The sequence below is a fragment of the Amblyomma mixtum genome, chromosome 2 (assembly GCF_055824585.1).
Source record: "Amblyomma mixtum isolate Tamu chromosome 2, ASM5582458v1, whole genome shotgun sequence".
NCBI classification, from domain to species: domain Eukaryota; kingdom Metazoa; phylum Arthropoda; class Arachnida; order Ixodida; family Ixodidae; genus Amblyomma; species Amblyomma mixtum.
The window spans coordinates 228,740,204-228,812,292 of NC_143013.1; the positions used below are offsets into that span (position 1 = coordinate 228,740,204).

General features: G+C 49.3%; 1 protein-coding gene across 6 annotated transcripts; it reads left to right on the top strand.

Annotated features, from left to right (window-relative positions):
* Nucleotides 1–3,630: 3,630 nt before the first annotated feature.
* Nucleotides 3,631–33,792, top strand: LOC149362846 (uncharacterized). Of its 6 annotated transcripts, XR_016289055.1 has the most exons (14): nt 3,631–3,787; nt 5,295–5,339; nt 5,955–6,065; nt 6,790–6,813; nt 7,803–7,918; nt 14,836–14,954; nt 15,861–15,887; nt 17,308–17,475; nt 22,117–22,255; nt 23,829–23,925; nt 24,006–24,029; nt 24,750–24,974; nt 29,082–29,478; nt 31,209–33,792. XR_016289055.1 is itself a non-coding variant. In XM_089573267.1 (13 exons), the coding sequence occupies exons 1-13, from the start codon at nt 3,764–3,766 to the stop codon at nt 31,239–31,241; spliced, it is 1,629 nt and encodes a 542-aa protein (XP_089429393.1). In that variant the 5' UTR covers nt 3,631–3,763; the 3' UTR covers nt 31,242–33,792. The 6 variants fall into 6 exon arrangements, 4 of the variants coding, with proteins under 4 accessions (XP_089429393.1, XP_089429396.1, XP_089429395.1 ...); XR_016289056.1 differs by lacking the exon at nt 24,006–24,029; XM_089573267.1 differs by having other exon boundaries at nt 23,829–24,029.
* Nucleotides 33,793–72,089: the final 38,297 nt, after the last annotated feature.

The window sequence follows — 72,089 nt, forward strand, 5'->3', positions numbered from 1 at the left end:
GCCCCTTTGCAACAGCCGTATTTGTTGCCACAGCAGCAGCAGCAGCAGCAGCAGCCACCGCAGCTTCAGTTCCCGCAACAGCCACTTCAGCAGCAACAACTGCAACAGCTGCAGCTGCAACAGCAGCAGCAGCCACCGCAGCTGCAGTTCCAGCAACAGCAACAACTGCAACAGCTGCAGCTACAACAGCAGCAGCCATCGCAGCTGCAGCTCCAGCAACAACTACAGCAGCAACAACTGCAACAGCTGCAGCTACAACAGCAACAGCAACAGCCCGCCACGTTCCAGGTTCCACCGGGCGCTCCGTATCCTGGAGCACCGCAGCCAGTCGCATACCCAGGAGCACCAGGAGGTAAAAGAGCGACCAAGTGACACTGGAAAAAATGCGGCGGGTTGTACGGGGCTTGCGAAGCGGGGGACGTGTCCACAATACCTTAATGTTGAGAATAGCATGATATGTCTTCATTCTGTCACAAGAGGCGGGTAGTGATCATTGTAGTCTTTGTTTCTGCCTTGTAGACGTGGCTCAGGATTCTTGTTACACTGCCTCCTGACTGCGTCGTGGTCCACGCATCAGGTTACACATGACGCCTCACTTCCTGTTCGTGACGCTTGCGCCTTGCCCGCGATGGTCAGCGAGCATAGCGTGGTTGAATACCATGCGAATGCGTAATCACGCTAACGCTACTTGTAAATGTGGAGCTCGGAAGATAAGCGCATTAAACATGCGTGTGCATTTTCTCCCTGCGTAAGTCAGGCGCGGACCTCGCAGACTGGAAGTGGTACGTCATGTGACACCTACTCCGCGGGCCGATGATCTTATCGCGGGAACCGACCTTATCCGACGCGACATGCCGGAGCGAGTCTTCTGTGGTGACTTCTTTTAATGCGTTGGCGTTAGAAGGGTCTGTGCAAGCGAAAACGGCGTCCTGCGCCGCGCGTGGAGACGTGGCATAACGAACCTTACTATACCACCTCGAATATAAAAAACTTTACTGCGTTAAACTTGGATATAACCAACATTCGTACGTTAACCTCGTATATAACGAACCTAACTTCACCATCTTAGATAAAAATTAGTGTGTCAACCTCGGATATTAGAACGCACTGAAACGATCCGCTGAGAATCGCCTTTTATTGACACGGCGACACCTGTTTTGTACTTGTTTTAAGTGGCTTGGCTAAATAGATGTGCGCGTAAAAGGCAATGATTTTTAGAGTTGTAATTATACGCTTGGCGACGTCTAGATTCATTTGTAGAAGATTCGCTTTGTTTGCAGAAGGGTTGAAATGCGGGCCAGTTGGTACATTGTAAACGGAGAAAAAACCAGTCACACAAGACGACGGACAAGAAGAGTGTACACACCACAACGACTGGCCGAAGAACGCCACCAGCTCTGGTGGAGCAATGTCGACCTTGAGGCAATGGGAAAGGGTGCGCGCTCGACAAGTGATGGAAGCAATTGCACTAACACCAAGCGTAGCCTGACTGCGCGGAGTATGAACATTTAGAAAGACGCCCACGGAAGAAGAAATAGTATGCAGAAGGGTTGTGGTGTGTACACTCTTCTTGTCCGTCGTCGTGTGTGACTGGTTTTTTCTCCGTTTACAATGTACCAACTGGCCCGCATTTCAACCCTTCTGCATACTATTTCTTCTTCCGTGGGCGTCTTTCTAAATGTTCATACTCCGCGCAGTCAGGCTACGCTTTGTGTTAGTGCAATTGCTTCCATCACTTGTCGAGCGCGCACCCTTTCCCATTGCCTCAAGGTCAACATTGCTCCACCAGAGCTGGTGGCGTTCTTCGGCCAGTCGTTGTGGTGTGTACACTCTTCTTGTCCGTCGTCTTGTGTGACTGGTTTTTTCTTCGCTTTGTTTGTTTGCATGTGGCCGTGTGACCTCCGTAATGTGCTTGCGAAGACAATGTGAATGATTAGAGACTTCTGGAGTCAGATTAGAGTTGCAACAGATAAATAAACATCGGCGGAGAATTATACTAAGATCAATACAATGACACCTCTCACGACATCTTTCATTTATACTGGCAAAGTGAGGAGAACGTCGCTTTGGAGTACATGATTGAACAGCAGCGGCGAGTTCAGATTCAGGCTTCTAGGTGGGAGATTAGTAGGCCAGAAAAAGTGTTTCAACTTTCGAACGCGATAACCTGGCCCAGAGCGAAGGAGGTGCATTTGGTCAGTTATATTCGGGTGCATTCTAATGCCCTCTTCTTATTTAATAGTCTCTTTGCATCTCGATGCAAACTCAGTTACTTACGCTGCATCCCAATGAATGAAACACCGTAATGGGCATTATGGAAGACAGCACAGCCCTTGTTTGCTTATTTTTCGTTCCTCGTGTCCAACATTCTTGGACAAAAATTTTGAATTTTGGAAAATGTCAGGCACTGTGTGCAAATATTGAAGGTTACGGTCCATTCTTCCTGCGTGTAGCGATATCTTTCTTTTAGTTTTTCCATCGCTCGCATCGGGCAGTTTAGACTGCCATAGAAAATCCACGGGAAGCGCTTTTGGCGATATGAAAAACGTTAACTGCACAAAAATGCAAGCCTGCCGACAGGAGATCGGCGGATGTATTGATTGTCCTCGTGAAATCTAACTATATGAAGAAATAGCGTTCGTAAACTCTTTCCTGCTCACAAATGCTTTCGTCCAGAATTGCTGGTTATGGCCAACACATTAGCACAGAGAATGCACAGGGTTCAACAGTTACCAAAAAAAAAACGAAATGTGCAAAAGCACGAGGAAGAAAAAAATTCGCTGTGGCTTAGCTTTGTTAAGCCCGGTAATTGCGAAAGCAATATCCGTACCTACGCCATGGTTCATCTGGTAGTGTAGCTGGTGGTGACGCTTGTGGTTAGACTTGTGGCGATGCATCTGTTATACAATCCAATCCAATGTAATCTAATGTAATCTGATCTAATCTAATCTATTCTAATCCAATCCAATACAGTCCAGTACAATCCAGTCCAGTCAGGCCGCCGTTCTTGTGCCCCGCCGTCGCACACGGACGGCGCGAGATCGCGAAGCAATGTTAAGCCGCTGGTGGTTGGCACAGCTACTGGTTTCTAGCGACGTGAGTCGAGCCTGATCTCTTCAGCGTAATGCCACAATCGCGCTCCTAGCGGAGAACGCAGGAGTTAGGCGCCGGTGGTGGCACCGCCGCGGCTTCGGACGGCGCGAGTCGGTCGCCCCTCTCTTCGGCGTGACGTCTCAAAGCACCTGTTGCGCTCCTAGCGGAGAGCGCAGGAATTAGGCGCCGGTGGTGGCACCGCCGCGGCTTGCGACGGCGCGAGGCGGTCGTCCTTCTCTTCGGCGTGCTGTCACACATGACGTCACACAGAGGTCAACTAAAGGTCAATGGTGGCACCACCGCGACACGGCAAAGGCTGAAAGTGCAAGTAGTAAAGGTTTCGCTTTAAAAAGCGGACAGTGACTCAAACCAAGGCAGGCGTTGTTGCTGACTCTCACACCCTGTACATTGGTCGTTGCAGTGCAGCAGGCATTGCCTGGTGCGGCACCGCTGGCGCCTCAGGCACCCTTCGCGCCCCAACAGCAAGCGCCCTACGCGGGCGTCCCGCCACAGGCCCCTCCGCCCGGCGTCGCGCCAGGCGTGCCCCCGCAGGGCTTCGGGGTGCCCGGGGCGCCGTACCAGACAGCGGCCGTGGCCCCGGGTTACATCGGCCAGCAGGCCCTGGGGACCATTCCTCAAGCGGGTGTGGCACAGCCGGCCTTGCCAGTGAATGCCCTGGCCGGGCTGGACCCCGGTACGGAGCGCGCACCACTGCGTGGCATTTTGGTCGTGCAGTTCAATACTCTACAATGGGGCACGGATGCCATGGATGATTCCAGAATACCTTGCGCAGCACTATGTGCATAGGAGACAGCACTCGGACTCAGAACCACGACGACACGTGACACGTGAACCTCACGACACGTGAGGCTAAAATTTGGGTAATTGATAAGTGATGGTGTTGTCCTCGGTAGAAATAAAACGTGCCCCCAACGTGAGTTCGACCATAGTTTGCGCTACAAAAAGAAAAGGAATTCCTCTCGCCACTTAGGGCATCTGATCATAGGAACCTGCACACGAGCCATTTGTTCCTGTTGTTAGCCTTTCAAAAGCCTTAAAGTAGGGTGTGGACTGAAAAAGGATGAGAGTTTGGATGATAAAAAGACAGTGAGAGAAAAAAAAGGAATAATTGTATAAGTCAAAATGTAACAGTGCATAGAAAAAAATATTGCAACGTTTAGCAAGGCAGTCGACGAGATTCCAGCAAGAAATTTTGAACAGCGGCACAAACTGACCTGAGGGTGAACCCAAGTGCGGTGGTGCCAAATCATAGGAAGAGCAGGTTGCTCAAACTGAGGCCCAGACGCTGTAAGGGGTCCTCCAGCAATCTTCTTTTCAAGGACGTGGAAGGGGCGTCTTTCCCCGCGATCATCGTCAAGTGTCAGTGTAGTACAGCAATATCTTTCTCTTCGGGTCTGTAAGCGTCCTCTTTCATATATTTCAACAGTGGCGCAAAATCTTCAAGTTTCATATATTCGCCCCAACTACCCTGTGTACAATGTTTGCCGTGGACGACCACCGATGATGTGACATGCGATACAAATGCAGCGCTTTTTTGTGCGCATCTTGAGGGCGGCAACAACGCAGTGAGGGCTGTGAGACAAAAGTGGGAACCACATCTTTTCAGGCCGTGACACGTCAAGGGCTGGTCACGTGACAGGCTGGTTCCCTGATGACATGCGTAGATGTAAATGCAAGCCCTGCTTGGCTACTGGGTTTCCGTTCAGCACGTGAAAAATACCCATGCTCTTTTGCGTGTACCTGAGACGAGAGTGGAGTTTTATAAAATCTAAAAACCTTTGTAGATATCTGCAATGGCAAGCTACAAGTCTCAATATAAACAAGCAGCCTAACTGCAATAGCTAAAAAGTTAAATTTAGTTAAATGACTCGCCGATTAACACGTCGAAGCTGTTTTCTGGTAGCCACTACAGGTGACAATATCTATACTGCGGCGAAGAATAGGACATTCTCGGTCAAAAAATAATTTTAAAAATTAATAATAGATTGAGGTGAAACATGTTGTGTCTCCTCTAATAACAGGATTAGCAACGGAGGGCTACAGCTGGAGAATCGAATATAATTAGCTTTTCGAGGGATCGCTGGGAGGCATTTATCTTTTCCGGATTAAATCACAAGCTCTCCCCTGGTACTCGTGCAATAATGATTAACTTCCTTTTTTCCTGCTTTCCCCTGATGAAGCGAGCCTCACCGTGGACAACATCCTGCAAGTCCTGTCACAAAGAGGTAATATTACATCATCACAATACACCGTCGCATTTCGACAGTACTGAATTGATAAGTACCGAACAGCACAGCGATAAAGTTATGCAGTGACGTAATCGACTGTCACGGTTAGTGGCGCGCGGCTGCTTACTGCTGCACTGTCGTGACGGGACCGAAGTGTCATTTCTAATAAAATGGAGGTTGAAATCAAGCTAATTTGCAATTAGCGGCATTTCGTTGTACATGCAAGGGCACTGAATCAAGTATACGAAGGGAAAAAGCAGTTCTGAACCCTGTCGTCCTACATAGAGAAAATTAGCCACTGCTGACTTCAATTCACCAAGATTTCTTTCTTTGTTTGTTGTGTTCATCACCACTCACACTCGCGCCGGCACCTAACGACATGCCGCCGGTGGCCTCAGCTCGGCGGCTGCGCTTAGTGGAAGCTGCACTGCATGAACGCTTACTGGTATTTACATCCACTAACATTCGAGGCTACATTGTACTCCCTCTTTCTCAAACATAAGAGAAATCTCTCCGATTACTCTCAATTGGTCGACTGTTTATTGCAAGCGCGGCCCGTTAAGTGGCACACGATCAAGGCGGAGTCGCGTGTGATTCGCGTCCACTGCGCAGGCATTGACTGGCGTCGCATCATCGAAGACCCGAGCTACGCTCCCAACCTCTTCGCCTCCCAACTTGAGAGCGAAGAGTCGGCCTCCGACGAAGAGGAGAGTGAGGAAGAAGGTGAGACATTTGCATGGCTGTCAAACGAAGGTTGGCATAGCTGAGAAAGTGGGTTCAGGGGTTGTCCCCATAACTCCTCTGGATCTCATGCTCGGGGAACTCCATCTGTGGCGTTCACCTTCGAGCGTCCACTGCCGCTGTCCCAAGCGGGTACATTTGTGCAAACTGGTCACTATTGTCACTGAACCGGCTGCACTGGACACTGAGTTCATTGGTTAATGACTGAGCTCATTGAACGCGCATCCTTCCTGCGCAGACAGCTCAGTTCTTAAAGATTATTTCTATCGCTGGCGCTCAGCTGCGGCCACCATATATCCCCGAAAACTTCCTAATCTCATATTCTTATCTGACTGTCTGCTACGCTTGGCTTATTCTGTAATCCAGTCCGTTGCCCTTAACTACCATCGGTTATCTTGCCTTCGCATCACGTGCCCTACCCGAGCCTATTTATTCTTCTTCGGTCTCGACTAGGATGTCCTATCCCTGTCTCCTAATAATACAAATACAATTTTCTTTTATCTATATCTCTGCGCCCCACATCGTTTATCAGCAATTATGTTACGATGGTGAAGCTGACGCAGGCAGCTGCCTTGGCTGCATTTATCTAAATTTGTTACTAAATTTTTGGTGGTTTTGGGAGGCACTGGAATGAAATGAGAAACTGGAGCCGCCGCATTAGTTAGACGCGTTTCTGATGTGGTGTATTATTCTCTTCAATTTTCAGAAAGCGGGTCCGACGAGGAAGAAGGCACGTATACTTGGCTCATTTAAATGCTCCTGACTACGCGCAGAATGCCGGAGTGTTTCTTCAAAATATGCAAGCGTTTCGCTCCCAGTAGCGTTCTAGAGCACTTGTCTAGTTTTCTAAGGCGCGGGAAGTGTCCCGAAAAGAACGTAATTTCTCCTAAATTTTTGAACGACTTTGTCTTCTTGTCTTGTGTTCATCGGCTTGAGGAATCTCGTTCGGCTATTTTCCCCACGCATCACAGCTGGATTGGAGAACAACCTGATTTTTCTCGAAAAAAAAGTGCTGTAGAGTCGGTCCTTGGCATTGTCACTAGCTGTCGTCAAACTGCCTCGTTTGTCACTACCACTTCCAACAATTTCAAGTAAGCGCCTGCCAGATGTTAGCGGGTAAATTTATACTGTCACACATCGGTGGTTTGCTCTTGTTTCATTTATTAGAGCGCAGCTCTTTGGCGTCCGTTCCTGGGTTTCGCGTCGTCGTCGGCGTCGGCCTCGTAACCAGCTCCGCCCCCCTTTCATCCCCCCAGCGCTATCGGCGTCAGCGGCATCAGTCAGTCGCTGCTATCTCTTCCCTCCTCCCTTTATCGTGTTGTCCGCTTGCTGCGCGCGCTTCTGCCCCCATCGTTTGCCGCTGGGTGTACACGCCGCCCCCCTCCCCCCTCTTCCTGCGAGTCTCCGGTTGTCAAAGCGCCGGCTCGAACTTAATTCCTTTCTTCGCTCCTCCTCCAATGCAACCCCTGTGCGATGGCAATCAGAGAGCCAGATCGGTGGCGGCGGATCTGTATATGTGCACCGCCCGAGCCGAAATTGCGAATACGTGTGAAAAATAAAAAAAAAAATTCTGTGATAGCGCATACATGTGTTGCTCGATTTCTTTGCCTCAATCTATCGAAAAGGTGAAACAGCTTATTTGCTGCGCTCAAATTTCGCATTAGGAAGTAACGTAATCGTCGGTAATTTTTTTTGACGTTGTTGTTGCTTCTCCACCAGGTGGGCACAAGCAGCCGGAGGCTCCTGGTGCTGGCGAAGCTGCCGCCCACAAGGGGGCCAAGGGTCAGTTCGCCACCTTTCAGTCTTCGAAGCAAGCGCAAATTGGCTTCAAATAGGTGGGCACAAGTTGCACGCCGATAAAGTCACACGAATCCCTCCTAGCGCACACCAAGGAGTTCGAAGTGGATTGATTCCCTGACGTGCAGAATATGAATACCACCAACCGAAGCATTTATTGAGCACGTTTATACAGAGATAATCAGAACCGTGGCCTAAATGGTCAAGAAACCAGAGAGCATGCAAGCGTCACTGCTAATTCTCGCCATACTAATTTTCATTTCTGCCGCATTGCCGTTTCCTTTCTCACTCCTATAGGCTTAGTTCATTCTCCTTCCCTTCCACCCAACTGGCTTGTTGTGGTTGGGTCGTCGGAATGACTGTGTGCGTTATAACTGTAGTGGACTTGTTACTGGCCTCAGTGGAGCTTGAAATGAGGGTTTTAATGCGACAAGATTGGGAGGGCCATGATGGAGAAAACTGCCCGGCATCGGCATCAACGTGCAGCCTGCACCTGCCAACCGTGGCAGATGCCGTTTAAGGTTTGTGCTTCCCCCTCCAACCTGCTATAACACCGGCTAGAACGAAACACCGGCAGTAATGACGCACCGAATATAATGAAATACCGGCTGCATAGAAACACCAGTGATGGCAACTTGGTAAGGACATTTTAATGACAGTTGATAGTGAATGGGTTCTAATGATGATAGTGGCTTGGAGAAGTTAGCGGTACTCCTGGTACTATTCAAGTTCCAGGCTGCAGAACGATAGCAAAAAGGAATAAAAGGAAAAGAAGAGTGCTGTCGCCTTCGCATCAATCCAATTGACTTCCCCTCAATTTCTTTTGCATACCTTCTACGTCCCGTGATCACTGCGGACAGATTAGTCAATGTGGTAGGGCGCTGACAGGAAGGGAACCTGAGGGGTTCCATACTCTTATGTCACAGCGCGCTGCGCGTCTTCGGAGCGTCACTATCTCCTTCGGCTTCTTCCCTTTTTGGGACCCCGGGGGCGCTTGATCAAAAGACTGTGCGGCACCAGGAATTGTCGGGTGTCGGGGTTCGAATGTCCACAGCCTGGCCCTCCTCTTTATTCCCACGCTGACAAGCATTCAACTGGTCAAGCACGCTCCGAGAGAGTGACAGAGCCGCCGGTAGTAGAGGAAAAAGATCCAACCCGGCGAGGGGTCCGGGGAATGCCGCAGGCGCCGGCGCTTTGACGACGGCGAGGTAGAGAGAAGGATCACCCGAATAGACGTGAAAAGCGCGGAAAACAAGTCAGTGGAGTGAATAGCAAGGCCCGAGATGACACCGCTGGGCAGTCTGCCCTCCAGCGTCTGAAGCACCCAAGCCATCGGGGAGGAGCTTAGCCTCATCGAACGAACAAGGTCAACTTCGCAGCCCCTCCGTTCCTTCTGACGAAGACTCCGATGCCGGCGCAGTTGCATGTAAACCTGGGTGCCCCAGCCTCTTCATCATGTACTCGATAATATGTAATTATTGAATATGCCTGTTTCCCTCCATATGAGCTTAGCGGTGTCTCTTATCTCCTCCCTCCTTTCCGACTTCTGCGCGTGCTAGGCGCTGAAGTCTCATCGCAAACGTTCGCTCAGTTGGAACAAAACAGATATATTCAAGAATTACATATTTTTGAGTAGATGATGCAGAGGATAGGGTGGCCATTCTTACATGCCGCTGTACATAGGCGCCGAAGTCTTAGTCGGAAAGAACGGATTGACTGCGGAGTTGACCTCGTTCGTTCCCTGCGGCTCGGCTTCTCCGTGATGGCTTGGGCGCCTCGGAAGCTGGAGGGCCGACTGGCCCGCGGTGTCGTCTCCGGCCTTGGACGTGACTCCGCCTACCAGCTTTCCTCGTTTTTTACCGTCCATTTGGGCGATTATTCTTTCCAGTCTGGAGCGCCTCCCTTCCCCATGTTCCCCGGATCCCCCGCCGAGCTGGGTCTTTTTTGCCTCCTGCCGGGGCCCCTATCACTCTTGCGGGGTGTGCTTGACCAGATGAATGCTTGAGAGCGTGGGAATAAAAATGAGGGCCAGGCTATCGGCATTCGTACCCTTAATGAGGATTGGCCTCCGACACCCCACGATTCCTTGTGTCATGCCGTCTCTTGGTCAAGCGCATCCGAGGTGTCACAAAGGGAAGATGCCGCCGGATGTAGTGGCGCCCCCCCCCCCCCCCCGGACACGCCCAGCGCGCTTTCACATTTAGCAAGCATTGGTGTTGAGCATCGCTCTACTGGACTGATGGCATACTCCACAAGCGTGAAATTTTAGCCCTTTTTTTCTTTATTTTCTATTACATCAGGTGAAGACAGCATCGAAGGTGAGAACATATGAATATATTCCCTTTTATTCTCTGGCACACGGCTGTAATGCATCCTTGACGCATGATAGCTTTAGTAGCCTATGTGCCCAAAGACCTTTTCGCGGCCACCCTGGCCACCTGGCTTTTGGCTGCTGGGGAGAACGGGGAGTAGTTTTGTGCGTCAACCTTCTCCTCCTGTCACCTTTTGCGCACAGCCTGCACTGTGAATACAGATACCCCTGTATGGGAGTAAAGAGAGAATAAGCTCTCTTCTAGAGTGCTCCCTGTTGTAAAAGGGAGTGAGCTAGGCGATAGATTGTTCCCTTTTTACTCCTTTCAGTTCAGAGCGGCCAGTCTGGCCCACGCTACGACCTCTTTTTGAAAAAGACACAATTAGCGGCCGCCTCGCTGGCATTGTTATCAGCCTCTGCTGCCTTTTGCCCTGCACGAATGCTAAGGACAGCTTTATTACTAATCTTTTTCGTGCCCATAGACATTGCCAGAGCATAATCAGTTTGCTAGCGTGGTTCGCCTGGCGGGCTGTGAACGCAGACTAATTCGGTCTTCCAGACGTATTCGTCTTGGTTGCCTGCTCATGAAATCAGGAGTACTGGAATCATCGTATTTTGTGATAGAAATGCACGCAGCCACAACGTTCTCGTAGTAACTTAACGACCCAAAGGAAGGTACCGATTTAATTAACAGAGCGGACATTTGCGGTATCAAAACCTTGCTGGCATGAGCACGATCGACACAGGCATCCTGAAAAAACAAAACAGTAGAACCCGGCCGATTGAAGATGCGAGTGGAGCAACCCAGTGCTGTCGCCAAGTTGTTGGGACTGAAGATAAGTGGAGCTTAGCGAAACTCGTAGACCGCAGACACCTTGTAATGCATTATGCTCTCATTTGTTGGCTGACCAAAAACGTATGTAAGCCAACCTCCTATGTTTGGGGCCGAAAATAGCGCACGCTGTAAGATGCGACCACGTAAGAGTTGTGCCTGCTTGACCGAACCACGAACGCTTCTGATCTGTTTCTCTTAGCACTGCGGCCTGGTAAGTGGACTCCACAGCATTCTTGGGTTGTCTGCATATATAAGTTATGAAGCGTAAATATGTCATGAAGCGTAAATATGTGATGCAGCGTAAATATGTAATGAGGCACAAATATGTCATGAGACATTGAGCAGTTGTGCAATCGTGCCACACAAGAGTTGTAACGCCAATTATCCCTGAATGAATCACTCAATTTGGGTGTTCGAGTTTCTGAATGCTTTAGAAAGCTATAAACCTTACGGGCTGCACGTAAAGCAAAAAAGAAAAACCTTTTATTCCTAGTTGGGTCTGGCCAGTTCAAATAAGCTTCCAAACACCCTGACGATTCTAATCGGCTTGTGGGAAACTCGTTCTCTTGCGACGCACGGGAGTTGTGCGGCCGACAATTTACGCTCTTCTTTTGTCCTCTATAATATTTGAAAAGGACAATATTGCAACAGGTTTTTCAAATATTCCTTCAGAACCGACCGCTTTCATAGCCAAGGAAAGACCCAATTTGTTCTGGTTACCGCAGAGAGGTCTCGACCTGAGGCATGATCAGCGACCATCCCTGGCCCGAATTTGTCAAACACAAATTGTGACAAACAATTATTTCCGCAAATTTTATGAAGTATGGCCAGTTTTGGAGAGATACAGGTATACGCTGGGGCAAACATGACAGAAAATGTACGAGAAGTTTGTGCCACCTGGACCACTCATCCTATCATAATCTAAGATAATGAGAATTAATGAGGCCCAAAGGAGAGAAGAGACAGTTTGGCACACGCGCAGGGGATAACCGATTGAAAGAAAAAAAATCATGAAATATTCTGCTGGTCTTTACTGGGAAAAGATGGGATGGGATGTGGGGTGAGGTGAGGTCACGTTAAATATGGATAAGAATGAAGACTGCGAGATTTTTCCCTTTATTACTAGAACCAACTGAGGCTTATTTTCAGGGCTGCGGGCTGGTAGGGCGATTAGTTTTTGCTCAGTTGTGGTGTTCTTTAATTCCAATCAAATTTTACACTGTCTAAACTGGGAGCAAACTCTTAAACTCAGGAAGATGAAAGTCGATAATGCTAAGTAAGGCATGTTGACGGGATAGTTGGTTTTGCATCTTGAAACTTCGGAAAAACCCACCTAGGCGCGAATAATTTCACAAGGACACAAAAAGAGACGAGAAGACAACGAGCCGGACATTGTTGATGTAATGCCTTCAAGGCAATCGTGTAACGCATCCTTATCTCTTGGTATGAGAAATTATCGCTCAGCTGGCCCGCCGGCGTGCTACTGTTATTAGGAGAGACAGAAATTAAAGTTGGAAAGTTCACGGAGCCTATCCCGTCAAACCCTGAGTCCGGAAAAAAGAAATATTTAGCGGGGTTGAGGTGCCCACCTTGATTAAGACAGTGCGTCTTTCATTTCCTCGTTACCAATTTAATATTTACTTATAGACTAGACAGAAAAAAACTGGAGCGGCTGATAAATGTTAATTTCTGTATAAATCTACAATTTTCAGCTGTTGCGCTATCGTGTGCTCGGGGCAGCTTGGTGGAGGTAGCTCTCTGATTACGGTCCAGCTCCAAATGAACCACCTGGAAACGGAAGAAAGCCGATTACTACAGAGCAACAGCTTCGTGAAAGTTTTGCTAAATCAAGATGCCGCTGTAGAGCCGACGCGGAGAGCGCTGTACAAAGGCCAACTTTGTAGCTTTGCTTACGCTGAAGTCGTCTACATTAACGGAATAATTAAACGTGCCATTTTGTTGTAGGTGCTCTCTTAACAATCGGCCCCTATCGGTCTTCTTGCTCTTTCAGCCGACTGGTAAGCACGCCATAATGCGAAAACTTCGCATGGTAATGTTTCATTCTATTTACGCGCTGAGTGCGCGTGATATTGGGTTTCAGGGGTTGACTACCGCCGGAATAAAATACTGTTCGAAGGCACGAACTGTCTGAAATCTCTAGACGTTGTTAACGGTAATAGAAACCCGGATGTTATTGATACTGATAAGCAATATAGAAGGGACACAGCAAACCCTTTGCGAGCAGCACTTGGGACGAGCGTTCATTACTGGTGGATCCTTGGACACAGAGGCCGCGGGGGCGAGCCTTTTCATGTGTGCTTGAACAATGCGGACAACTTCCGCCAGATACAGAAATACGTGACCGTGTCCTGATTCGACACATGCGAAACATGTCGAAACGGAGAGAACCTTGGGAGCAAACAATTGATGTCAAAAGTATCCTTTTTTGGGATCTGTAATGTTGTGGGACGTTTCAGGAGAAATGAGGAGGGGGGGGGGGGGGGGACTATAGCTTTAATAGCGTATGCTTCTCTGCAGAACTTAAAAAAGCACCGGAATTTTATTATTGCATCCAACGCCAGTCATGTAAGGTCTTCATAATTGACATCTTGCATCGGTTCGACAGCGTGACCATCCTGGCAGCAAGCATAGCCAGAGTTGTGTGCAAAATCTTGCCGTGTCTTTCCCGTTTCCTAATGGCGTTCTGTACTAGTTACAGGGTACCTGCAAAAAGTATGTACTTTGTGGGCATTCAGAGACAAAAAAATGGCTGAGGCTTAGCTAAGGTTAAGCCTAGTCAGATGCGAAGCATATTGATAGCTAGGCTTGGTAATACATGACTTTCCTTGGTTGAATACTTGGTCATTTTAATACAACCACTAGAAGTGTAGCAAGGATTGCCGTGGCAGCTATATACGGGAAACTTCTGAAGAGCGACGGCAGCGACTTGAGAAAGAACGACCGAGGCGAGAAAGGGCACGCCTATTCCGTTTCGTAGCATTCCAGCGTTCTGAACTTCTAGAACTACTAACGGACTCGGTGGCAGCACTAGTGGAAGCATTGTTGACAAGTTCCTCGCTTTGTTCTTCAGTTGTTGTAGAACGTTGTCGCCGCGCCGCATATTGAGCACGCCGCTTAGCCAGACGTTCATCCCGCTCTTCATCGGTCTCTGTGGCACGCTGAAGCTTTCGCTTCTCGTTCAAATCAGCCCTGCTTCTAGGCGGCATCCCAACACCTGGCCGCCTCGTAAGTGCCCGGAGAGCGAGGCAAGCTCAGCTTTATACCGCTGCTGTAGCGTCACGTGGTCAGCTGCAGCGCCTCTGATGTGGAGCCTCCACCGCCGCGGCCGACCGCGCGAGCCGGCAGCCCATCTCTCCTCTGCTGTGACGTCATGTTGTCACGTGGTGTCACGTGGTCACGCTAAAGGTCAATGGTAGCTCCACCGCCGCGCTCGACGGGCTGTAGTGTAGCTCTAGTAATATGCTTCGCATAATAGAATTGTTTAACCCTTCACGAAACATGCACTGCACAAGAGAGAACGTGGGCTAAAATACCGCAAAAAAGGCGCATCTGCGTGCGCACATCCTTTCCCTTGAATGCTCACGGCTAGTTCTTCCTCCCGCAGGTCAGTGACCTACTGCCTATGCTGTACGCGGTTCATCTCTCTTGCCTCGCTTCTAATACCCAAAAGCTCGCCTGCTCCTCTTTTTATTACTTACTTCACCCACGCGCCTTCCCCATGTCGTACATCCGCCTGGAAGGCGTCAAGGGATGCTCTATAACGTGAAGCTGTCATCGCCTGTGTGCAGGGACCCCGGCGACGCGGCGCTGTCCCGCAACTGCAACAGCTTCATCAACACCATCTGCGGACTGCTCGTGTGTCCCGCCATTGTGGTCACCGCCGTCTTCTTCGTCCTCGAAGGCATCAGTGAGTAAACGTGCTGACTCATCTGTGATTGCCTTGCATTGCCGTTAACTGGGGACACTGGTCTTAGAAAATATTTTTCAGTTAATGAAGTCACAGCTATGAAATGTTAAGAGAATATGAATTTCAGAGCGCCGATTCTGTATCTCATTATTAAGGCGAAAGCCTTTAATGGTTCATACTGTTGTCCGTTAACAAGCGTGCCACACGCGGAGGAAGGGGGGGGGGGGGGGGGGGTTCACTGCTGGATTGATGACGAAATTTGAAAAGAACAAATTTGAAGTGGAATGAAGTCGTCATATTACCCTGGCCCGGTTTTTTTTATGGCTTTTTTAACCTCTTTCACACTAATCGTCTTCCGAGGTGTGGGAAAATTCCGATGTTTGAGGGAGGCGTGGCGTCGTCTTAGCCAACGACGAACGGTGGGAAGAGCATATACTGGTCTAAACTACAATTGAACTGCCAATCCCTACTGAGCTACAGCATTTGCGAAGGTTGTGTTACGTTCAGCGCTAAATAATATGCGGGCCATGTTTTTCAAGCAAGAATTCATTAGTAGTGCGGCCATCAACAGTACCCAGTGCTTAAGAACGGGTGGCTTGAAAGAGTGATGCCGCGAAAATATTTGATCGGAAACGTTCGCCTCTGTATCATATTAGGAATAATTAATGGAATGCGTAAGTTTCTGTCATAGACAGTTCAAGACAATTTCTTCTGTTCATGTAAATTTCTGAATTGAAAGGCGAAAGCCTGCGTGTAGGATGCATTCTTAAGCGCTTAAGGCACTTCGTTGCCCGCCAGATGACAATTGTATTGCCTTGAATGACATATTTACCTATTTAAGTTAGTAGATTTAAGGACCTACCAATTCTTGTTTTCCTAATTGCATTTCGTTTCAAATTCCTGCAGAAAACCCACCTTTCTTGGCACTACGAGGTGAGTGCATTAAGTATGTTTATCCCATGATTTGTACAGAGGTCAGCGTAGTACCAAATAAATGGTGTTCGATTTGCCGCAGCCCCTAAAGGAGTCAAAACTTAGATTTGCTTATATTTATTTGATTTGCTCTGTGTTTATATATTTCTTTTTGTAAAATCGAAGATATCTGAGTGATTTGGCGCGAAGGACAAATCCTGTTTGGAGGAGCGGTTCTCCTTGTAGCCGTAGATTATAGTGACACGAAATGGAGCGTTAACTTCCAAGCGGACCCAAGTGGAGGAGAACACATAGCTTGTTGCTCATGGCGTGACGCCTCCTATTTCGATCCCCGTCCCAACTTATCAGCGGCCTAATTGAGGTGTTCCCAAAGTTAAATCGACACTGGGCGTTTTCCTTTTTGTACCGAAGTCCTTTGTCCACCGTCGCCCGCCCTTCCAGCACACATAGTCTACCTTGAAACCCACTGCCTCCGGAGAACGGTCCGCGCTGTCAGTTTCCAGCGTGTCGATGGCCTGGCTGAAGATCAGCACAGTAAGGAGGCGGGAGGGCGCCCCACGAAGGCCGACCCGCGAGCTTCGAGAGCCAGTGCAGGATAAGGCGAATGTCCTCTTCGGGAGTCTGAAACCCGAGTGGTCCCAGTTACTATATGCTCAGTGGACTCGCTACCCTTGTGTTGCAAATATTTGTAGGATTCTGCATATATTTCGTATTTACATACGTATGAATCTGAAAGTATAGGCTTCCGTCGTCATTGTTTCAAGTGCCCTCTTCAGAGACTCAACAACAACCTGAACATCACTGAAGTGATGCGGGTACTTCGGTGCCACGCGAAGCATGATGGCAGCAGCAGTAGTAGGGGTTTGTTTAAAAAATAATAATAAAAGGAGGGAAGAGATTTTTGCTAGCCCCGGCATCCGCCATCGCTACGGGAAGTAATAAAGGGATAGCAGGCAGACTGGAGAAATGAAATGAAAGAGTTGAGGGGACAGGCAGAAATGATAGCGGGAAGAGAGGCACAATATACAGTTAGGCTATTTACACTGTAACATATATAGAGGTCGGGAGAGTGTGATGTCTATAATGATGACACTAAATAATACTAAATAAGCACTAGATAATATTCCTCCTTCTGCTGGCACGTTCAAGATTGCTCTATCCTTGATAGAAACCAAAGCAGCCGCAGTCACTGCGATCTAGGAAAACTGGGAACGTACAAACAGCTTCAATTAGATGGACGTGCTTAATTTAGTTTTTAGAAGTTATATTGCGGGAGAGATGGCGACTAGGAGGTATTTAACAAGTCCGTTCGCATTTTCCGAGTTCACCGAAATTTCTGTTTTGCATCGCTCAATCAGTACCCGCACTTGTGCACTTGCGCGCACGAGCAACAAGGCCAATTCCCGAGCTTCTTTTGCAGGCTACGAAGAGCCCCTGCGTCGTGAGATTTACGAGACAGGCAACCTGTCGGAGCTGCTGCCGACCTTCAATACCAGTCAAGTGTTGCGCGGGGAAATCTTCGGCATGGCGGACAACTGGTGGGACGATACGAATGCGACAGAAGAGGAGCCGGAAATTCCCGTTATATGTACGTGATCGCGTATGTCGAGAGTTCAACGGTGCCTCTTAGTGCCTTCCCGCGCTAAGGAGAAGAATCTGCTTTGGTTCCTCCTCGTATGCGCTTCCTGGGGGAGCAGTGTATAACGCCTTCCAACGCACTGTTGAATCCCTCTGCACTACATGTGTGTGCTTGTTGCGGCATGTTTTATTCATGCATATCTTCAACACATTCTTGAGTCACCCTCAGTTGGTCGTAGAATAGTCGGGTGGCGCGTTTGCTAAACATGGCCGGTACGCTGGATCCAGCATTTTATTTATTTATTTATTTATTTATTTATTTATTTATTTATTTATTTATTTATTTATTTATTTATTTATTTATTTATTTATTTATTTATTTATTTATTTATTTATTTATTTATTTATTTATTTATTTATTTATTTATTTATTTACATTTTCTATAGCGCCGTGAAGGCATAACTGCAGAGGGGATGCATGCATACACAAGTCCAACATACGGCATGGCCGAACGATTTGTACAATGATGAAATGAATGGCGAAAAGAGATTCAACTGCGAATTCACACTCGCCAAATTTCTGTAAAAAAATACACGAAAGAAAAAAAAGTGGAAAATAGCAACTGAGCACGTCACAAGTCCGACACCAGCGTAACTACAAACCTTCGGACTGGCATTCCACAAAACTATGGGGCAGCTTGTTCTATTCATTGATGGCATGCGCGACGAAGGAGTGCTTGAAAACATCAGCACGGCATTCTGGCTCGCGTATTTTCCACCCGTGGTCGCACCTTGTGGATGAGAAGGGCGGTGGCAGGAAGTAACCTTTAGGATTAAGACCGGTTTTATTGAAAGAGATGCGGTCGAGAAAGTCCAACCTAGTTCCCAATCGGCTCTCTTTTAGCGAGTCCATATTCAGCTCCTCTTTCATACAGCTACTACAAACATTAAGACAACACTCGTAAGTAACAAACAGTGCTGCACGATTTTTAACGCATTACAATATAGCAGAATGGGTCCCAGCATGACGATCGCAAACTGCGCAGGCACGCTCCATACTTGGCGAGATATTAAGAAAATATAAAATTTCCTTATCTTTCTGAGGAGCAGCCGACAACCTCCTTTTTGATACGTTTAACATTTGTGAAGTCTTTGTAAAAATATATTGAACGTTTTTCTCCAGGTCAGGAGCCGAAAAATAAACATCGCGATATATATAATCTGCCGTTTTAGATGAAGGCTCGTTGTTGTATGAATAATTTGGCGCAACAGGAGTACGCCTGCGCGTAAAGGAAACGGAGTAGCATTTTGCAGGAATCAAAATCATCTTGCAGTTTTGGCACGAGCCGTAGTGAAGGGGTCCGGAAATTTCGACCACCTGTGGTTCATTAGGGAGTTTTAGAATAGGGGGCCCCAACGCTTGGGGGCCCCAAGGAAATAGCGGGCCCCAGCGCTACGTGCGAGTGCGCCGGTGAGTTTTAGAATAGGGGTCTCCCCTACGCAGCGGAGCCAGGCTTGCGTTTATCGACTGCAGCGCCACTACGGCAAACCAAAAAGATACTCTTAAAAAAGATTTTAAAATATGGCTTCATTTCATCGTCAGAAACTGTTATTATTGCAGACATACGATTTAAGAGTAAAATTTATAAGTGTGTGTTTTTACTGAGTCGAGAAACTCCATTCGAACGTCCCACCAAGTCATCTCTACGGCAACCAAACGATGCGTACTCGCTTAGCCTAGCAGCTTTGTAAACACAGAAGCAATCTGAAAATATAGGGCATTTCGTCGCTAAAATTTTGTAGTGAGGTCATCATCAGACAAAGCGATAGCTTCGTGTGCCTTTTGTTTGCCGTTAACTTAATACACAGAGTAGCGGCGACAACGAATCGGTGGTGAAGCGGAAGGCCCCGCTTCGACGGGTGCCGCCATGTTGCGGTGTTGGGACTCACGCCTGTTTGAACCTCGCGCGCTCTCTGACGTCAAACGACGTATACTCGCTAAGCCTAGCGGCAATGTAAACACAGAAGCAATCTGAAAATCTGGGGTGTTTTATCGCTAAAACTTTGTGGTGAGGGCATCATCAGACAAAGCGATAGCTTCGTGTGCCTTTCGTTTGCCGTGAACGTGGGGCACAGCCCAGCGACAACAACGAATCGGTGGTGTAGTGAGAGGCTCCGCTTCGACGGGCGCCGCCATGTTGCCTGAACGTAGAGCAGCGTTGGGGCGCACGCTATTTTGGCGAAATAGCGTTCGCCGCTAACGCTAACCCAAGACCCAGGGCGGGGCTTGCGTTCTGCGCATGCGCAATTCGACGCCCCAAACTTCTTGGGGCCCCCAAAGCTTGGGGCCCCCTATTCTAAAACTCCCTATTAACGTGCACTGACAGTGCACAGTACACGAGTTTCTAGAATTTCGCCCTCATAGGCTCAGTCGCTTTGGGACGTTAAACCCCATAAACTAAACTGAACTAACTAAACTTTTCGCCCCTGCGTTGAATGCGGCCCAAGTTTGCTGGAGATTATCTGTGTCACATGAGGCTTTATCCGGATGATACAAAACTCGGTCATCCGCGCACAACCGCACCCGACAAATAACATTTTTCAGTACGTCATTGACATAAATTAAGAACAGAAGAGGCCTTAAGTGGACAGGGTAAGCAAAAAATCTGAAAAGTATCAATTTTTAGTTTTTGCTAAATATGAAATTGCATTCTTTTCTGCATCGTTTGATGTATCACACTTCGTTCTGTGCAATATATATCAACCTGAAAAAGCTATCTGACAGCAAAGCGGTCAGCGACACACCCCCTTTACGAGCGATGTGTTTTCTCCGTTTTTACTAAAACTAAAAAAACTCGAAATGCTACTGAATTTAGCTGCAAGAGAAAGCTCTCTGGCAACCATCCAAGCTGTCTGGCAACCATTCAAGGTCTCTGGCAACCATCCAGAGCCCAAACGAGTCCTTCCACAACGTGGTATGGGAGTGTGCTCAAAAAAATGTCTTTGCGGGCCTACAGACAATGAAGATTGCTACATTGGATGCTGTTCTGACCTTCAATGATGGCGACATCGCAATAACTAAAGTTCTTGAGGCATGCGGACTAAGTCCGGGCAGCAACACTGTCCACTGGCTGAAGAAAGTCGACCGGCGTCGAGTTTACTTTGCTGACGAGCTACGCAGCAAGTGACAAAACATCCACGAGAAGCCGAACAGCAGGAAAAGAAGCGTCAAGCTGACCTAGATGATGACTATGCAGCTGGTGCCTACTGAATAAATTAGTCAAAATGAGTTGGCTAAGTCGAAATCTAGGGATTGAAGGTTTTGTTTACTTTTAAGTCGGTTTTCTCAAAACAAAAATTTTTTGTTACGTCGGTACCATTATTTTCGAAATGACTATAGATATCAAGCTGATTTTTTCTCTGTATACAGTACATATATGTGGCAATTTACTGTACCAAAATTATCAGCGTGCGAATAGCATTGGTTGTTTTAAAATAAAAATATATACAAAATTTAGTCAAAATTAGGGTGTAGAAAGTAAAAAAATCACTAATAATTTAATTTCTCGTATACTAAAATAATTTTGGTACGGCGGCTAGAAGCAGAAATTCTGAACAAAATGAAGTAAACATCGTGCCGCTATCTTTATTAGTTGCTGCGAAAAGTGCACCACAATGTGCCCCAAAATATATTGGAAAGATGGGGCTTACCCTGTCCCCTTAACATAAATCCCTGCAGAACACCAAAAGTAACCATTGCTATGTATGAAAACTGGTCATCGATCACCTCGTTGCTTGCGCCCTTCAAGAAAATTTTTATTCCATTGAAGCACTTTGCTTGTTATACCAAGACACGATATATAAAGTATAAAGTACCTGCTTATAAAGTACCCTGGAGATGGGGAACTGAAGTCCAAGGATGCGCACTCAACCTCCTTCCGGCTGTCGAAGGCAGAAGACAGGTCATGAGATAATTCAGCGAACTGCGTTGCACTTGAACGGCCAGCTCCAAAACCATGTTGGGATTCAGTGAACAATTTATTATATACAAGGTATTTGATCACAGAACTGTAAATCATGTGTTCCATTATTATACAATACATGCGAGTCAGGGAGATATGCCTCTACTTTACAAGACCATTTCGTTAACGACCTTTGTGGATTGGGACTACGTTGGCTTCTTTCCGTTCCTTAATCAGACAGCTTGTTTTGTTATTTGTTATACTAAATAACTAAATAATACGCAACCATATCGGAGCAGGCCCGCAGCGCGAACGCAGAGAGAGCGTCCCACGATGTGCTGCTGTAGGATCTAACCTACCCTTCAACCACCTTGAAATGGTTGCAGAAAGTTCTCGGTCACTCACTTTTTCTCCAAAAAGCGAGAAGAAATCAAATGACGCGACGGACAACCTACGACTTTAAACGAAACATGTGCGCCTTGTAACTTCGACTAAACGCTGCTTTACAGGGCTAGTATACTTGTATGACGTAGTCGGTGCGTAAAATGTGCGGCCATGCACGGTTTTGTCGCTGCCGCTGGTGGCGCTGGTAGTCAGGCGCTGTAGCTACCACGTTTTGTAAATGGCTAACCTCAGCCGACGCATTCGTGAAAAGTCAACAGCGCTGCACGTGTCTCCGCTCCACGCAGTGCACTGGCTGACGGTCGCCGACGCTCACCACCCGCGGTCGTCGGTGGCCGCTGGCTTCGACGGCCGCTCGCTGTACTACGCCGGCCGCGCCGACCGGGGAGACGCCTGGACGCCGTGCTTAGTTGCTCGGAAGGCCAAGTAAGCTGCTGAGACTGCGCAACGGAATAAGCGCTTTGCTCTTCTTTGCTGCTTTAAGAAATTTGTATCTCTGTCCCGGGAGTATTTTATGAGCTTTGCGACAACTTTGGGTCTCTCCCGAAAGAGGAAGGTTAAAGAGCACTGCGACCATGGAGGACCATGGAGGCCCTTGCTATCCGAGCTTCTCACCGAAAAGTGCGCCGGAAGTCAGGGGCTTTTGCAAGGCACTGCTGCGAGTCATCGCCAGAGGGTGCAGCCAATAGTAACGCTGGGCGCAGCGGCGTCGTCTGCTGCGGATGCGCGAGCACGCTGTGAGGGCGGCCAAGTGTGTGTGTGTGGGGGGGGGGGGGGGGGGGGGGGGGGGGGGGGGGGGGGGGGGGAGTGAGGGGTTTCCGAGTCGGCTTCAAAAAATGTGACGTAGCCGCCTCTCCTGAGTTCTTTCCTTCCTCCATGGCTGCAATGTCCTTCCCACAGCAGAATTGCCTGGTTGGAGTCCTGATTCTACCTCAAAAAGAATTACTGAAACGGAGCGTGCAAACAAAACTTATTACACTTGGGAAAATCCACATAAGATCAGACGAAATCGCGTCTCACTCGCCTATTGCACTCACCGAGAGAAGTATACAGCCGCTAATTTTGACGACGTCGTTCCTTCGCGTAAGTTCTGTAGACCTTGCAGGGACGACCAACGTTGCTGGCGACTGATTCAGCAAAGGAATCTCCCCATTTTTTCTTTGCGGGTAGCATTGGATGGATAACTTCAGTAAACCCTTCGTCTAACCTCGTGTGCTGTGCGTTTTTTGTCTTCACATGTTTGGCCAATGCGGGTCGATTACCTTTTCTTATCGCTGCCTTCTCGGTGCGGTTGAAACAGCAGCGCTCGCCTCCACGAAAGTTTGAAGCGAACTGTATAGTGGTGCCCCTAGCGTTACTTCTATTAGTTTTTGTTCGCTTTCGCTGCTTCTTCTGAAAGAGGAGACATATCTTCCAGTTTTAAGACCCATCGGCCCTGTCGGGAGTGAGGCAGGCAAGCAACATGCCTGTCTTTGTGCAATTGTCCGATCGAGACGCTGCTTCTGGTGAGGCGAAATGGGAATGGGAAGTTGGAGGGATGTTTTGTAAGGAGTGTTGAGAGCATACGATAGTTTTTGGAGTTGTTGTTGAGTGAAAGTGATGTACATGTTCTGCCCGTGATAAAGTCACATACGCAGCTGTCACTGAGAGAAGCACCTGAGTACGCAACAAACGAATACCTGTTCTCTGAGGAAACTCGACTCACTTTTCTGATTGAGAGCGGACGATGCACGAAAGTCCCTACCGTGATTGTTATCCCTTACTCCAGTATAGATTGAAGGATGGCCTGCACGCCGGAATACAGTGATACAGCTAACCTCTTGTGTAGTGCTGAAAGTGTGCCCGTCCACCCACACACGGGCAGACGGCATGCGCCTATTTTCTGTGCATGCGCTGGCCCCTTTCTCGGCTAACTCACCCAGTACACCCTGAATACCTCCAGCGGTAATGATGGCCTTTGGGAGTACTGTGAAAAATAAACTGACTGTTGCGTCACCAGGCCGACGTGCGTGTCCAGCCAGAGCTCCGGCCTGGCGCGCAGCGGCTACTTCCAGTACCTCCTGGAGACCGAGGGACTGGTGCTTGCCTGGTTGCCGGTAGGTGTACACGCCAGTGTACCGGACAACGCGGTCAGGGCAGACCCCGCCGCCTTGGGTGACGTCATCTTCTTCGCCAGGCAGCTCAAGTACGAAGACGAAGGGTGCGTCTTTTGAAGAGCCAGGACTCTGATGGCGGCGCGCAAAAAAGTCTGGAATAAAAAAGAAAGTGCACTGAATGAAAGAAAGAAAAATGACCAATAAAAAGTTGGCAGAGTAGGTACCTCGTCATGCTGGTATATTTTGGAATATGAGAAACGTGTCAAAACGGCGAGGACATAAAAACTGACCGAAAAATAGCAGCGATGATATAATGATAAACTGAATATAGATTGGAGAACGCCTAAGCTGAGATTAAAAAAAGAAGCGTACATGAGTGAGACATCCTTGAGCAGCACGGGACCAGTTAAATATAGAGAAATTTAGGTCTCCCTAGACGCGGCAGGAAACAGATTAATGAGGTTCGTAAAGTCAAAATGATGGGGCAAGGGCGGCTTTCCTAAGCCTACATCAGTGAACTTAACTCCAGTGGAGGACAAAAAGGCTGTGCAGTTGTCACCGTTGAATGAAAATCATATCGTTTAGGGTGGCCACGTGAGAAATTCACCCAATGTCACAGAGGAAAAGGAATGAATTTTGTTTCGAACACTTCTCGTGTCTCGCAGTCTACTGCGGACTGGTACACCTGAGACTGTTCGAGGCTATGAAAGGTCTCACAATAAAGCTAAGGGGTTGCTTAATACGAATGTCAAACTGTATCGCACGAGGGTGCATGTGAATTGCGTTGGCTGCGGTTGCATCATCATTCTCCCCTCGCCGCACAGCCTCCCGTCCGGCGGCCTGCTGTCTTCAGCGCGGCGGGTGCTGTCCGGCTCGGACGGCGTGTTGAGGCCTCCGTCGCGGTCGCTGCAGGTGCTGAGCAAACGGCTGGACGCCTTCCCCGTCGAGCGATGGCTGCCCGCAGTGCTGCCTCGCAGTGCACCTCTGTGGCCCGCGAGGATCGGAGCGGACGAGGCTGTCGGGCAGATCCTGGGCCGCACGGTGACCAGGCACGGGCGGTTTAGAAATTCCTTCGCTGAGACTAACACTGGACGCTTATGAGTGTGTTTTAAACATGAAATGCTTTTAGCTCCCGTTGTCGGCTGTGTGGTGACATCACGTCGAGACCGAGAGCCAACATCCGGGCACTTAATTCCACTGATCCGGGCACTGAATTCCACTCATGCGGGCACTGAAACGAGAGCATCCGGGCACCGTATACGAGATTTAACGAGACTCACTAAGAGAGAGGGCCGCGCTTCTGCGCCGTCCCCAAGGATGCGCTGCGGTCCCACACTCACGCATGTAAAAGACCAGCCGCTGGGCCTTCAGCTCATGAAGTTTTCCCCCTTTGGCAGGCAGATGTATACACGCTCGCGGAGTATTCGAACGGGCTGCATATACATTCTTGTCAGGCCTGCGTCTCGTCGTGTCCACGTACGCTTCTGCATCGTCCTGCATTTCAATGCCGCCACCATCACAGCTGCTTAAGCCGAGCAATGGAGCCTGATGAAAGGAGAGTTAGGAAGCGTCTTGCGGAAAGCGATCGCTTTGCGAGTGATACGCCACAGCACAAGTCCGCTCGCCAGTGCAGACGACGCCATGATTATGCGGCCGCTCCCGAAAGCGACAAGGCCGCCACGGTTCACGCCTGTCTACCTAAGCCCGCACTATAGCAGGTAATCGCTTCGACGCAACAAGAAGAGTGTGGTGTGGTAGACACATTTCAAGATTCTGACTAGTACCATCTACAACCAATGTGTTATGCCCGTAAACATTTCATGCTTACTCTACTCTCGGTTACGGGAGAGGGAGAGATTTTTTTCGTGGCCATGTGTGTGTGTAGAGGCTATGAATGACTAACTGGCAGCTAAGTCCACTTCCTCTTGTGAAGATGTCATACGCCATGGATAAAGACTAGTTGGTCTTGCCGGCGATCATCCATGTATCCATGTGAGGATTTGTGCACCAGTGATGAAGGGAGATCAGTTTACGAGAGGTAATAAAAGGTACTGCTCCACGATATTATTTTCCATTCATGCGAAGTAGATTTCACCTCCAGAACAAAAAGTAGTGAAGCTAGTTGGGACATCCTTGTCCTTCCTTCCTTCCTCGTCCCTTGCCTGTTTTAGTGCGCTAACACGGTTGGCCACGGTGAGCGATTTAAGCGGTCTCTGAGGTCCTCCTGCGTTGCGGAAACAAATCCAAGAAGAAAAAAACACTCCCACGGGTCGGATTCTAACGCGGATATTTTTTGAGTGACAGGAGTACGGAACCTCAAAGCCACGACAAGTGCGGCAAGTCTTGATGAATAGAGGTGAGCACGGTCTGTTCGGAAGGCAGCAGCGATGGCAGCAGAACTTTTCTATGACGTCATCTTAGTTGCTTTGACTGAACAAAAGGCGCATGCAGCATGAGCTAGCTGTACCACTACGGCCACTACCGCTACTCTTTATTCAATCAATCAATCAACTTTATTCAGCATTTTTGTCCTGAAACAGAAAAGAAATGCTAGGGTAGGAGCAAAAAGCCACAAACTCAGTAGCTTGACGAGGCTCCCACCCCTAACTGACAAGGCCAACAGACTGTCACGTTATTACATATATATATATATACATACACACATACACACACACACATATATATATATATATATATACATGCAGGACTTACAACCAGCGAGAAAGAAAGTATGCAATGGAATGTGCAGTAAGACAGGTGCTATATCTGAAATAGTTTTGATGTGAGAAATGAACATGTATCTGTGTCAGCTCGTCGCAGACTATTTATACATATTAAGATTACAATTCAACGCACAGAAAATGAAAGAAACATATCTAGCAGGAAAACAAACAAAAACAAATCGCGTCAGCAGCTCCAAAGGGTCAAATATAATCGGGTGTACACAAGTTCACATAATAGAAGCAGGAAAATAGACGATGATAAAAAGATACAATACATCCGCAGTACAAAAGCAGTTTGTGTCGTAAAAACATAATTAAACTCATATGTCTTCAAGAATAAGGTATTTCTGCCACTTGTATTTGCTAAGGTTATGTATATCTATATTTATATTTTGTAGGAAATTCAAATATGTAGGCATGTGGTACTGCAGCATGATATACTGCAAGGTATAGACTGCAAGGTATAGACCAGTGTTCTCTGTTTCTGAATATGTAGGGCACTTCTAAAGGTCGATGTAAATTACATAAGCTGAGGAAAGCTTCGTTGTTAGTTTGAATATACTGTGTTTGTACTTCATAACGAGGTTAAGTTTATGTATGTGGTGTATGGGGAGTACATTAAACGAAGCAAAAAGTTCTCTTGTATGGGCGTCATATGAGGCATTTGCTACATGACGAATTGCTTTCTTTTGTAATAGCATCAATTTGGTAAGGTTGGATTGAGTTGTGTCCGTCCATACAAGACTGCAGTAGTTAATATGGGGAGCGAAAATTGAATTATAAAGGATTAACTTAATTTTAGTCGGAAGCATTGTTCTAAACTTACACAGTACGCCACAAGCTCTTGCCAGGTTTCCCGCCACGCGTTCCACGTCGGCATTCCAGTTTAGATGTTGATTGAACGTCACACCCAATGTTTTTATTTCTTTAACGACTTTTATTTTTTGGAACCGAGTTTTATGTCGATATCCCGACTGATAACCTTCTGTACAGGAGTAAATAATATGGCTCTTGTTTTAGCAACGTTAATTTGTAAACTATTTATTTGAGTCCATTGAGACAATTTTTCAAGTGTAACATTTGCGAAATCAGTGAGTTCTTCAATACTGGCTGACTGGAAAAAAATGCTTGTGTCGTCTGCATAAATGATGTAAGATGCAAGTGTGCTGGTGTTTACTATATCATTTATGTAAATATTAAATAAAACCGGTCCGAGTATACTGCCTTGCGGCACACCTGAAGTGACATTTAATAGGGAAGAGTGAGCTTTGTTAATCACGACGCATTGTTTACGGTGGTTTAAACATGACTTGAGAAGGTTACCAGAAACTCCTCGAAATCCATAATGCTCTAACTTTGTAGATAAAATTTTGTGGTCAATTCTGTCGAATGCTTTCGAGAAATCGATCAGAATACCTAGGGTCATTTTGTTATTTTCAAACCCTCTAAGTATTAATTCCTTCTGCGTCAACAAAGCTAATTCAGTGGACATACCTCGACGGAACCCGAATTGCTGTGGAGATAAAAGCTTGTGCTTATCACAGAAACCGGTGATTCGCTTGCATATTATTTTTTCTAGACCTTTGGAAAAAACGGGTAACACTGAGATCGGTCGATAATTTGAAAAGTTATTTTGATCGCCTGATTTATATATCACTCCTACTCTTGCACACTGCATAATATCTGGAAAGGTACCAGTATGTAAACACGTATTGTAAATGTGACAAAGAGCTGGAGTCAGCAGGTCTAAGACGTATTTAACGGGTTTAATTTCAAGATCATCAATGTCCCGGGCTTTACCATTCTTTAAGGACATAAAGGTAGAGTAAATTTCTTCATCAGTAGTCGGTTCAAAAAAGGCAGATTTAGGATTGGGTGCACCTAAATATTTTTTTAATTTCAGCGCTGTCTTGTACAAGTGTTCCCGAGGAAAGATTTGTAAAGTATTTGTTAAACTCGTCCGCTAGGTCCTTCCCTTCTAGTGTTTTAGCATTTACTGTTAGTTGAAGTACTTGATTGTTACGTGTGCCAGTATTCAATAGTTTGTTAAGTTCGCGCCATAGAACATCAGTCTGACTAGTTGAATTGTTAAATAAGTTTTCAAAATACGCATTTTTTTGTTTTACGCAAAGTGGTTGTGACAGAATTTCTGTATTTTTTGAAAACTTCCCTAAGCCACTGCCATTACAAGGACACAATCTACATCACATGGCACTGAACAGTCCTTCGCCGGTGCTTCATTATAGCCGTTGTTTCGTTCTACCCGGTCTTATGGCAGGGGGATGGTGGTGGGTGGAGAGCGGGAACTCCCCTCAAGCGCCACGTGGCAAGGTTGGCCGGTCGAGGCTTCCCACAGACGCCGACGCCGGACAGTTGTCGCCGTCGTGGCCCACGTGATGCCCTCGCATTAAAAGTTGTGTGCTGCCTCTGCAGGGGCGACACGCTTCCGTGCTTCGCCGACGGCCGCGGCTGCCTCGTGGCGGATCGTGCCAAGGGCCGCTGCCGCCTGGCGTCCGCCTTCGAGTACCTGGCACAGAGCAGAGGCACTCGATACCGCTGGCAGCCTCTGTCGCCGTCCTTGGGCGCCCGCTCCCATTGGCTGGTTCCACACGCCGGGGGCGGGGCCACAGCGACGGCAGTCGTCGTCGTTGGTCACGAGGCTCCCAGCAAGTGGCTTCTGGCGGCCAGGGCTCGGCACCACGGGGCACTCGTTGTGGGGTACCTCGCCGTTAACGGGCTGGGATCCGTCGTCGAAGATGGCGACGTGGTGGGCTGCGACGCGCGGTCGGGACCCGACTCCCCCGTGGTCTCTGCTCGGCACGATGTTCGGGTGAGTGCGGCCGCTGCTGCCGTTGTCTCTTTCAAGGCACAGCGAACAGCGCGTCTGAAACCTTTTCGCCAAAACTTCAAAATGCAAGTCTTTAATAATGAAAATAAAGGCACGGAAACTATATCGATAAAGATAAAACCGGAGAAAATAAAGAAGCAACATGACCAGTGAACAAAGAAAACAATGTTTCTCGCAGTATTCAGTGCTGGCGCATGCGGTACTGGTATGTGCTTTCCGGATAATCATCGCGTTCTCAGATTCTGCACGGATTCTACGTTAACTCAGCGCAGTCGTGCCTCCTTAATATGGACGCTTTGGTTCCCGAGAAAAGTAACCATAATGCGAGACGTTCCTAGTAGTGAATCATGAATAGAAAGCAGATATTATGGAAACAATGCTCTTCATGATTAGGCACTGCTTCTTTGCATATCGGCGGGCAGTGAAGTGGACATCGCGCAATCTTGCAATCGCCAGGTTTAATATTCTGGTCGCCATTATCATAGCGTTGCTCCTAGTGGTCCACAGACGCTTGATGACGCCTTCTGGTGCGAAGCATCTTCTACTACTAGTGTTCAAACTCCGTACTCATTCGGCTGCTAAGCGAACAGGGAGAATTTTGTTCCCAGCCATTCATGCAATGAGGGAAATAGTAGTGCGCGTTGACCGCCTACCTTGCTTCATTGAAAACATGAAAGCACACACAGACAAAAACGACATTTATACGGCATCTGTACGTTCGTACTGGTGTCCCGTGGTGGTGGTTTTGCGGTGTTCTGCGCAAAAAATTCATGGGTCCGAATGGGCTCCGTACATTTTCACGCTGTCCTTTGTCCGGACGGCGTGTTTCCATGTTAACGAGGCGTAAATAGACTGAAAAAGTTTGTTCCCAGAAAGATTGTCCATAATTCGAGCCTCATGTATTAACGGGGCTCGTATTAACGAAGCACCACTGTAGAAAAATTTAATGCTTGTAGCCACTCCTATCTTGGTTTACGTTGGAATGATAGTGTGCATAGTTGAAATAGATAAATAGCTTGTGGGCGTACTATTTCGTCGCACCATGCCAAAAAAAAAAATAGTTGTCAAAGCTACCCATAAAAACCTTGTGAAAAAAATAATAGTGAGCAATTCGCAATACTACTGAGTACTGCTCAGTGCAACTTGATGCGACATCGGAGAGGAGCGTAAACTTCGCTTGCGCCAAGGCGCTTTATAGACAATTCTTACTACGCAGAAATCGGGAGATTCAAATTGGGGACAAGTGTCCAATGACGTCTGAAAAAAAGCTGGGACATTGCCACGTGCACAATTGTGTACATATTGTATCAAACGATTTAGTTACTTAAAGAATAAATCTGAAGCATTTATACCCTGTATGACAAGATAGTTGCTTCAGCTTCTCGTGCATTCTCAAAGATCTGCTGAAACGAAGGGGGACAAGGTCACCTCAATTTCGTCTACTTCGCTAAAGTTTTCAACCTTTCGATCTTGTCACCTCTGAGCGTTAATTTATTCATTACTCAAATGAGATATAGGCCTTGCAACAAATTCTGAAAACTGCCTTTTTCACGGCTCCGCGTTCTCTGCCTAAATTTCACCCAGTGAATTTTTCCTCTCCCAGTACAAAAAAAAAAGATCTAGTTGTATCCTTTTCTCCACCCAATTAAACGCGCTGGTACGTCCGTCACTTTTTTTATCGCGTACGTGATCAAATTTTTTCTTCGCTGCAGATGCTGGTAAAAATACCTGCCGACTCTTCGTAGACCAGCCGACGCTTCGACACTGAGGGCGACTGCATCTGCCAACTGAGCCAGCCCGGCGACATCCAGTTGCATGACAAGCTATTTTATTTTATTCGTATATTTTTATTTTTGCTATTTTATGCGGTGAAAGAGAGTGAGAACGATGAACTCTGAGGTCTATGTGCGTACACAGCGCAAGCTCTGGTGGCGCACATATTGTGCGAACGGAGTTAAAATATTGCTCATCTGAATTATGTAATAGCACATACCATTAGCAACAAGCCGTACGTAATTTTTAGAAAGAAAGGACAAAATGATTATCTCCAAAACGAACTGTAATATTGCTTCATCACTTTAAACAGCGAGAAATGATTTATGCTATGCAGTAACTTCATTACTGGGCATCAGCGCCTAGGAGTCATTCATGTGCAAAATGGCCACATATCCCTTTCAATTGCCTGGCTGTTCTTCTCTACAGATATCGAGATCTTGATAACTCTTGGAACGAATAAATTCGAGGAATGTCGACACGTACACAAAATATGGTTGGAAAGGAACCTGTCCTTTAGCGCAAGCATACATATGCAATATTGTTTATTTATTTAAATATACTGTCAATCCCCAGAGGGATTGTAACAGGGGTGGGTTCAAGAAACATTTTTTACAGTATTGGTAAGAAATTGAAGAGGCAACACAGAATACTTACTGTGTTTGAAAATACATATGTAACAATGGTTGGTACACAATTTGTAAAATTAGGATCGTAAAGCAAGAAATGAAACACCAAACACTGAAAGCAAAATGACCAATGTAATAACGACGCAGATATCGTAAAATAGTCTTACTCTGCTTTTGGCCACAATAGCGCTTCTTCTACAAGCTGGGTAAACTTATCGGGCGAGCTCTGTTGTGCAATTACTGGATCAAGTTTGTTCCACTCGCGCACTGCGAGAGGAAAAAAGGAGTAGAGAAAGGCGTTGTTTTAACACGAGAACTCCTGAAGCATGAGAGCGTATTTGCGGCGTGTGTTTCTAGAACAGTTGATACTAATAAAGGCTAAGGGATCAATCTTAAAGGAATTGTTAAGCAGTTAAAATAGCTTCAAGCGGTGTACGTTTGCTCGGTTAGTCAGCGTCGGAAGGCCTGCGCGATCCAGTAGTTCAGTTTGGGAATCGGTGCGGCGGTAGCTATTGAATAGGAATCCAACAGCCTTGCGCTGCACGCTTTCTAACATGGTCACATCGTTTTTTCACGTACGGAAACCGAGTTATGTTGACGTATTGAAGAACTGGACGAATAAGGGTGACATACGCGAGTTGCTTAGTGCAGGGAGTTAAATGACGCAGCATACGTTTCACAAAAAAGTTTGTTCGTAGCTTTTTTTGTGATCTTTCGAACGTGCGTTGACCAGCTAACATCTGATGTGGGACGTTGTTGAGGCGATATTCAAAATTTAACGGTGTCTTTTTCTTCTTGGTTTCAAAAGTGTGGTATTCGTTGCAGGTCCTTTCGTGCTCTCCACATGGCATTCAAAAGTTTCATAGTCTCTTCGCAGTTTCTGTTTGGCAGTTCTCATGGAAAGGACACAGCGCGATAATCTTTTGTACGTTTGGAAAAAAGCGGTCTTGTCTTGCCGCACTTGTATCTAAGGCAAGTGTGGCTGAGATTCATGTTTCTGCGTGGTCAGAGCGACCCTTTCCTGCGGAATTCAGTTCGGCTGTCTTCGGCTTTGCCGTAATAAGTTGCTTCCCTTGAAAACGGGTTGCAATGCAGTCCAAGTCGATTTTGAAAGACGCGATGTTTGCTTTCCGGTTGCTGAATGCTCGCTTCAGTTCGCATTAGCTTTCAAATGTCACGCATAAGCAACTATACTCGAATATTTGCTTGACTGTCTTCCTCGAGCCAATGTACCGATCTTTGTATAGTGGAGGCCGAAGAGAAAATTCGTTTAAAAAAGACAATTTTCTTTATGTTGCACACGCGTACGTTGCCGGTAAAACATGGATGGAGGAGAAGGCATTGTTTTCTATGGTCAGCTGACTGCTGGTTGTGTCACAAACCTGAGTCTGTTGAAGACGCATTTATTGACTGCTGGAATGCGCTGCTCTTTTTAAACGCGATCCAGCAGACAATAAAGAAAGAATTACCCTCGATGCCGTTAGGGATACGACTCCTAGGCGTAGAACAATCTTTCTATATACGATGTCGTCTTCCTTCTTGACCAGCACAGTGTATTTGGCGCAGCAGGATGGGTGTAAGAAAGTGGAAGAAGATGCGCGATCTGTCAGCGATTACTTCAGAGAGAACGTGCTTAAGCTGCAAGAAGTGTACAAAGCGCTGTGCTTTGGTGATGCAGTGATGGAGGGGATGGGAACAACCCTCAAGTGTGAGTTCCTCCTCGTCTAAGAGTCCACAAGCCTGGAGCGGTTATGTTCCTTGAAACGGTTCTGAGTTTCTGCATTGAGAGAAACTTATCCGCTCCTGATTTTGAGAATTGAGTGGCGAACTTAATCTGTTTGCTCCCTGCTGTAACCTTTCGAAGCAGACAATAAAGAAGAAAGTGTCCCCCTTGGCTCAGTTCGTCCTTGGCTCACGGCGTCCGCTTCCGAGGATGTCCTACACCCCTCCCACCACAAACGCACTCGAGCTATCCTGGCGCTGGACCTTACCAAAGCATTCGACAATGTACATCACACTGCTATTTTGGACTCTCTCTCCTCCCTCCATGTCGAACCCCGTGTCCATACTTACATCACCGCTTTACTCGCCCACCGCACAGCCGAAATCTCACGCGGCCCACTTTCTTCTCCTTTCTCCCTTGTCAGCAAGGGTACCCCCCAAGGTTCTGTCTTGACCGCGCTTCTTTTCAACATAACCCTCTTCCCGCTGGCACGTGCTCTGCGCAGTATTCCAGCTCCATCTCATGCTTTCTACGCCGATGGCATCAGCCTCTGGGTGACCACCGGCTATCTTGGCGATATAGAGGCCACTCTCCAGGCGGGCGTGGACTCGGTGGTTCACGCTCGGGCTATAGGGATGAGCGGCTCCCCGTCCAAATCGGAGCTTGCGGCCCCCATGTCGCCTTCTCCTCTCGCCGTCTACCTGGACGGCACACGCATTCCTCTCGTCTCTACCCTCCGCATCCTAGGACTATTTGTTCAGTCCAACGACAAGCACCACACTTATCACTCGACTCACGAACACTGTACATCAGACCATCCACCTCGTACGCCGCATTGCCAAACGCCACCACGGCATGCGCGAAAACCACCTCCGCCGCTTGGTCCAGGCCTTTGTTCCAAGCCGCTTCATCTATTTACTCCCTTATCTCTTCCTTTCTCGCACCGAGGAGGACAAAGTCAACAGCCTCATTGGCCAGGCGTATAAGTTGGTCCTGTCCCTTTCCACATCTACCTCGACGGCTCGGCTATTGTTCATGGCCGTCAACAACCCCCTTACGGAGCTGACGGAGGCCAATCGTACGGCGCAGCTCATCCGTCTCTCCCGCACCCGTCCGGGTCGCGCTCTTCTCACCACCCTTAAGCTCTCCCCTCTTATCCCCCTTCCCACCTCACTGCCCATCCCTTCCCAAGTCTCTTCCCTCCTAGCCGTTCATCCGCTCCCTAAGAATATGTATCCTGAACCCCACCCCTTCCCCAGAGTAGCGCGAGCCTCAGCTGTCTGGCGTGAGTACGGACGGAAACCTGCTGTGGCTTATTTGGATGCCGCCTTGTACAGCCCCTACCGAGCCCACACCCTTGCACTCACTGACAACTCTCTGCAACCCATTCTTACTGCTTTAGTCTGCACTTCGACCTCTGTAGACGCCGACGAGGCAGCTATTGCCCTTGCCGTCACGCAGACCTCCGTGGAATACATATTCAGCGCCCCGCCGCGGTGGCTCAGTGGTTACGGCACTCGGCTACTGACCCGAAAGACGCGGGTTCGATCCCGGCCGCGGCGGCCAAATTTCGATCGAGGCGAAATTATAGAGGCCGGTGCACTGTGCGATGTCAGTGCACGTTAAAGAACCCCAGGTGGTCGAAATTTCCGGAGCCCTCCACTACGGCGTCCCTCACAGCCTGAGTCGCTTTGGAACGTAAAACCCCAATAAAACAAACAAACAAACAAACAAACATTTTCACCGACTCCAAGCCTGCGGTCTACACCTACGCGGTTGGACAGGTGGCACATCCCTTCTCGCCCCATCCAAATCATCTGGGTGCCCGCTCACGCGGCCCATCCGAACTTGAACTATAGTGAGCCGAGTCTTTAACATACTTGGCAAAATTGGTTATGAAAAGTATAATAATTCCCTACAAATGTCGTAAAAGTAATTGAATTACATTACAAATTACTGCTCTCAAAAAGTGATGAAACTACATTACAGCTACTTTCAAAAAGTATTGAGAATTACTTTAAAGACTTTTTAGTTTTAACGCATAAAGTGGCACTTTGGTCATAGTCTTCATCATCATCAGCCTGACTACACCCACTGCAGGGCAAAGGCCTGTCCCATGTCTCTCCAATTAACCCTGTCCTTATTACGGACTTATTATTCTACACTAGATTGCACTTCTAGTTAACAACTTTACTTTTGAGATTAGTGCATAGAGTAACATAAAAGTAAAGAGCGGACACTCGGGCCCTTTCGCGGCCGAGTTCGGCGCTTCCCCGTTTCCGCCAGATGGCACTGAACGTGCAAATAAAAAAAGGAAAAAGAGTACGGTCTTGGCATATCTTGGCTTGCAGTGACGTGCGCTGCGCGCCTACGGCCGCAGTTACGTCAGCAACAGCGGCGTCTTTTAAGTGCGTCAAGCCAACGGGCAAGCACGCCCAGGCGGCAGTGTGCGACGGACCGACGGTGTGAGCGGCTGTATTTTTTTGCGGCGTCTGCAAGCTTCGTGGGCACGTCCGTTTTGTGTACTGCTGTGGTGCTGCGACGGTTGTTTCTTCCACCCCGTGAACTGTCCAACAAGAAGCTGCAGCTGTCGGCCTTAAAGGCGGCGGCGGCGGCTCTTCCTAAGCACTTCCAAAGAGGCAACAAAGCTGCGTCAAGGGCAGATGCCCACCACCAGGTTTTGACAGTAGAGCCTCCAAGATTCCTGCTTAGGCCTATCATCTCTGAGGCCAGTGCGTTTCCCCGGGTCCGCTAGGTGCGCTGTGCACAAAAGTCGGCATCGAGGCACCCTAAAGTCGGCCGCTGGGGCCTACGGGAGTGTCCGCTCTTTACTTCTATATTACTCTATGATTAGTGGATTAACTGAGTATAGAATATAATTTCCTATTAGCGAGGAACGGTAGGGAAGAAATTTTTGTTTTCAAAATCTTCCTTCTTGGGAGTTCGTGACAGGCGGCTGAATCGGCCACCCCAAGTTCGGTCAAAGAAATCCCCCCCCCCAACGCAGGTGGTTGACGCATGAGCTTACCTCCACCAGAGGAGATATACTTAAAATACCGAGAACATTTATCAGGCCACGGCAATAAACCGCGGATAGTCTGTCTTTGGGATTGTATACAAGCCCCAGAAGGAGGCCTACAAAAATTTGTCTCCACAGAGGGAGCGCAGGCTTACTAAGTGCAGAGACCTCCATGATACACTCCACATCGCTTGTACCGAACGGAACTCGTTTGGACCTCCTGATGAAGAGCATTGATGTTACAAATTCTGTACAAGTTAATTCAACTTTTTTTGTGTGCTGTTCTCCCTTCATCAAGAAAACCGATCAAATTTCTTTGTCCAATGTGTTCTCTTCAATGAAAAGCCACTTGTTTGTTTGGTAAGGTCCAGTTTATTCAAATTAGTTACTTATTTCTTGTACAACGCGTTCATTCCGAAGGTGCTGCTCTCTGGCGAATGTTTTTAAGTCTGTGTGTGTGTGTGTTTTTCCTTTTTGCCGATAGATGGCGGAAGCATTCAAGCGCGCTTATGTCCGCTCGCTTTCGCTTTCAGGGCGGGAATGTCTGCCGATAGATGGCGGAAGCATCTAAGTGCGCTTAAAGTCACTGGAACTCTGAAAGTACCGCTGCTACCGCTGCTGTTTTCTCTTTGCCGCCGCACCGCCTATTGGCCACTTGCAATTACGTGATTAGGCGCTGCCGTAGATGGTCCACTCGCTCTAGGAGCCGACGGGGCGAAGTCATGGGCGCAGTGCTTCCGAGGTGGTTGGGCGGCGTGTTTTACGAAGTAGCGCGTTCGGTATCGCGTCTGTGTGCGTGCGTGCGTGTGTCTGTTAGCGTGTGCGCGCGCGTGTCTGTGCCTCTATTTGAGCGTATATCTGCGTGCGTGTCTGTGCGCGCGTGTGTCTGCGTGCGTATCTGTGTGCGCGCGTCTTTGTGCGTGCGTGTGCGTGTCTCTGTGCGTCGTGTGTCTGTGTTTTTGTGCGTGTTACAGCTATAAATGTCTTCAGAGACGTTGCTTTACGAGATTTTTTTCCCTGCTGGTCATCGATATTGGCCAATGAGGCTTCGACAAAAAAATAATAAATTGCGGCGTTTAACGTCCCGAAGTGACACGTTAGCTATGAGGGGTGCCGAAGTGGACCGCAGTGGGGTAATTTATGCCACTTGCAGTTATTTAACGCGTACTTGCATCGCACTGCGCACAGGAGTTTTTGTATTTCGCCTCCATCGAAATACAGCCACAGCGCGTCCGCATGCTATCTGGCTATCTGGCCGCACAGTCTGAGCGTTGGCCCCCTCGTCGACCTTGGGGTCGCCCAAGTACCTACCACAATCCTCTGACCGGCAACTGACTACACGGAGGGAAGAACAGGCGGCAGGAAACAGTAAGCGTAAAGGGAACGTTTTATACACAGCAGACTTCCAAGTGAACCGGTTTACTAAACGTTTTGCTATATCCCGCTGGTATCTACGCAGCTTGCCGGCTTTACAGTTTTCCAGGCGCCGAAAACATGCATTTGCGAACCTCGCACGGAATCGACAAGCCTACTTCTTGCGTTGTTAGCTCACACCCGTGGGCTCAAGAATACGAAAGGCTGCGCAGCTGTCGTGCGACGCTTTCAAGGTTTTCGAAATCCTCACCTCATCTAAGCTCTCAATCATGAATACTTTCACTGATTAATTTTTGCGCAAAACCGATGAACAAGGCAACCGCATGGGAGACTTTCTTCGCCTAGGAGACGACGCGCTCGCCGCGGGGGACCACCTCTGGCAACATACCAATGTTGCCCACGCGCCGCCCGCTGGTTGCGGTACTTTCAGAGTTCCAGTGGCTTTAAGCGCGCTCCTCCGTTTTCAGGGCGGGGACACCCTTTGTACCACCCCGTGCCGCCGTTTCCCCCTCGCCGGTCGCGTACAGTGCGCTATGCGTGTGGCGTGGTTCGTATGCGGTTACGTGGCGACTGGAATAATACGACTGAACTGGAAATATGCAGTACGCTGTTGGTTCGCTCATAGCGATAATATTCTGGCACTTTTGAGTGTGTAGTGTGCATCGTACAATCGCTCTATTCACACGGCAACCGAAAATGAATGACGGACTGCTGTGTTCCCCAGTCACCGGCTGCACTGAAATAGGACAGCGGTGATTTGCTGTTCATTCGCAGTTGTAATTTATAGTGTCATGGTCGCCGAATTCGGTAGAATTATGCTCCATTTGTTGTTCGTAAGTAAGGACTGGGCGCAGGGCGCGAATTTTCTCGGGTATGAACAGAAGCGCGGAGGATGACCTGCCAAATATAAATATTTCTACAAGTTAACACCCAAATTTTTAACCATTCTTTGGGAACCCTTCGTCTTATTACTGCACCATATGCGGAGAATTCCACCAAGTAGTGGCAAATTTCTCTTCCAAACTGTTCGTCGCACCACACTGCTCTGAGGAGTACAGCTGTGACATGTGTGAAACCTGTTGGCCATACTTTCGTAACTGCTTGTTCCGCAAAAGGGTCATGCAGCGGTTATGTTTCCCTCTGAACGGTTTTGACTACTTGTTGATTGATGGTTCGATGAGATGAAGTTTTGCTGACTCGTATTTGTAAGCAGGCAAGTGCAGTGCTAAGTTATGGGGTCACCCGCGAGCAGCCGGCCGGGAAGGCGCGCTTCCGTGCCAGCTATGCGCGGGCGTTCTCGTGTCCCCAACCCGTGGCGCAAAGTCACAGCCACGGCGGGTTCGGACGAAGTAGGCAACGAACAGAGTACGCTAGGAAACCGTTTATTTACCTAGCGCAAGGCAAAGCACACTGCGGAAGAATGTTCTATCCGATAATAGATGGTTCAGCAGCTTACCAAGTCGTCGTCGACTGGCGTTGGATAATCCGGGAGGGCGCGGGCAGGAGACGGGGTCGGCGGGGCAATAGGGCAGTCACCGCGGCGAGAGGAGAGACTGGACAGCCTTTGTTCCCGCGTGAGCTCTCCTTAAACCCCTACGACATTGCACCCCCTTGAGCAACCGGTTGCAACCAAGAGGGGTCGTTCACCCCGTTCCTAAGACGCCAGAGCGTAGGCGTGACGTCACGTCCGAGCTGAGGGTGAGGAGAGCGGCCGCGTGCCCCCCTCTCCCCATGCCCGGCGGCGGGCGCTTCGTCGCGTGACTCAGCGCGGGGCGGCGAGGGATATCTGTATATACCACATCCTCCCCTCCTTAAGAAGCCTCCCGGACAGAGAAGCAGGCGCACACATCACTTAATCTTCTCCGCCATCCAGGGATCGAAGTTCTTCGGCTCCCGCCGGTACACTTGTTGATGTCCGCGCCACGCCCGCACCGATCAGCTGGTCCGTAGGTTTGGCCACCCGCGAGATGCCGACACCGAAAGGTGGCTTGTTATCGGTCGCCTTCTTCCGATTACCCGCGCTTGCACCGCTCCGGTGAAGGTGGTTGACCTCCCCCGTGGCAACGGCCGAGAATGCTTGGAGGCCAGGTTCGTGGACGCGCCGCTCTGAGAGACTGGGTCAGGTGGCTTCAGAGGCGAGGGCCCAGGGTTGAGGTGGTAAAGGGGGCCGCGGCTGCTCTTTCTTCGTTTGGACAGCTTGCTCTTGGGTAGGCGGGTGCGGCGGCGTACAGTCGGCAGGCGTTAGGCAGGCGGTTGGCTCCGATGCGGCGTGGCAGGTAGCAGGGGCGCCTGGCTGCTGCAGGGAGGCGGCTTCAGGTCGCGGGCTGGGCGTAGCGGCGGGCCATGGGCGCGGCGCGTTGCCGAAGCTGGATGGTGGCTTCTAGTTGGTAGACGTGAACGATGTCGTTCTGGTGCGCCCTGCTTCTTTTACATCTGCGCTGAAAAGGTCAACACAGAAGTAACCAACTCCCGCAGCGCGTGCTTCGTAGCTGTTCGGCCCTCACGAGAGTCATGAGGGCTAACGCAAGTAAGTCTCACGTAACATTGATCGGCATGAGCGGCCCGTACGTTCATGCATCTAACGAGACTGCGTGTCGGCCTGCGCCCTCGCTCTACTCCGCGTAGGCAGATTTTATTTCTGCCTACGGCGCAAGTTATAGCGGGACGCAGAGTTCGCCGGCTGATCGCAGCGCTCGTTCTCCGACTGCGGCGCGGGTCGGGCTGTGTCCTGAACCCACTCATCTCGCTGCACGTAGCGTTTCAGGTCGCATACGTGCACCGGTCCGCCTGTCGGTTTCGACCGCAAGTCCTCGAGCCTGTAAACGAGCGAGGAAAGCTTCTCTCGCACGCGAAACGGCCCGATCCATTTCGGCGCCAACGAGGCCGCGAACTGTCTGCTAGCATCGCTCAGAACGTGTTGGCGCCGAAGCACGAGATCGCCCACTTCGTAGTGAACATCCCGGTGCGAGCGGTCGTACTGTGCTTTCTGCTGCGCCCTAGCAGTGCTCAGGTTGCGGCGAGCCTTGCGTAAGGCTCGTCATCTCCGTCATCTTAGCGCGCAGCTGCGTCGCGTATACAGCTCGTGCTGACGAAGCGACTGGCGTCTTCCTGCTGTCCGTTAGAACCCGGTCCATCGGATTTAGCAGCTCTCTACCCAGATTGAGAGGAGACGGCGCATACCCAGTCGAGCGGTTAACGGTCGAACGCAAAGCGAACGCGATCTCGGGCAGATAGGAGTCCCAATCTTTGTGCCTCTCAGAGTACGCGACAAGCATGTGCTTAATGTTGCGGTTGACTCGTTCCGTGGGGTTCGACTGAGCATGATAGGTGGTCGTTTTCTTGTGCTTAATGCTGAGTGCAGTGCACGAATCTACGAACACCTTCGCAGTGAAGTAGGACGCGTTGTCCGTTATCAGCTGCTCTGGGAAACCGAACCTGGTGAATACGTCCATCAGCTTCTCCATGATCACTCGTGCCGTCAGCTTTCTCAGGGGGAAAAGTTCAACCCACTTGCTGAAGTGATCCGTGACCACCAGCAGGAACTTGTTCCTACTCGGTGTCGTGGGATACGGTCCCATGATGTCACACGCCGCGATTTTCCAGGGAGTCTGGCTGTTAATCGGCTGCATGAGGCCGGGCGGTCGTCCACCCCGGGGCTTCACGCTTTGGCACACATGACATGAGCGGGCGTAGCGTGTTACGTCCCTTTTCATGCCAAGCCAGGTAGCAAAGCGACACAACTTAATGTAAGTCTTGGGGCCGCTTGCATGCCCAGCGATGCACGAGTCATGAAAGTAACGTAACAGTGCCGCTCTCAACACTCGCGGTATCCCCACCTTGAACGCCTCACTTGTGTCGTTCTCGGAGGGGATATACCTCAGCAGGACGCCGTCGGAATCCAGCAGATAAGAATCCAGCGCGCTCACAGCACTACCAGCTGATTCCAAGCGCTCCGCACCGACAGCAAAACGAGCTGTCCCCGTGTGCGCGGCGGCCGGCCGCCCGGCTCCCGGAGCCCGTCGAACACTTTTCGACAAAATGAATCCATCTGCTGAGCTTCGAGCAACTCCTTTCTGCTGAACGCGATCCCCACGGAACTCGCGTAGTCCACGTGGTTCACGCTCTCGCCTGGGGTCAACGGTCGGTCCGTGTCCCTTACATCGGCTACGGCTGGGGACAATCCCTCACTCTCTCTCTCTGTCGGGTGGTCGGTCGCGTGACCTTCCTCGCCCTGGACAGGCGCTCGCGAGAGTGCGTCAGCCACGGCGTTGTTCTTCCCTCTGCGGTAGCGCACGGTAAAGTCGTAGCGCTGCAGCAACAGGGCCCAACGCGCCAGGCGGCCGCTCGGCTCGCTGAGTCGTCTCAGCCATGTGAGCGCCATGTGATCCGTCTCGATCACAAATGCCACCCCGTCGACGTAGTAGTCGAACTTCCGCAGAGCAAAAACTATCGCGAGACATTCCTTCTCAGTCACCGAATAGTTTCTCTCTGCCGGCGTCAGTGAACGGCTCGCGAACGCTACCGGTCGGAGGACGCCTTCATGCTCCTGAAGCAACACTGCTCCTAAGCCCATGGCGCTTGCGTCGGTTTGAATCACAAACGCCCTGTTTAGGTCGGGTAGCTGCAACTCAGCCGTGTCCGCAAGCACCTTGGTGAGGTTGCGCAGTGCAGCCTCTTGCTCGTGACCCCAACTCCAGCGCTCGCCCTTCTTCAAAAGCTTTGTCAAAGGTGCCTGCAGCGCTGCGCAATCCGGGATGAACTGGCGATAAAAGTTCGCCATTCCCAGGAAGCGTCTGAGACCAGCTAGATCTGACGGCGACGGAAACTTAAGCAAAGCCTCGAGTTTATCCTCGCACGGCAGAATGCGGCCTTTGTCGATCGTGAACCCCAACAGTGTTATTCGGGTCGCGGCGATCTGCGCCTTCTTCGGGTTCAAAGTGATTCCCGCGGACCTCAGCCTCTCTAGGATGTCCCTCAAGTGGCGCAGGTGTTCCTCGAGCGTTTTCGAGTACACCACGATGTCGTCTAGGTATGCGAGCGCGTGGTGCCACTTCGCATCTCCCAGAACACGGTCCATTAGGCGCTGATAAGTAGCGGGTGCTCCTACCAAGCCAAAAGACATTCTCTTGAATTGGAAAAGACCTCTGTGACAAGTGAAAGCAGTCTTCTCCTTATCACGCTCATCCATTTCAACCTGAAAGTATCCGCGGCTAGCATCGAGCGTAGTAAAGTACTTCGCCCCACCTAGGTTGGACACTAGAGAAGAAATGGTTGGTAGAGGGTACGCATCCTTCCTCGTAACCTCATTCAGTCTGCGGTAGTCCACGCAAAGCCGATATGTATCGTCTTTCTTTGGGACTAAGACTACCGGGAAGCCCCAAGGGCTGTTAGACCTCTCAACAACGCCAGTATCGATAAGTTCGTCTAAGGCGCCGTCTAGTGCTTTTCTCTTAGCCAAGCTGATTGGTCTAGGATTGCACTTCCAAGGCAGTGCATCACCCGTGTCTATTCTGTGCCTTACTAGTGTAGTGAGGCCAGGCCGGTCCGTGAATGTCGCGTTGAATTCGTAGAGGAGAGATGACAAACGTGCCTTCTCCCTCTCCGATACGCTGTTCACCTCCGACAACAAAGGGTGCATTGACCTCCCTGGCACGGTAGAACAGCTTTCTACCGCGACAACATTCTCTGTGGGCCCTTTCTCAGCGGCGACTGTCCGCCCGCATGCTTGTTTCCGGGCCGGCGGGGGTGATTTTCCACGGTCACTCCCCGCTAGCTCCGCGTTCGGAGCCGTAATTGACTGCGAGGCCGCGGGCGCTTTTGCAAAAAGCTTCAAGGCGCCGGTGGTGCGCTCTCGATAGCCTCCGCTGGCTATGTCTATCACAATGCCTGTCTTGGCTAGGAAGTCTCGCCCAAGAATTACAGGAACGGATAAACAGGGAAGATGAACGAGGCGTTGTCGCCGCACGCGTCTTTCCCAGCGAACCACTATCCTAGCTGCACCGCTGGATTGCGCTGTGCCGCTCGCGAGGCGAAAAGTGGTATCGCACTCTCTCAACCGGATTTTGTTCTGGCGGAGATGGTTTAGCACTTCGTCACCGAACAAAGAAGCGCTTGCCCCTGTGTCGAGTAACGCGGTGAATTTCTTTCGAGCTATCGTTAGCTCGATGAACGGCGCTGGCAAGTCAACAGGACTTCCTACGCGACATGCCAAAGGCGCTAATAAACCGGGGTTCTCTGTGTAAGCCGCGCGGGATCGAAGGTCGATCACCGGCGGCTGTAGCCGTTTCCCGACCGTGTTTGGTCACGGGCGGGGAGGCGGCCACAGTCGCGGGCGAAGTGCCCCGGCTGGTCGCACCGGTAGCAATGGTTGCTCGGGCTCCGACGGGCTGGGCGCTGGTCGCCACGTTCCGGTCGGTCGTCTCGATCTCGCGGTGCGGACGGTGGGGGCCGCTCGTGCGGCCGCGTGTCGGCCTCGCGATCTCGGCTACAGGTGTTCCGCTCTGCGGCAGCGTGTGCTGTTCGCAGCGCGTAGCTGAATGGGTCCAAAGCGCGGTCGGACAATTCCCAACCCCTCGGGACACGCTCGTCAGCAAACTGTGCTGTCGCTTCAGCTCTAGACGGACTACGCGCTGAGCTGCCATTCCACGCGCAGCGCGGCTCAAGTGACTGCGATGCAGGTGGCGGCGGCCGATACGCTCGCGCAGAGAGGATGTCTCCCTGAATGCGCTTCGCCTCAGCTGCTAGCTCGTCCAGGTCTCTAAACCTGCCTCCTCTCAGGTAGGCCGCGAAAGTCGGGTGCGCTTGTCGTGTGACACGCTCAACTTTCTCCGTGTTTGTGGCGCGAGGGTCAGCGAGGCGATACAGTTCGTCCATCGCTCGGACGTACTCTAACAAAGACTCGTCGGGGTGCTGGGTGCGGAGTTCCAGCTCCCGCCTCAAACGCCACTCGTAGTTTGCGGGAAGGAATTCGTCGCGGAAGCTTGCGCTAAACTCCTCCATTGTCCTCGCTCGGTTACCGGTTAGTCGGTACCAGCGGGCCGCTTGCTCCGTCAAAGAAACAGGCACAACACGCGCGAGCAGTTCGGCGTCTGCGATTCCTGTCGCTTGCTGATAACGCAGCAGACGGTCGAGGTACTCATTAGCCCCTGTTCTGTCATGGTACCCCGTGTAGGTAGGTATGTCTATCCTAAGACGGGGTGCCTGGGCCGGGGCTTGCAAATTGTTTTGCAACATACCCGCTAAGCTCTGCATAACTTGCATCGCGTTCTGCAAGAGCACCTCGGATGACTGCGGACTAACGCCCCCGGAGTTGGGCGCAGCCGCTGATGGCGTCGAACAATGAGGCGTAGGTGCCCTATTGTTCGCACCACGGAGCGGCGAGGTGCCCGATGTGGTGCCCTCCGTACCAGGCCTAAGTCCTGCCGACGCGCCCGGGAATGCAACTCGGCTATTCCGCGTGGAACACTCAAGATTTACGCCTTCCAAAGGCAAGTCAAGTAGGGAGCCCTGGCTCTGTGCCGCTAGCTCTGACAGCATGAACAAAGACTGGAAGTCAGGCCTATCAGCTGCCATCCTTTGTTAGCGCGTCGACAGTCGTTCGCTCCAACAAAGTACACTGCTCAATGCCTAGTTCGCCCCACGTTCGGGTGCCAAGATATGGGGTCACCCGCGAGCAGCCGGCCGGGAAGGCGCGCTTCCGTGCCAGCTATGCGCGCGTTCTCGTGTCCCCAACCCGTGGCGCAAAGTCACAGCCACGGCGGGTTCGGACGAAGTAGGCAACGAACAGAGTACGCTAGGAAACCGTTTATTAACCTAGCGCAAGGCAAAGCACACTGCGGAAGAATGTTCTATCCGATAATAGATGGTTCAGCAGCTTACCAAGTCGTCGTCGACTGGCGTTGGATAATCCGGGAGGGCGCGGGCAGGAGACGGGGTCGGCGGGGCAATAGGGCAGTCACCGCGGCGAGAGGAGAGACTGGACAGCCTTTGTTCCCGCGTGAGCTCTCCTTAAACCCCTACGACATTGCACCCCCTTGAGCAACCGGTTGCAACCAAGAGGGGTCGTTCACCCCGTTCCTAAGACGCCAGAGCGTAGGCGTGACGTCACGTCCGAGCTGAGGGTGAGGAGAGTGGCCGCGTGCCCCCCTCTCCCCATGCCCGGCGGCGGGCGCTTCGTCGCGTGACTCAGCGCGGGGCGGCGAGGGATATCTGTATATCCCACAAAGTCCAGGACAAATTTAACTGACACACTTATTTTTTATTTCAAAACTTCAAGAAAGAAATCATCAAAAGCGGCCGATTCACAAAACAGTTTCGCAAAATGAACCTCTGATAACCACTTCGCTTGAATCCCATTATCCCTCCCAAGCTAGATTAAAAAAAGGGAGTCGGAGCAATGCGGGCCGCCTTCCTCGCTTCGGCGGAACCGTCTGCTCTAGTTTCGAAAAGACGCTGTCTTGTCTTCTCACTCAGTAATATTCGGGCAAGGCAACAGACCTGCCATTAAGGTATGGGTCTGGGATAGTTGGAAAACCACGTTTGACCTAAAGCGCCCAGAAAGGCACGGACGACTCAACGGAATAGACAAGCTCTCATCCCCGCAGCTGTCATCAAGAGAGGCAATAAAAAAAAACGTAAACTCCAGGAAATGCCTGCCGAGAAACACGCGTGACGAATTTCACTGATGTGGCTGCGTGACGCCAAGAAACAAGCCTTTTTAAGCATGAAATGCTTTTAGCTCCCGTTGTCGGCAGTGTGGTGACGTCACGCCGAGACCAAGAGCCAATATCCGGGCACTGAATTCCACTCATCCGGGCACTTAATTCCACACATCCGGGAGCTCGAACGAGAGTATCCAGGCGCCGTACTAGATTTAACGAGACTCAAACGTGGTCTGTTAGGGGCTTTGAGAGAGAGCCGCTTAGAGCAAGAGGGGAGCTCCAGGGCGAGAACGGCTTTGGGCGGAAACACTGCTTTCGCGCCGTCCCCAAGGATGGCGCCGCAGTCCCACACTCACGCATGTAAAAGTGCGGCCGCTGGGCCTCCAGCTCATGACGTTTCCCCCTTTGGCAGCCAGATGTATACACGCTCGCGGAGTATTCGAACGCGCTGCATATACATTCTTGTCAGGCCTGCGTCTCGTCGTGTCCGCGTGCGCTTCTGCACCGACCTGCATTTCAATGCCGCCACCGTCGCAGCTGCTTAGCCGAGCAATGGAGCCTGATGAAAGGAGAGGTAGGAAGCGTCTTGCGGAAAGCGATCGCTTTGCGAGTGATGCGGCGCAGCAGAAGACTGCTCGCCCCTGACGACAACGCCATGATTATACGGCCGCTCCCGAAAGCGACAAGGCCGCCACGGTTCGCGGCTACCTACCAAAGCCCGCACAATTGCAGGCGATCGTTTCGACGCAACAAGAAGAGTGTGGTGTGGTGTGTTGAACACTAGACCCATTTCAAGATTTTAATTAGTACCAACCAGTGTGCCATGCCCGTAAATATTTCATGCTTACTCCAATCTTGGTTACGGGAGAGGCACAGATTTTTTCTTTCTAAAGCGGAAAAAAGGGGGTCCTATCGTTGGCGTTATGTAGTCGTGACTTCTTTGCCTACTGAAGCACAGAATCTACGTACGCTGCCAGGATCCCTTACAAAAAATTCTTTAGACAGTCCATAGACTGTCTACTTTAGTCTATGAAGTCTATATACTCTCTATAGACAAATCCTATAGACTGGTCTATATATAGCCTATAGATTTATGGCCATACACTTTTAGTAGACTTGTCTATAGACATTCTATAGGCAAATGTCTACTGAAAGTCTATAGGTCTATAGGAAGTCTATAGATCTATCAATATATAGGAAGTCTATAGGAAGTCTATGGACGATCTAAACACTTATGGCCATACATTTCCTATAGAGTTGTCTATAGACCGTCTATAGACACTTGCTAAAGACGGCCTATAGACTTATGGCCATAGACTTCCTGCAGATTCCTGTCTATAGACAGTCTACAGACAAAAGTCTACTGGTCCAGTAGACATATGTCTATAGACTGTCTATAGAAATTCCATAGGTGCGCGGCCTGGCAGTTCTATAGACCTTTGTCTATAGACACAGTCTACAGACCTGTGTCTGCTAAACTATTGGCAGACCATTATCTATAGACTATAGACTGCCTATAGACAGACAGTCTACAACCGTTGAAAAAGGTCACCAGACCGAGGTCACAAATGACACGATCAATAGACTTACAAATTTAGCTGATTTCCAAGCTATCCAGGCCGCGAATATGCAATACGTGCACCATAAGAATGTACCAGAGTAACATAAATGTTGTAAGCAACAGTCCGGCTAGTTTCCTCAGAAGCATTCTTGCGGCCTGTTGTCTGCAGTCAATCATCCGGGAATGTTCACCTGTACAGCGCAAGGGAAAAAAATAATATAAGAGGAACTGGAAAAATATTCCCATTCAATTTCTACAAATGTGCTTTACAATGAAAGGCATATCCTGGCTATGCCACCCTAGAAAGGCAATCTTGATCTTTTGGTTTGTTTTTATGGGGATCTAAGACCCAAGGCGACACAGGCTATGCGACGCTGAAGTGAAAGGCTGCGGAATAATTTCGGCCACCTGTGCAGAGTACACAGGCCTTTAGCATTCTGCCTCTCTTTCAGGTCGTCAGACGAACATGACAGCCACTGAGCTATCACGCCGGCTTAATCATTTCAGTAAATACACGACTGTTTATAAGTACCTTCATAAAATATTGTTACAAAGACCCATAATCCCTGGAGCATTCTACTCTGAATCCAGTACTGTTACTGATCTCTGTATGACAATACTGTTACAGCCAATACTGATCTCTGTATGGCAATCCTTTTACATTATTTGTAACAGAAGACTGAAGAATTGTGCCACATATCCGCATTGACTCGCTACGAGCTGTTGAGAATGCCACCTCCATAAAATAGATTCAGTGCACCTTACACAGGGATCCAAAATGGAGAATATTGAAGCATTTATTCTTATACCCGCTATAGAAGAAGCGCTTCAAAATACGCTGCGTGACGCCTCGTACACCCGGTCACGTTTTTAAATGGCTCGGGTTTTGCATCGCTAACCCCCAAACCCTGAAGCCTTCCTTACCTCAGTAAGGAAGCCTTCACTGCAGTGACGCGCCCTAATGTCAATCTGAAAGCTTCCTTACTGAGGAGCCCTAACTAAGGTCGTCCTTGGTGCCTCCTCACAGTTAAAGGGACTATGTAAAGAATTGAAAGCCGCTTGTAAATGATTTCAGTGCTTAGAAGTGATGCTCAGAAGCATTCACAACAAGTATGAGTCTTCGGAACTGAGCCGGCAGTTTATTATGAATTTTTAAAAATCGTGTTTTTTTTTTAATTCACGGGCCGTTTGGTGTATTCGTAGGGACCCGTTTAGAAAACAAAATCGGGAAAATAGATGTCTCTAGTCCCATGACGTCGGCAGGCCACCGCACGCTGTCATTCGCTCGAGCCGCGGCAGCCACGACGTCACGGGCACACTCCCGCTAGCGGTGAAAATCGTCTGCTTGACCCGCCGCGCGACCCCCTCGGGCAAGCGCGAGCCAGGGCATTGCCTTCGCGAATATGGTTTCAATTTACCTCTGCCACCTCTTTCTCTCGCAAGTTCGGGAGCCACTCGCAGTGCCTTTTTCAACCGCCCAAGATGAATACGCCTTGCTGTGTCGTCGTTTGCAAACCCAGTGACTGGCGAGGTGTTGAACGCAGGCATGTTATTCCTAGAGACGTGCGTGAGCGAGCTGCCTGGATGGAGCGTATCAAACTGCCAGCGTCGCACGTCTGCCGAAGACTCCGCGTTTGCGGTCGACACTTCGCACCTGACGCTTACTACTATAACCCAGCGCTCGTTCGACAGTCAGGCATGAATGTCAAGCTCCTGAAGCTTCGACCGAAGTCCCTGCCGACACTGTTTCTTCCCGCCGGGAAGGTGAGTTTCCGGCTTTCAGCGATCGGTATGAACGTTTACACGATATGCTCTGTGATGGAAGGCAATTTTATGTACGCGAATTGAATAAAGGTGCCGCATTGACTTAGGGCACAGGACGAACTCGAATCGTTAACTGTCGCGGAGGGCCTTGGCCTGACGGCTACGTACTGCTGCGGTTCACATTCGGCTGCTGCTTCAACATGCAGACTCGGTCCCGACCTTCCTTCACTCTCCCGTCCGTTTTACGAGCGTAATACCGTATGTTCCTTGTGTTCGAAGTCGGGCGGCGCGATTTTGCAATCCCGCAGCCGGGTGTCCAGCATCATTCGACAGCTAGGCCAGTATACACGGTGTTTCACGCCAAGACTTGGAATCATCGGTGTGACGGTCGAACCAGCGCACAAAAAAAAAACATTGTATGAGCCGGGAACAGGTGCTTCGACGGAAATATGCGAACTGACTTGTGCTCCGCGGACGGCCCTTTACTCCGCTGACATTCTTGATGGTGCCGAAGCGTCGCCGGCCTCCGCCATCTGACATTTCCGCGATGGGCCAGCAAGTTAATGGCCCTGCCAGTTAGCTGCAAAAAAATCCTTCGAGAGGTGATCGTGTCACGCTTTTGAATTGGTCGAAATGGTCGTGACGTCACAGTGCGCGAATTTCAAACGGGCCTATTGTACTTTGGGTAGTAACCATGCAACCAATTAAAGGGATGGTATAATGATGCTCCAAGTAAGTGGGACTGAGGTTAGTTAATTGCTTAATTGGCCAAATAGTCTAATTGGTCGAGTTGGGGAATCGAACGAGGGTCTCCGGAGTAGAGATGTGAAGGCCTGAAAAAAACACTGCAATTTTGGAAAAAAAAACGGCTTTTTTTTTCGTTTTTTTTTCGTTTTTTTTTTCAGACAAGAAAAAATGGAAAGAAACATGGAAAATTTCACACTGCAGTTTCAAGGACTTATGATTGCTTGCTTTCGCTTAGGTTTTTGTTTTTCCTTTGATAACCATTACAGTGTGCATCGTTGAACGATTGGAGAGCAGTCGTCATCGTCGGTGCCAGGTAGTGCTTTTAAAATGTTCGTGCTACGAGTACGCGGGTTGAAGGCCAGGTGACATATAAGATCCAGGTTTGACTTAAAAACACACTAATACTTGAACTCATCGCTGAAGCAGAACAAAATGCCTGGAAATTTTACAGCGTAACACACACGGCATAAGTAACACAGGCTGCTGTGCACGTAAGCGGTTTTAGCCAAATACATGCCTAGCTTCTTGATTTCCAACGCAGCGGAGTACAGGACATCCGCAGGAATTTGATCCAGGATAGGGGTCTGGGAGTTAGCGAAGCACGTGGCCCCATCTACCTGGTGGCAAGGCCTTTGCACCAACCAGCCTCTAACTCACTGGCTTGCCGCCTGCTCCAGATGCCACAATCAGCCGCCAGCTGCGAACGAAACTGGTCACGTTTCGGAAACGTGCGAACAAGGATTCGCAACTGGCTTTCAGGAGAACGCGTTCGAAAGCTCGCGTATGTGCAGTCGAACCTAGCTGTGGACACAACTTCAATCCATGCTGCTGAGCGTAGTGCCGCATCCAGCGACAGTGACTCTGAGTCCGATATGGAGTGACTTATAGATCAGTTTTCATGTTCCCCTTCTCGGTGCAATAGAACAAAAAGTTCGTTCCACAAATATGATATTTAGATCTCCATATTCGCCTGAAGTGCAAATCATTATTTATCTTCTCGGTGCAATAGAACAAATTTGTTTCACAATATGACATCTATAACGGCATATTCGACTGAACTTCGGAGCATTATTATTGATCGTTACGCTGTTGCAAATAAATCTGATTTTGACACGTTTTGCAAAATTTCCAATTTTTCATGAAAAAACCATGAAAATAATGTTTTTTTTTCATGTCATTCAAAATTTCTTGAAATTTTACATCTCTACTCCGGAGTGCGAGACGCGCACGCTAACCACTCCGCCATGCCAGCTCGATGGTCTGGAATGAACAAAGGCGCGTCTAGTGAACACGCGTCTTCGTTCACTTCCATCTTCCTTCCTTCCCGTTAAGGAGAGGTTCAGGTGTCCACCGAGATATGCAAGGCAGATACATTTCCTTTCCTCAAAAACCAAGTTACCGACGAGCAAGGCGTAGAACCAAACGGGCGATGGCGTTCTATGGACTCCCTAACAGCGTTGCAAGACGCTGTCGCGTTTCACTCTTAGAGGCGAAGCCTAACATATTAACAACGCATCAGTGACACAAGCAGCACCATCGCGCCTAAGAATTCCGACTCACCGCAGTATAGGTCAACAAAGCGCCCCCCTGAATTTTTATTTTACTTGGAGCATCACTATACCATCCCTCTAATTGGTTGCATGGTCACTAGCCAAAGTACAATTGGCTCCGTTTAAAATTTGTGCACTGTGACTTTACGACCAATTCAAAAGCGTGACATTTCTGTCGACAACTCCTGCTTACAACGATGAGGCATTAAAGGCTTCCGCCTTAAAAATACATTCTTCTCTCAAACGCACGTTTGCTCCTGCAATGGGCTGTGCATAGGCGCCTACTCATCTCAGTTTTCATGTTTTTTAGTATTTCGGTGTTACTATATAGCTCTGAAACCTCGCAAGCTAACGTTAAAAGGAACCCACTGACGGTAGTCCCTGACTGTTTGTTTGTGAATACCTAGGTGATTACGATGCCATAGTTGCGCACTGTAACACGACTGACTGGAAGAATCTTGATGTAGGGTTAATTGTTTGGGTTCAGTAACAGCAATCAAAAAAAGGCTTTTAACCGGTGCTTCTAGCGCAGACTCACTAGAATGTAGTTTATTTAAGTGATTGTCATCCTGGGTCAGCATATGCAATAATGGCTTATAAGAGGACATTGTCTCCCCTAGCCCGTTGGACGAATCGCTCGGAGCCTCAAGGAGACCTCTCAGCAAACCCGATGCCACGAACGCCAGCATAGCTTCCGCGATGAACAAACGTGAAGCAAGCCGCAAGCTTCGTGGTGGACGCGCCTTGGATGCGCTCTGCGGCGCTAAAACCCCTTAAGGGGCTTTACTAGGCACTATCGTAGCGCGCTATCTGTTCGGGCAGTGGCGTACATTGCTAATAGGAGGTTTTAGTGGGCGCCGCCTGATGGCCCTACGTGCGCGCCAAGCGAAGAGGAACAGTAGCGGAAACGAACTTTGCTACTCGCTTAACTACGACTTCTGTAATTGCGATGTTCATAATTACTAACACACAGCGCAGCACATGGTTCTAAAACACCCTTGTAAGACAACACGCATTCACTAGACGCGCCTTTGTTCATTGCAATCCATCGTGCTAGCGTGGCGGAGTGGTTAGCGTTCTCGTCTCGCACTCCGAAGGCCCTGGTTCGATTTGCCAGCTCGACCAATTTCCTACTCGGTTTTATTTATTATTGCTTTTGGCATTTTTCGCTCACGGCCGACGACGCCACCGGCTTTTCTGCGGCACGGGGCGCTTAGCGCCACTGCGTGAAAATCTTAAACAAAAGTCACCTTGGTCAAAATTTCGGAAATAAAAGCCAATCTGTTCTATGCAACACACCACCATCTCTATTTTTGCATCGACCACCTCAAGATGAAATAAACGGGTGTTTCTGGTTCGAAACGCGGTTTTCTGCAATTTCAGCATTTCATTTTGCTTCTACTTATTAGTTTCACGACGTGCAACATTTTTTTATAGCGAATAAACATCAAGGGAAGCAAGACAACTATTTCGTGATTTCCGGGAGGAAGCTCATGTTTTTTAAATGTGCTACAAACAGTCAAATTTTGAATTTTTGTTTCAGTTCTAGAAAGAGATTTATACAGGAATGCATCATCTGAACCTTAACGATAAGCCTGCATCATGTGCTAACGTCATTAAAAAAAAAGGGAGCTTTTAAAAATTACGATTTCTTATCGACAATTCAGCCCAGTCTGGTTTCACACCATTTAAAACCTTCAAACTGAGCTCACCTCATATTTAAATTTTTTTGCTAAAATATTTCGCGCTGAGGTTATCGACGTTGGTGGTGGTTGAGGGGAACGCCTCGCACGGGGCAGTTACCATTCGACTGCCACAGCAGCACCAAATTCAGAGGGCCTAAGAACCATACGCCCTACAATTTTTGATAGTACTCGACTTCTTTTTCATTGACTCACTTGGCCTCCTAAGAGGCCATCCAAAAATTGAGTTCAACGATCCACACACCTTCCCTCCTTGCAAAACGTGCAATAGCCTAATGTACAATGCCCATGTTTCTCAACTAAACTCCACCATTTAGACCTCCTGAGGGAAAACAGAAACGTTGCTTGTTTAGTAAAGCAAAGCTTCCTGAATTCTCAACGCGTTTTGAATCTTTTGCGCAAAGCTAATAAGAACCTCTGTTTAAAGCTACCTCTTATATAGGAGAACAGTTTGCTTCTTAGGCAACCTCCAAGGCATTAAAATTAGTTACTTATTTGTGACAAACCATTTTCTTTCCGATGCTATCGCTCTCTGACGAATGGCTGTGAAAGCGTTTGGCTGTGTATCGCGCTTGTGTCGACAGATGGCGCTAGCAATTAAACGTATTGTCATGAGGACGGAGAAAGAGGACGGAGAAAGAAAGAGCATTAAACGACAGGTTAAAAACGCGGAAGTTATAAATTGGATCAATTCAATGGAAAAGAAACATAGTGTAGAACTATATCGATTCTGGAAAAGGCAGATCAGGAAAGAATTTTTCTATGATAACTCAAGAGGCAGTGCCGTACTTTTTGAAGCTAGATCAGGGTGTCTTAGAACGCGCAGCTACAAAAAGAAATTTAACGAAGAAGATGACACATGTGCAGTGTGTGGTAGATCTGTGGAAACAATTGAACACCTCATAATCAAATGTGATGGTATCCATCCGGATGTCGATGCAGGCACAGTCGCTCTTTCTGAGGCCCTATGGTTTAAAGATAACAATGGTGATGTAAATAAATCTGCAGTGGAAGTCAGCAAAAAGCGATTGGAGGATTGGTGGCTGAAAAGCAGAGATGTGGCATAAGGTTAGAATAGTAGGAAACCGTACGTAAAGGTGATGGAGAATCTTAATGAGAATTGCCAACACAGTAAACAAAAAAAATAATAAATAAAGAAAAGCTGAGCATGGTGGAAATTGCCACCACCCCGTTTCAAAGGGGGCGCTCCTATCCATCCATCCATCCATCCATCCATCCATCCATCCATCCATCCATCCATCCATCCATCCATCCATCCATCCATCCATCCATCCATCCATCCATCCATCCATCCATCCATCCATCCATCCATCCATCCATCCATCCATCCATCCATCCATCCATCCATCCATCCATCCATCCATCCATCCATCCATCCATCCATCCATCCATCCATCCATCCATCCATCCATCCATCCATCCATCCATCCATCCATCCATCCATCCATCCATCCATCCATCCATCCATCCATCCATCCATCCATCCATCCATCCATCCATCCATCCATCCATCCATCCATCCATCCATCCATCCATCCATCCATCCATCCATCCATCCATCCATCCATCCATCCATCCATCCATCCATCCATCCATCCATCCATCCATCCATCCATCCATCCATCCATCCATCCATCCATCCATCCATCCATCCATCCATCCATCCATCCATCCATCCATCCATCCATCCATCCATCCATCCATCCATCCATCCATCCATCCATCCATCCATCCATCCATCCATCCATCCATCCATCCATCCATCCATCCATCCATCCATCCATCCATCCATCCATCCATCCATCCATCCATCCATCCATCCATCCATCCATCCATCCATCCATCCATCCATCCATCCATCCATCCATCCATCCATCCATCCATCCATCCATCCATCCATCCATCCATCCATCCATCCATCCATCCATCCATCCATCCATCCATCCATCCATCCATCCATCCATCCATCCATCCATCCATCCATCCATCCATCCATCCATCCATCCATCCATCCATCCATCCATCCATCCATCCATCCATCCATCCATCCATCCATCCATCCATCCATCCATCCATCATCCATCCATCCATCCATCCATCCATCCATCCATCCATCCATCCATCCATCCATCCATCCATCCATCCATCCATCCATCCATCCATCCATCCATCCATCCATCCATCCATCCATCCATCCATCCATCCATCCATCCATCCATCCATCCATCCATCCATCCATCCATCCATCCATCCATCCATCCATCCATCCATCCATCCATCCATCCATCCATCCATCCATCCATCCATCCATCCATCCATCCATCCATCCATCCATCCATCCATCCATCCATCCATCCATCCATCCATCCATCCATCCATCCATCCATCCATCCATCCATCCATCCATCCATCCATCCATCCATCCATCCATCCATCCATCCATCCATCCATCCATCCATCCATCCATCCATCCATCCATCCATCCATCCATCCATCCATCCATCCATCCATCCATCCATCCATCCATCCATCCATCCATCCATCCATCCATCCATCCATCCATCCATCCATCCATCCATCCATCCATCCATCCATCCATCCATCCATCCATCCATCCATCCATCCATCCATCCATCCATCCATCCATCCATCCATCCATCCATCCATCCATCCATCCATCCATCCATCCATCCATCCATCCATCCATCCATCCATCCATCCATCCATCCATCCATCCATCCATCCATCCATCCATCCATCCATCCATCCATCCATCCATCCATCCATCCATCCATCCATCCATCCATCCATCCATCCATCCATCCATCCATCCATCCATCCATCCATCCATCCATCCATCCATCCATCCATCCATCCATCCATCCATCCATCCATCCATCCATCCATCCATCCATCCATCCATCCATCCATCCATCCATCCATCCATCCATCCATCCATCCATCCATCCATCCATCCATCCATCCATCCATCCATCCATCCATCCATCCATCCATCCATCCATCCATCCATCCATCCATCCATCCATCCATCCATCCATCCATCCATCCATCCATCCATCCATCCATCCATCCATCCATCCATCCATCCATCCATCCATCCATCCATCCATCCATCCATCCATCCATCCATCCATCCATCCATCCATCCATCCATCCATCCATCCATCCATCCATCCATCCATCCATCCATCCATCCATCCATCCATCCATCCATCCATCCATCCATCCATCCATCCATCCATCCATCCATCCATCCATCCATCCATCCATCCATCCATCCATCCATCCATCCATCCATCCATCCATCCATCCATCCATCCATCCATCCATCCATCCATCCATCCATCCATCCATCCATCCATCCATCCATCCATCCATCCATCCATCCATCCATCCATCCATCCATCCATCCATCCATCCATCCATCCATCCATCCATCCATCCATCCATCCATCCATCCATCCATCCATCCATCCATCCATCCATCCATCCATCCATCCATCCATCCATCCATCCATCCATCCATCCATCCATCCATCCATCCATCCATCCATCCATCCATCCATCCATCCATCCATCCATCCATCCATCCATCCATCCATCCATCCATCCATCCATCCATCCATCCATCCATCCATCCATCCATCCATCCATCCATCCATCCATCCATCCATCCATCCATCCATCCATCCATCCATCCATCCATCCATCCATCCATCCATCCATCCATCCATCCATCCATCCATCCATCCATCCATCCATCCATCCATCCATCCATCCATCCATCCATCCATCCATCCATCCATCCATCCATCCATCCATCCATCCATCCATCCATCCATCCATCCATCCATCCATCCATCCATCCATCCATCCATCCATCCATCCATCCATCCATCCATCCATCCATCCATCCATCCATCCATCCATCCATCCATCCATCCATCCATCCATCCATCCATCCATCCATCCATCCATCCATCCATCCATCCATCCATCCATCCATCCATCCATCCATCCATCCATCCATCCATCCATCCATCCATCCATCCATCCATCCATCCATCCATCCATCCATCCATCCATCCATCCATCCATCCATCCATCCATCCATCCATCCATCCATCCATCCATCCATCCATCCATCCATCCATCCATCCATCCATCCATCCATCCATCCATCCATCCATCCATCCATCCATCCATCCATCCATCCATCCATCCATCCATCCATCCATCCATCCATCCATCCATCCATCCATCCATCCATCCATCCATCCATCCATCCATCCATCCATCCATCCATCCATCCATCCATCCATCCATCCATCCATCCATCCATCCATCCATCCATCCATCCATCCATCCATCCATCCATCCATCCATCCATCCATCCATCCATCCATCCATCCATCCATCCATCCATCCATCCATCCATCCATCCATCCATCCATCCATCCATCCATCCATCCATCCATCCATCCATCCATCCATCCATCCATCCATCCATCCATCCATCCATCCATCCATCCATCCATCCATCCATCCATCCATCCATCCATCCATCCATCCATCCATCCATCCATCCATCCATCCATCCATCCATCCATCCATCCATCCATCCATCCATCCATCCATCCATCCATCCATCCATCCATCCATCCATCCATCCATCCATCCATCCATCCATCCATCCATCCATCCATCCATCCATCCATCCATCCATCCATCCATCCATCCATCCATCCATCCATCCATCCATCCATCCATCCATCCATCCATCCATCCATCCATCCATCCATCCATCCATCCATCCATCCATCCATCCATCCATCCATCCATCCATCCATCCATCCATCCATCCATCCATCCATCCATCCATCCATCCATCCATCCATCCATCCATCCATCCATCCATCCATCCATCCATCCATCCATCCATCCATCCATCCATCCATCCATCCATCCATCCATCCATCCATCCATCCATCCATCCATCCATCCATCCATCCATCCATTGTTAAATGTTTAGTTGAGCGTAAAAGATGCTGGTTCCGTCAACCCGCATCGCAACGGCATTTTTAATGACAGGCCTTATGAGCTTTGAGCTGCCAGTGAGATTCGGAGAACTAGAGCGTCTCAAATTGAACTCGAAACGCCAAACGATACGCCCTAGTGGTGGCATCGTGGGTCGCCTGTGTCTCTGCATTAGATTCCAACGGTTTTGCCAGCGGTACTTCGTGGCCCTGCGTGCGTTTCTCACCACTCCAATCTTATCAGCATCAACAGCGCACATGCAGGATCCACTGGGCGTTGACGCTGGCGCTGGTATTCACAGGCGCTCGAATCCCAGCGCAGTGATGGCTTTTTGTCGTGTTCGCAGCGGCGCCCACGAAGTTGCTGCCAGCACAGGTTCGACCATGGGTTCCACCGACCCATATTCTCGGGCACCGTAGCGAGCAGGCGAGCGACCACACGTCCCCGAGAAGCGAGCGACGGTCGACGTGTTCCTGCGACGTCGTAATTCTCGTCGGCGGTGAAAGGCGCCGTTCGCCGGTTTGGAGGCAAAACCGCTCTCTAACGCCTACCGCCACCCGCCGATCGAGTCGATCACGTTGAGGATGATCTTGATAATTTGGTTAGAGTGTGAAAGCACCGTCATGTGACCAGCGCGTCTGCTGTTCCGCGGCCTGAGGAAGAGTAAAAATGCCAAGAAATACTAAAACCGAAATACCAGCCGCCGCTTAAACGAAATGTATCAGTGATCAGTGCTGGTAGTTGACAAAACAATTAACACGGGAACGCAGAGCGCCCTTGGTGGGTGGTCATATGGCCAGGGAATCACAGTGCACGGTGAACAGCGTCGCGCCAAACTTGTGAGCCGCCTGATTGCCCGCACATCCAGCGTCGCCACGCACTCAGACCAACCTTACGATCGCCAGTGCGCGTTCTGCACAACGCGTGTGCAAGGAGAAGAGAAATGAGCAAGGAGGACGCGTATTTTTTTCTACGGGATGTCACTTCTTAAATTGTTGATTTTTATATTATGGCTCAGAAGGCGGTCAGCTCTGACATCGCCGGCGTGGCTCACCGCCGGCGATCTTTATATGCCTTTTTTTTTTCGCTATTTGCGCGCATGCGTACGCTCCGCACCAATGAGATCGGATGCATGAAGAGCAGGACTCGGCGAAAGTTGCCTCAACTACCGACAGACAGACAGAAGAAAATGATGGTAGATTTGCGCAGCAACGCCAAATGCCAATCAGGTGCACTCGTAGTTCGGTTTTCCCTTCGGTCCCCGTGTCCGGATCCCGTGTTCAGATGCAGTGTTCGGATGGGAGTTGTTCAGTTAGCGATAAATAATTAATGCCCACATAAGCGGAAGTGGTCACTCTCGACATTCATAGATCCCTGGGAATCTTCCTACCACACCTGGCGCAGTGGTGCAGCGGTCAAGCGATGCGCCGCTGCCCTTCTATGGCATGCGCTGCTTTCGGTGGGACTTGGGTTGGGTTGCAATACAGGTTGCTCTTCCCGCTTAGCATCTCACGATTAGTTGAGCTGTCGACTGACACGGTAGGCAGGCTCCTCACCTGCTCATGAGCACCCAGCCCAAGTATACACTGTTACGGCCACAGGCTTGGACAAAGAAAATGAAGTATGGTGCTTGCGTGTGGTGCACGACGAGGACGAAGAGTTTTCGGGCGCTGGCCCTTATTTCATGTGCCATTAAGCCTGAGGACATCATAATCAGGCTCCTTGGCTGTTTCTCGCTGTATATATCTGCAACCGCCTTTTGTAAATATATATTTCTACCTGTACCATTATATATACCCGGGCAGGTGAGAAGGCTGCCACAAACGACGCTTTAGACAAACGCACAGAAAAACACAAAACAGTTAAATTTTGGGACTGGCCGCTATAGATGCAAGCGCAATGAAACTTCATGTAAACAAGTGTGTTCGGGGCACGCAGGCTACCGGGCCCCGCATGGGGCCGCTCAAGTGTTTATGTTCCCTGAGTCCACAACACTGAATGCGTGTGTGTGTCTGGAGTCGCCTCCAGAGTGTCGCGTGTCAGTTATCTGGGGAAGGGTGAGGAGAGGAGGGTAGACCTGATGCGCGGCTCTGAAAGCCTGCGAGCTAGCTGAAAGAGTGCATACTTCGTGAATCCCAGATCGGAGTCCACTTGAGGCCGGTTAATAGAACCTCGGGCTAAAAGGTTAGTAGCCTGGTTTCCGGGATTCAAAAGGAGCATCGTGCATGCATGGTGGCATTGTGTACCTGCCCGGACACTCTAGACTAGCATTGGGCGCTCCTGTCTCTCTTCGCATTAAATGCAGCTTATTTGAAACCATTCTGCATCGACGCGCAAGTGTACAGTTGTCACAATTATTTCTGTGGCATCTTCCCATCAACTTACTGCACGAAGGCTTCAGGTGAATACTTAGAGTGACCATGGAGTGCCACGCCGAGCTCGGTTCCGCGCTTGAAACCGCAGTTGCGTAGTTTCTGCCCGTCTTGAGCACGTTACGGAAAATAAGTAACTGGTTACTATTACCATCAGTCTATCTCAAATATAACTCATTACAGTAATAAAAACACAGAAAAATAATCTATTACTCTTGCGTTATTTTCATTGGAACTTTTGTTGCCATTACAAAAATTTACTGAGACAGGAGGGAGATAAAGCGGCTTACCTTCTTGATATTTTGCTACACGCATGTTGTTAATTTTCAAGAGGAGTTGTTTTTCTGAGTTGTTGTTGATGCTTTTCCCATGTTTTGGAGTGGAGAGACCAGCAGCTACGCTGAGCAAAACTAACGATAGTACTAACGGTACTATCAGTAGTTGAGTCACTATCGAACTATTGACGGTAAAAATATAACTATGCATAGTGCCATCGATAGCGCGCTATCGATAGTACTATCGAGAGTAGTAGCGACAGTTCTGTCGATAGAATTTTCGATAGTTCTATCGATAGTACTATCGACAGGCGTATCCACACTACTTGGTATATGTAGTACTATCTATTCTATAAATTCCACCACACGTACCCACTACATCCGTTCAAGAGTGAGTGGTATGGAGGTGACGGTACGAGTAACTGACAGCACTCGCCCGTTTTCGCAGCCTACGCGGCACCGAGCTCTGCACACGCTCGCTACGTAAAGTTACTGGACCTCGTAAAGTTACTGGATAAAACGTAAGTGTAGCGAATGTCCTATTTGCGAAGAATCTATGCGAAAAGCATTTCTGCAGCGGTTACGTCAGCAAGCGCCGTCTGCAGTCCAACATATGTTGCTGTGCTGCCTGTTCTTTCATTGGATGTAGTTCCAGACATTTTTGCGAACTGTCCCAGCTACCTTTTTTAACTGACTGACCCACTTTCGCGCCTCAGTTTAAAATGGTAGTCAGTTTATTTCACCTCAAGTATGCTCTCACAACCCCGCCAGTACTCTTTAAATTTGAGTAATTCTTATACAGGTCGGCACATGGTAGAAAAAGGCAGCTGACATGCGCAGTGCAGATGCCATGCCATCACGAGCCCGCATATAATGAGATGCGCTGCAATTAACGTTCGTTCTTCATGTTCCGGCCATTATGCTGTCGAATGCCTTCGTTACGGTGTGGTACAGTAGGACTGTTTCGTGTAATCTATAATTTTGTGTTTATATTTAGCTTTTATCTAGCTCATGTATCAGATGTCCTTGCCATCTAGTATTCTATTGGAAATACCTCCCAGGTTTGAGCGATAAACCATGGCCCGCTTACAACCTCACCATTGACGAAATGTTGGATAAGCACCGCATTACATTTCTATCCACTGAACACAAGGTAGATACGACCGCGCACGTTCTAGATAAAACCATGTTGCAATGATGTTGCGACAGTTCAGTAACAAAGATCGGACAGCTCAAAGTAGCGCAGCTTCACAGGAACTTTACTTTTGAGTATGAATGTATCGGTGAACATACTCCGCGACCTTTACTGCGGAATTAGATATTTCATTCGCCCACAAGATATTTCTAAATGCATGAATTGAGTGCTGTTGGTAGTCAGTTATCGCAAATGACGCCGTGGTGGCATGAGGGTTATGGCACACGGCTGATGAATAGAAAGGCAGCCCTCATTGCTGTCTCTCTTTCGGATGTTGAACCTGATATGACCGTGAAACCAACCAGGTAATGCAAATCTTTTGCTTGTATCGCTGTCCAACAAATGCATAATATCAAGAGTGTTACTGTCGATAGCAATAGTAATATTATCGATAGTTTTTTTACACTTTACATAGCTTTATATAGCTTTACATAGCTTTACATACCTTTACATAGCTTTTGCCACCGCGGTGGTTCAGTGGTTATGGTGTTCGGCTGCTGACCCAAAAGACGCGGGTTCGATCCTGGCCGCGGCGGCTGGAATTTCTTTGGAGGAGAAATTCTACAGGCCCGTGTACTGTGCGATGTCAGCGCACGTTAAAGAACCCCAGGTGGTCGAAATTTCCGGAGACCTCCACTACGGCGTCTCTCATAGCCTTAGTCGCTTTGGGACGTTAAACCCCATAAACCATAAACCATAAACAGAGCTTAAAAAAAAACTACCGACACCACAGATAGTCAATTTCCCGATAGTTATGCAACACTAACACGGACTAATTGTTCAGCAAAGGCAGAATAAACTTCTAATTAACGACTTTACTCTTGAAATTAGTGCATTAACTGAGTATTCAATATAATTTCCTATGAGCGAGGAACATTAGTGAACAAATTTTGTTTTCAATACGTTCTTTCTTTGGAATTTATTGCAGGCATCCGAAAAGGCCACCTAAAAATTTCAGTCCAAGAAACCCCCCAGGTACGCAGGGCGTTTCCGCATGAGCTTACCTCCAGCAGAGGAGATAATAGGTTTTTTTTTTTTGTTTCCTGGGGGTTTTGAGCGACTTATCCATTACAATGGAGAATACCGAGAGGAGTTATCCTGTGACAGAATTATCGTCGGCAAAATTAAATTAGCACCACAAACTGTTATTACGAAGTCTTTTTGGCATTGAATACAAGCCCCCCCCCCCCCCCCGGGGAGGCTTACGAAATATTGGTCTCTACACAAACAGAAAGTTTATTACAAAATGAAACTTCAAGTACATCGCTGTCCGCCATACCAGAGGCATCTTTAAGTCAATCACAGGCCGATAGTCCATATTGGTTCTCTACAACCAAAGAAGTAGTGGTATAACACTTTCACATCACTGTACGCAAAGGCCAGAGAGGAAACGGAAGGGGGGGGGGGGGCAGGCAGGTAAGGCAATGCCTTCATTTCTAGCCTACATTTGGCTACGACAACGAATCGCGTGGCCCAGCGCAGCAAAAACAGCGCCTCGTCATCAATTGCTAACTGCTCAGACAAGTATTCCCAGATGACGAGGTGCAGGTTCTGCAGCGCTGGATAGATGGCCCGGGCAGGGGTTCGACGAGCCTCTGCGAGGCATCGTCGACGCCACAGCACAAAAATACTCGCGGCCACCATCAAACGTGCGAAGGGTCCGCGCTGCCGCCTGTCCCCTCGACCACCGCGCACCTGAAACATGCGTTGGACAAGGCGCCACATTGTTCTTGCCACAATACACTGATAACATACATGTTGCACAGTTTCCTGGGCGCCGTAGTTGGAGCGCTGTTCGTTTGGGTCGATGCCCCATGTTGCCAGGCGCTGGCGCGCGGTAAGGACGTCCCAACGCCTGTGGCACTCATTTCTCACCGCACTAGCCACACGCTTCAAGTTTTTCGCCCACGTGCCCGAATTGTTACTTTTGAGGCCTTCTTCGCACGTGCAGCTAAAGATTGGAACGGCCTTCCACAGCATATCGTCGACATCACCTGTCCATCATTTGCTAGCAATCTGAATAGCGTTTTTGTACATGATCACAAATTGCATTGTCTTGTACCTTTTCTGCTCATCCTACCCCTTATGTTATACCCCGCGAGGGGTCTTTAAGGTAATAAAATGAAATTAAATGAAATCTCGAACCTCACTTGGGAGCCTGGCGGACGCCCAGGGCCTCCATTTGGACACTGCGGTCTTCAGCTGCTCGTCCCGAGTGAGGCGGCTGCAGCTGACCATCTCGCTCAGCGTAGAGGTGGGCGTTTCACGGAGATCAACGTCTGGAGCCTCAGCATCCAGAGCCAACTTTAACCCTGCCACCGCCCTGCAATCTGGAGATGGCCGCTCAGATGGCGGACCCGTGTACCTGAGAGGCGGAAAGGCAAGCCGAGCCGTACCCATTCAGTACGTCAAGAGACCGCGACATGCGTACCTCTCGGATTCTAGAACGCCACGAGCCTAGCTCCGAGAGTCCGAGCGACCGTGGGAATATATGGAAGGTCTAGGCCTCCCCTACTGGGCGGGAGTTCTAGGAGGTGGCGGGCGACAAGCGCGGGGCCGCCGTTTGACACAAAAGTGACAATAAGGGACGCGAGCAGTCCCGCAGTACGGCGAGGCATTGTCGCAACCCGCGCGACATAAAAGGCGAACAGCCGTTTTAACTGCTACTACCTTCGAGCTGAGCGAGGGGGTAGAGTGCGGCTTCTGCGAGAGCCCGCGTCGCACGCGACCGTAACTCCTCCCAGGCGTGAGGCGACGCGACACCGGGTTAAAATAGGACCCCCAGTACCCGAACGGCATCAACGAAGGGCACCGCGGCGGGCAGGGGACCACGAAAAGAGTCAAAAGCGAGTGCACTGCTCTTGGTCGGGTTGAGCTACGCACCCGAGAGGGATGCACACTCGTGAAAAATACGCAGAAAAGCTAAGAAGCTGTCCGCGCCCCTGACAAAGACGGAAATGTCATCCGCGTAGGCGGAGACAACGAGAGTCTCCTGGGCGACCATCGGGAATCCGCGAATGCGCCGATCCGAAGCCGCCCTGCGTAGAAGCGGGTCACGTGACAGCACAAAGAGGGCCGGCGAAAGTGGGCACCCCCGCCGCACTTCCCGCGTCACGGCAAACTCGACGGCAACAATGCCGTCCACGAAGAGCTGGCTTGTCAGGCCACTGTGCAGCTCCCGAAGGACTGCAACAAAATCTGCCGGCTGGCCAACGCAGCGTAGCACAGCGAAAAGGTAGCCGTGCTCCACGCTGTCGAACGCTTTGGCCTGATCGAATGCACGACTAAACTGTTTCGCGCGGGCGTAAGCGAAAACATCACGCGTCAGAGCCGTTTCACATGCTGCGACTAGAACGAAAATAGTCGGCCTAGTCGGTGACGCCGCAGTGCGATTTTCGCACAGTGCTTTCACATGCAACGCGTACCCAGCGAATTCGGTGGGAGGGACACGCAAGGTTGCTCGATGTTCGCATAGGCAACCCACGATTAAACCCGACAGAAACACTGCACGGAATGTGTTGATGATGTAATGACCAGCTTGTTTTTAGATGCAAGGCAATATTTCGTATGTTTTGATTAGAATAAACAGTTTTGCTTACGCCGCGGGAACAGCTCCCACGTGACCCCACGCCGAGACGGCGCGTGACGTCACGTCACGTGCGAGTTGTTCCCGCGGCAGGTCTCGACGCACGTGCGCTTACGTGCGCTCTCGCTCGCGCGCCTGGAGACCGGTCGTGGCCGCAGCAGCTGCTCCCTCGTGACGTCACGTCACATGCCGACTCGGCGCTGCCCATTGGTCAGTCGCAGAGCGACCACACCGACGCTGCGACTGGATTCCAACCGGACGGAACTTGGTCGCAGGCCGTCTGCGGCTAGACCGACGGCCCTCCCCAGTCGCAGACCGTCGCAGGCGAGAATCGCATGCATGTGAAACGGCCCTCAGAGTGAGCGAGGCGAAAACTGAACGCCCCGGTACAGCGCACGACTGAAAGGGGCTCACCAAGTGGCCCAGAAAGATTCGCACCCGCCTGACAAGTAGCGTGGCCACCAGCTTGTAGACGCTGTTGAGGAGGAGTAATGGGCCTCCAGGACCCGGGCTGCGATGGTGGCATGCCGTCCTTTAAACGCCACACAATCCGGCCCACACTGAAAGAGGCTGGTTTCTGCCGCGACACCACGAGGCCGTTCACCAGCCGGAGCAACAAGCTCCCCAAGATGTCAAACAAGCCAGAGTAAAAACCTGCCACTAAACCGCCTGGTCCCGGAGTGGTAGACTAGACTGATTCATCGCCCGCAGAGCTTCGTGGACTTCCTCTGACGTGGCCGGAGAGCAATGCGCGCCGCAGGCCTCATCCGAGAGCTGGGGAAGCGAACCGCAGAAGGCTGCGACCGCCCCTTCGAAGTCCTCACGCGCTGCCAAGCTGCGCGTCGAAGAGAGTGCCGCTAAGTGCGACGCGAAAACAAGCCGGATCTGGGAAGGAGCCGTCGATGTCGAACCGTCTCCGAGAGACACTTCCTCGAATGCGAGTTGGTCGGCCGTTCCTCTCACTAAGGGAGCGTGCGTGCGTGCGTGCGTGCGTGCGTGCGTGCGTGCGTACGTACGTGCGTGCCTATGGATGGATGGATGGATGGATGGATGGATGGATGCATAGAGTTTCTTACTACTACCTAGAGGGAAAGCTGGCGGCGCTGCACTTCAGCCAACATGGACGCTCAAAGCATCATGGGGCGGTGAGCTACTTGTTGCGGCACAGTCGTAGTTTTTCGGGAACACAGAGTGGCAGTACTAAGGCGTTTCATTCCGAAAACGTAGTTCGTGTGTGCGCAGACGACTTTCGCGCGAACGCAGTGTGCAAAAGCCATAGTAGTGAAGACGCGACGACACACGACGCCAATAAAAGGTTTTACTCTTCCGAAATACCATTAAAAAACCTCTTAAAGTATCTAAACAACAACATTTTTTTTGAAAACATATTTACTTTTAAAAGTGCGCCTGTTAATTACGAAATATTAGTTTTTTTAGTGTTCATCACTTGGCCAATAGGAAAGCTAGTCATGTCTTGTTTTAGGCAAACTTTGCACTTAAATGCTTTTCTGCTCGTTTGTTGCAATCATTAGACAAGATATTGAATGTTAGGACGTTTGTAGCTATCAAACAGCTTTATTTTTTTATTATTTTTTGGCCAAAAGTTACAGTTCCGCAACAAGTAGCTCACCGCCCCATGATGCTTTGAGCGCCCATGGTGGCTGAGGTGGTCACGTGGGGTCTCCATGCAAACTCCCATAGACGGCTTGCCAGCTTTCCCTCTAGGTAATAGTAAGAAACTCTATGGATGGATGGATGGATGGATGGATGGATGGATGGATGGATGGATGGATGGATGGATGGATGGATGGATGGATGGATGGATGGATGGATGGATGGATGGATGGATGGATGGATGGATGGATGGATGGATGGATGGATGGATGGATGGATGGATGGATGGATGGATGGATGGATGGATGGATGGATGGATGGATGGATGGATGGATGGATGGATGGATGGATGGATGGATGGATGGATGGATGGATGGATGGATGGGAGCGCCCCCTTTGAAACGGGGTGGTGGCAATTGCCACCATGCTCAGCTTTTCTTTCTTTACTTTTTTTCAACTGTGTTGTCAATTCTCATTAAGATTCGCCATCTTCTTTCACTACTGTTTCCTACACTTCTAACCTTATGTCACCTCTCTGCTTTTCAGCCACCAGTCCTCCAATCGCTTTTTGCTAACTTCCACTACAGATTTATTTACATGACCATTGTTATCTTTAAACCCAAGGGCCTCAGAAAGAGTGAATGTGCCTGCATCGACATACGGATGGATACCATCACATTTGATTATGAGGTGTTCAATTGTTTCCACAGATCTACCACACGCTGCACATGTGTCATCTTCTTCGTTAAATTTCTTTTTGTAGCTGCGCTTTCTAAGATACCCTGACCTAGCTTCAAAAAGTAGGGCACTGCCTCTTGACTTATCATAGAAAAATTCTTTCCTGATCTGCCTTTTCCAGTATGGATATAGTTCTACACTATGTTTCTTTTCCATTGAATTCATCCAATTTTTAACTGCCGCGTTTTTAACCTGTTTTTAGTGTTTTTAACACTACACCTGTCGTTTAAGGCTCTTTCTTTCTCCGTCCTCATGACCGGCATACTTATTGGTTAGTTTTCAGTTCTTTTCCGTCACTGTGAGTCAACGCTCTTTCTGTATAAATATTTAAATACCTTAGCTGCCCACCTGTTATCGTCCAATTTCCTCAGGCGTTTTTCATATAGTATTTTACTCCTAGCTTCCCGTGCTTCGAACGATGCCCAGCCCATATCCCCTTGTACTGCCTCGTTTGTGGTTTTGCCGTGGGCACCTGGTGCTAATCTTCCAACGGCTCTCTGATTTACGTCTAATCTCGACTGAACTTCTGCCCTTAAGCACAGAACCGCATTGCCGAAAGTAAGTCCCGGCACCATTATATACCTCTTAGTACTTCATATTTGTTGTACCCCCCTAATGCCCTATGTATCATTATCCCGGCGTGTCTTCGACCTTTTGCCCTAACAGCCTGTTCTTGCTTTTTCGCGTATATCTGCCCTTCGTTTAGCCACATCCCGAGGTCAGCGGCGTTGTCTAGTGGAAGCTGAGATGATTTCCCCAGACGCGACGCACTCCATACCGAGAAAAATACTCCGCGGACGATATTATCGTAGGAATATATAATCTAGCTCTAAAGCGAGCTGTTCCGAAGTCTATCTTTGGCATTGAATAACAAGGCCCCCAAAAGGAGGGGCCTCCAAAAATTAGTCTCCAATCCGGGAGGAAGGGTGCACTTTGCTTGAAGGCCCCTGATCACGTATGCTATATTTTCCAACAGACGGAACTCATTTTGACCCCGTGTGTTAAAACACATACGTTACATATTCGGTACAAGTTAATTCAACTATTTTTGTGTGCTGTTCTCCGTTCATCAACAGAACCGATTAATTTACTTTGTCCAATGTGTACTCTTAAAGGAAAAGACACTTTTTTATTTGCCAAGGTCCACTTTATTTAAATTAGTTACTTATTTCTTGTACAACGTTCTCACTCCTAACGTATTGCTCTCTGGCGAATCTTTGTGGAAGTCTGTGTCAATGTTTTTGACTTCTGCCGATAGATGGCGGAAGCATTTCAGCGTGCTTAGGGTGCCTTGATGTCCGCGCGCATGGAGGAAGGAAAAAGAGTAGAGGCCCTTTCCACACAACACCATGGGAGAAAAATGTGGAGGAAATCACGTGGTTTTTTTCGCGATCGGGAGGCCACCTAGTCCGGGCAGCTTAGCAACGGCGTCGTAGTTGCTGCTTGCAAGCCGGGCGGTAGCAGACGACCGCGGCGTAGCAGTTGCGGTGCGGCGTACTTTTCTCAACTGCTCGAGTTTGTTTTTGATCGTGCTCACAAGCTTACGTTGGCGCCGTTCACTCATATCTCAGGCGGAATTCGCTGCAAAACTCTCGTTGTTGCGTGCATTGATTTCAACGTGCTCGACCACGATCGCATGGGCATTTCGTCAACTGCGTCACTGCTCGGAGCCGTCGGGAGACCGCCGCTGCTTACTGAGGAGCACTCGCGCTGTTCGTTTACCAGTGATTCAATACGCCGTGCGCTAGAGAGGTCGTCGGCGTATTGCGCGGACGTTTCGCGTCCTGTGCGTGCAGTGTGCGTGTGCCATTCGCGCTCCCGTTTCCATCGGCAGTGAAACCTCGTTGCTATTAGGCGTGCTCTTGCAACGCTCTAGTGATCGTCACTGGTGTTAGTGTAACTATTTTCGTTTTTCGCGATTGTGCTTGTGTGAGCAGCGGGGGCCATGACATCGGTGGAGGGCGATATTTTAAAGGAAGCCGCTGCGCTCGCTTTGCATGCTTGCACGCCCCTGTTATACGCCGCCGGTAAAAAAGAAAAGAAATTTAGAGACCCTGCGCTTAAACAATACCTTAGAGATTTTTTTTTCTTTAATAAAGGCGAAGGGTTAGTTTTGTTCACTGCAATATCTACATAAGATACGAATGCACACAGGATGCCGAGAACTTCATTTGTAAAAAACATTTATTTTCTCACAAAAAACAACTGGCACGAAAAAACGTGGCTATTTACAATATCTTCACATCATATACAACAACACAAAAGCTTCTGCTCTATAACAAAGTCATCAACTGCAAACAAATGACATTTGTCAAAACTTCAACCCCATACGCAAACCTGCGCTCGGCTGCAGGTCCTTTAAAAAAAAAAGCACTTTTTATTTTCGCGATACCTTCATTTAAGGAGAATGCAAAGGATTAAAAAGTAAACTGACGTAAAAAGGTCTGTTAATAATGGGGTGAACTGTGCCTAGAATTAAAAGGAGTGCCATACGCCGTGCGACGGAGAAGAATAAATGGGCACTCTTATTTTCGTTTCCACATTTCGTTTCCACATTTATTTTCGTTTCCATTATTTTCGTTTCCAATAAATAAATAAAACATGTGCCCCCCTCGAACAAAATTTCTGGCTACACCACTGCTCGTGTGGAATTCGCGCGGCTAGGGGCCCGCGTTTCTCGAGTGTGCTTAGTTGTCATTCGCCCACCGCAGTAATTGAAAGCGACGGCCACTTCCCGTGCTTACAAGAGTTGAGGAACAGGGAGGAGATTTTCGATACCGGACGAATGCCCTTCCCGGGCATCGGTGGCCGTCGTGTGGTTTCGCGCGAATGCAGCAGGTTTCGCGCGAATGCAGTTTCATCGAATGCAGCCTTCAACTTCAGAGTCCCAGGGACGGGCGTTGCCAAAGGGGGGCCACCGGAGATAACCACCGCAAGATGGGCCACCGCAGTAATTGAAAGCGAAGGTCACTTCCCGCGCTTGCAAGAGCTGAGATAAGTATTTTTCTCGGCTGCTACTAATTGTGACCAGGGCCGAGCAGTTGGAGACGGCGCGGAGACGACGCAGTACGAAGCAGTAACTGAAAGTAGCCGCCTGTCTCACACGGGTATTTCCGCTTTATTAACTTTTCCGCTGACGAACACCGGCATAGGGCGCCCTAAACCGGCCGGTAAGCAGCCAAGCGCCACCAGCGCGGGGATCTGTGCCCCTGCGGTAGCACGCTCCTTCGT

Bases quoted from the DNA above. Each gene is read 5' to 3' on its own strand.
- LOC149362846 (XM_089573267.1), top strand. From the start codon at position 3,764: ATGCCCTGGCCGGGCTGGACCCCG. The intron at 24,030-24,749 runs GTGCGTCTTTTG...CTCGCCGCACAG, and splicing joins CTCAAGTACGAAGACGAAGG to CCTCCCGTCCGGCGGCCTGC. The intron at 24,975-29,081 runs GCACGGGCGGTT...CTGCCTCTGCAG, and splicing joins CTGGGCCGCACGGTGACCAG to GGGCGACACGCTTCCGTGCT.